Raw genomic sequence first — 72,089 nt, 5'->3', positions numbered from 1 at the left:
ATCTTTCTGTGTGAACGTCTAAGACAGTTTCCTAAACGAGACTCAAACAGCTCAGAGTCAGTGAAGAGCACATTTAAACTCATTTCTATGATCAGATTTGGGCCAAATAAAGGGAACAAAAATATGCATTAATAAATGATAAAAAAAACACTCTGAAAATAAAAACAATAAACTAAATAGCAAAAAAAGTGTCATCGTCTCCAAATAAACTGCATTCTTAGTTGATTTCACTGTCAGCTTCTCGTTTGCTGAACGCAGTTTTAATGCGCTGCAGTGTTTTCGGTTTCGCTTTCTCGTGAGGGCGGGGCTTAACATCAGCTCGCTCTGATTGGCTCGTGAGATTCTGGTCGGGGGCTCACTGAACCGGAAGTAGTGTTTTAGTGGCGCGTGCGGTGTCTGTACTGGGGAGCTGTAAGTCTACACTAATGCTAAAAAGAGGATATTAAAGAACATTAATGATAAAACACGGATATTAAGAAGTATAGGTTTAATCGAAATGAGTAATCAGGAGTTTGTGTAACTAATACAATAAACAGAAACATCGAGATATAAGTGTTATTCCAGCCTGGTTTCACACACAGGGTTTAAACCCAGCGAGGATTACTGAGAACAGAACACAATTCATCTGAGTCTCACACATCCTATTAACCCTTTCATCAAACGCAGCGCAGAGCTCTGTTTATGTTGGTTTGGAGTTACACTCGGCACAATTCAAGTCCTCTGAAACTGTGGAAAGAAACACACACACACACACACACACCGAGTCAGGACAGTAATGGCAGATTTCATCTAGCAAGCAGTGTATGGACAGAACAAGTGGAATAAATGCTGTGCTAAATGTTGAAGTGCTCACAGTATTGCTCTTCATATTCAGTTCAACACATGGAGAGAGCAGAAAACATGAACTGTGAATCAAACCAATGCCAAGTAAACATGAACGCTGCACAGAGGAGTGTCATCTTATCTTCTCAGTGTGAGCACATCAGGTCTGTAAGTTACTGCACATCCTCAGCTGAACCAGTGACCCTAAAAGAAGACATCTGAACACAAATGGAGAAAGCAAGGAGGTTCGGTGAGGAGAAAAACAAGCTCTGTCTTGCTCCTCAGCAGCACACCACTATCTGTGGAAACAAACACAATCCTTTCAGTTTCTGAGCCAGATGTGTCATATTAAAGCCGTTTGGAGCGGGTCACACTCATTCAGAGAAGAGCAATGTCTCAGATGACCATCCTTTGTGTCCACCTCAAGATCTGGGACTGAAACAAATGCTGGAGAACATTCAACAGAACAAGAAGATCCCTGCTGTCCTACCAGACAATATACATCAGCCATCAGCAGAACAAGAAGAGCCCAGATCTATTTCTCCAGAACAAACTATTAGTGAGAGATGTCCAGGAGTCGTCCCCTCACTGACCCTGTCCTGATCACAAAGAGACTGAAATACTGACCAGCTGGACATTACTGAAGGTAGCAGGCTCTTATCAATATGAACATGTGCAATGCTGTCTAATACTGGTTTAAATTACAGATGTGTGAAGCTACAGCAAGCAGTGTCCACTTTGAGAAAGGTTTTATCGTTTTATATTTCTCAGTGACGAGGGGTTTTTGTGTTAAATAGAGACACATGAGAAACAGTATCTCAGAAGACGATTATACTTGCTCCATCCGGACTAAAATACACCAAACCAACAAATAGAAAGAGATGAGATGAGATCCAGTGCTTCAACATCTGTCCAGAGGTTCAGTAGAAGAGCCGTGGTGTCAGAAAGAAGCCCTTCAGCAGCTTTCACAGCTTTCAGAGTCTTGATTTATTTTAGGTTTCAACCTCATTTAGTTCGGTTTAACTCGCATCATTTGTGATTATTGTTAAATGTGTGTTTTCCCTGCAATAACTCTTGATTGATTCTGTAACATTTGAATATAGATGAATTTCTAACTGTAAAATACTGTTAACAATAGGATACATGCTGTCACACCATATTACACATGTATTTGTAAACTCTCTCTCTCTCTCTCTCTCTCTCTCTCTCTCTCTCTCTCTCTCTCTATATATATATATATATATAACACCGTCTCAAGTGCACACATCTATGTATAAAAGGGTCTATTCGTCCTCCGCACACTTCCGTCCTCAAGCTGCTGTGACGTAATGCTTCTGCGCTTCTGACACTTCAAGAACACAAAACAATAATTATGTCATCATTTACTCAAACCTGAATCACATTCTTTCTTTTGAGGAACATCAAGAAGATATTTTGAAGATTTGGTCACCAATGACTTCCATTGCATGAATGAAAAAACTGAGATGTTTCTCAAATGATCTTCTTTTATGTTGAATAGTTTATGTAAAGCTGTTGTAGCCTAAACGTGTAATACATTTTATGTTAAATAAAATAAATGATTTCTTTCTTTTGGGGATATTTTCACAACCAAATGTAGTTTGTGATTAATAAGATCAATTAATTGACACATAATGTAACTCAATAGATAAAAAAAAATGTGATCAACTGACAGTCCTAATATATATGTATATATTTCTTTCTCTCCTTGTTCTTGTTTTTCTTCTATTGTTCATTGTGTTATTGCTGTTTTCAGATATTCTGTTGTAAAGCTCATTGGTCAGCTCTGGTTGTAGTAAACAGTGATGTATAAATACAATCACCATTGTCATCAGAACACTAGGAGGCGCTGTGGCTAGTAAGATCACTTTAGCTCCGCCCTCTTCCGGCGTGACGCTGCTGTCTGAGACTGCTGTGACGTCAGCGTTCTGTGGCTCTGAAGGGGAAGCACTGAGAAAAACACAATTATTATACTAAATAAATAAAATATTTGGTGACTTTCATATTCTCTCCAATCTATGGCACACTCCAGCTGTGTCTGAAAGCGCTCCCTACACACTATATAGTGCACTAGATCAGCTAACTTCATTCTCTACTTTTTTAGACTTGAGAGGCAACAAGCTAAAAACAATCATATTGGAAAATTGAGGATCAAAGGTCAAAATTTGGAGGACCCTGAAATTATTTCAAATGTGTTCAAGTTCTGAGTTTTCTAGTAATTTGTGTGCTTCTAATTTCTGTCATCAGTCTACATCTGAGTTTTTGATTCCTTACATAACATAAAGTAGATTAATATTGACAAGTTTAATATATGTGAAGATCCTCTTAGATGACAAGAAATTACTGATGCCATTCACTTTCTGAAGAATAATAAATCTCCTGAGTTTATAAAGCATTTAATAGAGTTTGAACTCTTTCCTTTCTGTTGGAAGTATTTAGAGAGAGAAAGAGAAAACTTTATTAATCCCGAAAGGGAAACTGGTTTGCCACCAATTTAAAACATACAGGCAACAAGCACACCACATAGCTAACACATACATAAATAATTCAACATTTAAAAACTACGAAAAACATGATTAAGAGACCAATGAGACAAGGTTATAACAAGATACAGTTGCACAATTGAGAAATGCAGGGCAAAGAACAGACAGTTCAACATTGATAGCTAAAATATGTGGCTGTATAGTATTAAAAGCACTCGAAAAATCAAAAAACATGATTCTAACAGAACTAGCAGTAGTTTCCAGATGACTGTAAATATTATGTGACATAAATAATAGTGCATCATCTACCCCCACATCCTTCCTGTATGCAAATTGCAAGGGATCCTGAAAAACAGACACCTGCCTAGTCAGATGATCAAGTACAGCCCTCTCAAAACATTTCATAATGTGTGATGTCAGAGCTATAGGCCTCAGATTAGGAATAGGAATAAGGCAAGATGTTTTCCACATAACCGGTATTTTAGCAGAGGACAGAGACAAAGAAAACAGTGAATGGAGGACAGAGCATAGCTGATCAGCACACACTTTTAAAGTACGTGGATGTACACCATCAGGTGCCTTCTGCCTTGTTTGGTTTAATACGCCTTAACTGCTGACGAACCTCTTCCATACTAAGATTAATAGCTGAACTACAGTCCTCAGAACTGCTCTGTCTTAGATTACAGAGGACATTCTCATGTACAGAAGAGAAATCGCATTCATCAAACCTGGCAAAACAAGTATTGGCATCATTAGCCTTTATACCCAATTTACATAAACTGGGATTACTAGTCTCATATCCAGTAATACACTTCATACCATTCCATAGGCCTCGTGCCCTGTCTGATGAGGACTTTCAACTCTCTTTGGGCAACTTTACAGAGAGTTTAGAAAGAGCCTTGCTTCCTCCGACTTTGTGTCAAGGATTTATAACTTTAATTTCAAACCAAATAAAGATCCCTTGTTAATTGATCATTGTTGGCCAGTTACATTGCTAAATAACCGTTATACAATTATTGCTTTGGTTTTTTCAAAAAGATTCAAATGTGTTTTGAATAGTCTGATTGATGAATGTCAGTCTGGTTTTCTACAAAAAAGTCACATTTGTAATAATATACGTCTGGTTTGGGACAAACTAGATTATTCTGACTGTTTCTCTAATGATAATTTTATTCTCATTTGATTCGTGGAGCATGAATTATTGTTCCAGACTCTTGTCAAGCTGGGATTTGGTGATTTGTGTTGAAGATCTATTAAAAAGCTTTCTACTGATTGCAATAGCTTACTTTCATTGGTTTCAGAGAGATTTCTGACTCAAAGACAGAGTTGTGCTCACTAAAGCTGAAGATATCTCTCGATTATCGTCTGCTCAGTCCATCTCTGTTCACAAACACACCTGGAAACTACATTCTGTGGAGAAATAACATTCATTATATGAAAACATCAGTCTTTCTGAACTCATTCCACCAAGACGCTCTAAACTGAGTTTAGCTCTCGAAACAGTAACTTTAAAATAAATTGGTTAAGACAATATCTTCACAATTCTTCATCTGTCTGAATATAATTCCTGGGTTTATTTTCTCTAAATTGGGCAGTTTATAATTTCTCTTGATGTGTAATTATAAAACTGAAAAACTTCCAATCAAACTTTCTAAATTTGACCAACAAGTTCTTGCAGAAACACAGTTTTCTGATCTGGAATAATGCCAGTATTAGTGTAGAAATAAGTCTTTATTTAGTCACGGTTGGTTCAGTAATGGGTTGTTATCAGTGAGTCAGTGATTGAATAATGATGGGACTTTATTAGGGTTTCCAGACTTTCTCTGAAGATCCAGAATTGCTCTTCCATTAAAAGAGTTGAAGGCTCTTACTATAGGGCCGTTCCTCAGGTGTGCATGTGCTGTTCACAAGCAGTGTTTCTACATCCACACTTTCTGTCTGTCTTACACCTCAACATACCTCTGTCAGCTTTAAAGCCTGACAACTACACAATTACATCCTGCTTTTTACAACACAATATCTTCTTTTCTACTGGAACAAGATCTTTAATAATGTAAGCTGGACTCAAGTTTGGTCATTACCTCAAAAATCAAAGGGTGCAAGGAAGAATAATGTGTGAAATGTGTTGTTATCTGGTTCAGAGATTTAATGAGATAAAGTCATAACACTTTCAGTAATTAAACTGAGTGAATTTCTCTTTTACTAGTGTTGATATCTTGCTAAAAGCTTGTTGGATAACTCTGATGTCAAACTGTTGTTAATAAGTGTCTCAGTTTGATCATAAATCCTCAGTAATGTGTGAATGGTGTTCTGATGTCACAGAGACTGATGAACACACACTTGTTCTCATCCACTGATGAAGACTTCTTCACTCAAACCATCATGCTGCAATCAAAGAAGAATAGAAATGAACATGAATCTGAACTACACACACTCTTCACATTCGCTTGAAGAAGAAGAAGATGGAGCACAGCTGCTCTTCATCATCCTGAAGGCTCTCTCAACAATGTTGTGTGTGTGAGCATCACTGCTGTTGAATCAAAGCTGTGCAGGATTGTGTTCAGACTCTCTGTCTGCTGTGATGAGGCAGATGAACACTCACACAAGGACACACACCATCTCCCAGGATCTGTTTTCCTGCAGGTGGATACAGGCCTCCAGTGTAAATAGAGCTGTTCTTCAGCAGCCTGGCATCATACACAGACCCGGAGACTCAACAAACATATCAAGGCACTTCTCCTGCTGGTGGAACAAGAGAACGAGAGAGATCCACTCAAAAGCAGAATTGTTTTTTTGTGCTTCTGCAAATATTAGAGAGTAACTTTATTTGTAATGATTTTCTGTAATTTGTATTTTAGGTTTCCATCTTATTTACAGATGCGTATGAACTCAGCGTCTGAGGATGCTTCTCTATAAGTCCACTGGTGTGGTTTTGACACCAATTCAGTGTAATAAAAGTAACTCGATTCAGAGAATCACATAAGATAACTAGTTTAGTGTAAATATGCACGTCATTCCAGTTATGAATGTACATTTAAACAGGTTGGTATAGTCAATATTCATGTTTTTAGCAGTTAAACATAATTCAGAGTTAATTAACACAGTGAGCAGACAAGTAATGAAAGATTTTAAAGAATGCTGATGTGTTTTCTAACAGGTCTTAAGGGCAGTTCATGTAAAATTGTTATCATCTACACACATTTATATATGACCGGCTCAGTTTATTTTGAAGAATGTCTGAGCTGTTTATGTCCATCCAATGAAAGTCAGTTTTGTTCACTCCCCAAACACTTTCATTATATGAACAAACACAAAACAGACCTTCTTCAGGATATCTTCTTCTGCTTTTGACTCTCAGAAGTCAGGTTTAGATCTCATGTAAAGAAGCTTTTTAACCTCCATTATCAGACAAATCCCAGAATAACTTACATCAGTGCATCACTAGGATGATTATCAGTTCATTTATATATTTTAGTTGTAACACTTTATTTTGTGCGTGTGAGTTTATTTAAATGTTTTCCAGAAAGCACTTTGTAAGACTGTGTTAAAAGATGACAATGATATGTACAACTTTAGCACATATTTGTAATATTTGTTATTCAGGCGGCGCTGAATCGTGTTCCTCCAGAGTCGGATGGGTGCCGTGGCAGTACCATCAGATGTGCAGCTGGAGGGGAAGACCATGATTTATATCGTCCCTTTACAGGATCAATTTGATTTATCCTCCTTCCATCTGATGCCCAGGAATCTTCTTTAATGCCAAAAGCAGAACGCAAGAAATGCTGTAAAATAATGCCATTACAGACTCTTGCTCTTCACCAGCAGCGTTTGAAGAAAAGAGAATTGACTTATTGTATGAGAGGACATCATTCTGACTGCTTTTATTTTGTATTTTACATCATTTCTTTTAAGTGGACAGATGTAAAGTGTCCTGTACGTATGAAAACTGTTCCTGTGATGGAGCTGGAGGTGATGCGAGTGACTGTGGAGACTTGGAAAGGTAATGCAGGACACACACAGCAGTGTAGAAACAGCAGTGTCATTCTGTGCTGCATGATGGGATGGAGATTTGGACATTTCTAGTTCCATCATGAGTCACAACATTGGATTGGTTTATATGACGAATGAGACTTTAGCTATACATTAAAGCACTGAATGAAATGTGTTTACTTCTCATAAACAGTATTATATTTTCACAAACACATTTTCTTCCTCGTCCAGTGTCCCTTCAATCAAGGAGCCCTGATACAATTATCCACGAAATGAGATGTCATGGTACATAAAAAATAACATGAACATTGATACCTAATAATGTACTTTTATAATATAACTTTTTATAATGCTGTCTCAACCGTATTTAATCTTTGATAAGATTAAAAGCAGACGATGCACCATCAATTCCTGTGACTCTGTAGGTGTTTTCTCTTGAGTTGTCTCCTCTGTATTTCACACAGCTGTTGGAATTTCACTGCCACTGGTCAAAGCACACTTTACATGCAATGAGACTCTGACAGCAAACTGCAAAAACAGGATCATTCATGGGCACTAGAAATTTAAAATCAAGAAAATTACTTGTTAGTTTTTTCATAATATTTCTGGGATTTTAATCCAGAGAGAAGATATTACAGTTTAATTAACAAAATACTATCCTGGCTATCAACAAATCTTATAGAGACAAAATTATGTTGTTAACAAACCTTTGCAAATTATGCAAGCAAATGCAATTTTAAATGCTTGGTCTTGGTCCATGAATGTAATAAACGTCTGTGTGCCAGCGTCAGCTCAGATAAGCCTCTGATGGCCTGTACAACTTCTGGCAGCTCTTGGGATGTCATCTCTTCAGTTCTTTCTAAGACCTCTTGCAGCTCTTGGGACGCCAACACCAGCTCTTCAGTTCTTTCTAAGACCTCTGGCAGCTCTTGGGACGCCAACGCCATCTCTTCAGTTCTTTCTAAGACCTCTGGCAGCTCTTGGGACGCCAACACCAGCTCTTCAGTTCTTTCTGAGACCTCTGGCAGCTCTTGGGACGCCAACATCATTTCTTCAGTTCTTTCTGAGACCTCTGGCAGCTCTTGGGACGCCAACACCATCTCTTCAGTTCTTTCTGAGACCTCTGGCAGCTCTTGGGACGCCAACACCACCTCTTCAGTTCTTTCCGAGACCTCTGGCAGCTCTTGGGACGCCAACACCACCTCTTCAGTTCTTTCTGAGACCTCTGGCAGCTCTTGGGACGCCAACACCACCTCTTCAGTTCTTTCTGAGACCTCTGGCAGCTCTTGGGACGTCAACACCATACCTTCAGTTCTCACCAGCTCTTCAGTTCTTTCTGAGACCTCTGGCAGCTCTTGGGACGCCAACACCACCTCTTCAGTTCTTTCCGAGACCTCTGGCAGCTCTTGGGACGCCAACACCACCTCTTCAGTTCTTTCTGAGACCTCTGGCAGCTCTTGGGACGCCAACACCATCTCTTCAGTTCTTTCTGAGACCTCTGGCAGCTCTTGGGACGCCAACACCACCTCTTCAGTTCTTTCTGAGACCTCTGGCAGCTCTTGGGACGTCAACACCATACCTTCAGTTCTCACCAGCTCTTCAGTTCTTTCTGAGACCTCTGGCAGCTCTTGGGACGCCAACACCACCTCTTCAGTTCTTTCTGAGACCTCTGGCAGCTCTTGGGACGCCAACACCACCTCTTCAGTTCTTTCTGAGACCTCTGGCAGCTCTTGGGACGCCAACACCACCTCTTCAGTTCTTTCTGAGACCTCTGGCAGCTCTTGGGACGCCAACACCATCTCTTCAGTTCTTTCTGAGACCTCTGGCAGCTCTTGGGACTCCAACAGCACCTCTTCAGTTCTTTCTGAGACCTCTTGTCACGGCAGGGATCCAATGAGGCACGGAGATAGAACCAATTGCGAGTAAGTCTTTTATTAAGGGCAATCCAAAAGGGTAAACAGTCCAGGCAGAGGTCGATACCAAACAAAACCAAACCAAACATAAACAAACAAGGACACAAGGCAAGAGCACGACAAGATGACGGACATGAATTAACAACGACTCCGTGACACATACTAAGACAGACCGGGTTATATACACAAGGAGAGACAAGCGCTAATTGGGTGGGAAATCGTGGCCTAATAGTTAGAGAATCGGACTCCCAATCGAAAGGTTGTGAGTTCGAGTCCCGGGCCGGCAGGAATTGTGGGTGGGGGGAGTGCATGTACAGTTCTCTCTCCACCTTCAATACCACGACTTAGGTGCCCTTGAGCAAGGCATCGAACCCCCAACTGCTCCCCGGGTGCCGCAGCATAAATGGCTGCCCACTGCTCCAGGTGTGTGCTCACAGTGTGTGTGTGTGTGCATTTCGGATGGGTTAAATGCAGAGCACAAATTCTGAGTATGGGTCACCATACTTGGCTGAATGTCACTTCACTTTCACTTTCACTTTCACTTAATGGGAAACTGACAGGGTGTGATGATAGGTAATTAGTGACAGCTGGGTGCAATAATTAAGCAGGGACGTGAGGAATGTGATTAATGAAGTGAAAGACACCGTGGGAAAAGAGGACATCTAGTGGACACCCAGGGACTGACACTCTGTGTCAACAACCCAGACACTGTGACAATACCCCCCCTCTACGGAGCGGCTCCACGACAAGACACAACACAGAGACAAGGAGGGAGGCGGACAGCTGGAGGCTCAGGGGGAGGGACGGAGGGCCAGAAAAAAAAAATCATGGGGAACAGATACCAGAAGTGTAGACACAAAACAGAGAGACCAGGAGGGAGGAGGACCGGAGGAGGTTCAGGGGGAAGGACGGAGGGCCAGGATCACAGAGGGGAACAGGCAGAAAACAAGAAACACAAAACATAAGTCCAAAAGGACATCACGTGGTGCCCACCAGGGCGGAACAGAAGACCACTACAAACGTGTGATCAGTGCGGAAGCCCCCCCAGGGCGGAGCAGAAGACCACCACAACCGTGTGGTCAGGGCGGAAGCCCCCCAGGGCGGGGCAGAAGACCACCACAACCGTGTGGTCGAGGCCGGAGTCCCCCAGGGTGGAGCGGAAGACCACCACACCCCTGTGGTCAAGGCGGAAGCCCCCCAGGGCGGAGCAGAAGACAACCACAACCTTGTGGACGAGGCCAGAGTTCCCCAGGGCGGAGCAGAAGACCACCACCACCATGTGGTCAGGGCGGAAGGCCCCCAGGACGGAGCAGAAGACCACCACCCCCCTGTGGTCAAAGCGGAAGCCCTCCAGGGCAGAGCAGAAGACCACCACATCCCTGTGGTCGATGCACAAAGGATCAGAAGCCCACCACTTCCGAGCGGCCGGATCAACGGGAGGACGAGACTCTGGTAATTCCATGGTGTCTCTACTGGACTCCAGAAGATCGGTGCTGGCCTGACACTGCTCATGAAGATCAGAAGTGACTTGCCTTTGTTCATGAAGATCAGAGGTGACTTGCCTTTGTTCATGAAGATCAGAGGTGACTTGACTCAGTCCTTGAAGATCACCGGTGACTTGACTCAGTGCTTGAAGATCACCGGTGACTTGACTCAGTCCTTGAAGATCACCAGTGACTTGACTTGACTCTGAAAGGTCAAAGGTGACTTGACTTGACTCTGAAAGGTCAACGGTGACTAGCCCTGACTCTGGAGCATCAGCGGTGACTAGCCCTGACTCTGGAGGGTTAACAGTGACTAGACTTGACTCTGGAGGGTCATCTGGAACCCGACTCGACTCTGGAGGGTCATCAATGACTAGCCCTGACTCTGGAAGGTCATCGGTGACTAGCCCTGACTCTGGAAGGTCATCGGTGACTAGCCCTGACTCTGGAAGGTCATCTGTGACTAGCCCTGACTCTGGAGGGTCATCGGTGACTAGCCCTGACTCTGGAAGGTCATCGGTGATAAGCCCAGACTCTGGAGAGTTCCCTGGCACCTGACTCGACTCTGGAAGGTCATCGGTGATAAGCCCAGACTCTGGAGAGTTCCCTGGCACCTGACTCGACTCTGGAGGATCAGCGGTGACTAGCCCTGACTCTGGAGGATCAGCGGTGACTAGCCCTGACTCTGGAGGATCAGCGGTGACTAGCACCTGACTCGACTCCTGAGGTTCCACTGGCACCTGACTCGACTCCGGAGGGTCCACTGGGACTCCGGAGGGTCCACTGGCACCTGACTCGACTCCGGAGGGTCCACTGGCACCTGACTTGACTCCGGAGGGTCCACTGGCACCTGACTCGACTCCGGAGGGTCCACTGGCACCTGACTCGACTCCGGAGGGTCCACGGGCACCTGACTCGACTCCGGAGAGTCCACGGGCACCTGACTCGACTCCGTAGGGTCCACGGGCACCTGACTCGACTCCGGAGGGTCCACTGGCACCTGACTCGACTCCGGAGGGTCCACGGGCACCTGACTCGACTCCGGAGGGTCCACGGGCACCTGACTCGACTCCGGAGGGTCCACGGGCACCTGACTCGACTCTGGAGGGTCAGCTGAGACTCTCATCCTGTGCAGCGGCGCTGGGCAAGCAGCCATCTTGGGCCATGACTCTGGACAGGCGGCCATCTTGTACTGTGGTGCTGGGCTGGCAGCCATCTGGGGTTGTGGTGCTGGACTGGCGGCCATCTTGTACTGTTGCGCTGGACCGGTGGCCAATTTGGGCATTGGCGCTGGGTTAGCGGCCATCTTGTGCTGTGGCGCTAGGCTGACGGCCATCTTGGGCTGTGGCACTGAACCGTTGGCCAAAGTGGGCATTGGTGCTGGGCTGGCGGCCATCTTGTACTGTGGCACTGGACTGGTGGCCAATTTGGGCATTGGCGCTAGGTTGGCGGCCATCTTGGGCTGTGGCGCTGGAACGGTGGCCAATTTGGGCATTGGCGCTGGGTTAGCGGCCATCTTGTGCTGTGGCGCTTGGCTGGTAGCCATCCTGGGCAGTGGTGCTGGACTGGCGGCCATCTTGGGTTGTGGCGCTTGGTTGGTAGCCATCCTGGGCAGTGGTGCTGGACTGGCGGTCATCTTGGGTTGTGGCGCTTGGCTGGTTGCCATCCTGGGCAGTGGTGCTGGGCTGACGACCACCCCGCCGGAAGAGACAGAAGTGGCTGGGGCATCCCACCGAAGCCGATGCTGCAGGTAGCGCACGAATTCCCAGAATTCCAGTGTCTCTAACTGCGCCATCTCCTCCTGAGACACTGGATCATCCAGCCCGCCATTGAAATAGTCCTTGAGGGCCGCATCATTGTAGCCCATGCCCTCGGCCAGGGACCAGAACACCTGTGCCAGGGCACCCACCTCATTGCCCTCTTGGCGGAGGGCGATCAGCCGGAGATACTTAGCTCTCCGCTCCGCCATTTTGGCTGGGGAACGGGAAAAAGACATACCGCTGGATCTCAGTGTGACGGAGTCGTTCTGTCACGGCAGGGATCCAATGAGGCACGGAGATAGAACCAATTGCGAGTAAGTCTTTTATTAAGGGCAATCCAAAAGGGTAAACAGTCCAGGCAGAGGTCGATACCAAACAAAACCAAACCAAACATAAACAAACAAGGACACAAGGCAAGAGCACGACAAGATGACGGACATGAATTAACAACGACTCCGTGACACATACTAAGACAGACCGGGTTATATACACAAGGAGAGACAAGCACTAATGGGAAACTGACAGGGTGTGTTGATAGGTAATTAGTGACAGCTGGGTGCAATAATTAAGCAGGGACGTGAGGAATGTGATTAATGAAGTGAAAGACACCGTGGGAAAAGAGGACATCTAGTGGACACCCAGGGAACACAACCCAGACACTGTGACACCTCTGGCAGCTCTTGGGACGCCAACACCACCTCTTCAGTTCTTTCTAAGACCTCTGGCAGCCCTTGGGACACCAACACCATCTCTTCAGTTCATTCTAAGACCACTGGCAGCTCTTGGGACGCCCACACCATCTCTTCAGTTCTTTCTAAGACCTCTGGCAGCTCTTGGGACGCCAACACCATATCTTCAGTTCTCACCATCTCTTTAGCTCTTTCTAAGACATCTGGCAGCTCTTGGGATGTCAACACCATCTCTTCAGTTCTTTCTAAGACCTCTGGCAGCTCTTGGGATGTCAACACCATCTCTTCAGTTCTTTCTGAGACCTCTGGCAGCTCTTGGGATGTCAACACCATCTCTTCAGTTACTTCTGAGACCTCTGGCAGCTCTTGGGATGTCAACACCATCTCTTCAGTTCTTTCTGAGACCTCTGGCAGCTGACTGTCATCATCCCACTGGCTGAGGAAAGAAGTCACAATAAGCACACTATGATTTTAAATATTTAAGTCGGTTACATGTTAGTAACTAACATGCTCCAAATATCTGCTATTTTACCTTAATCTTCTCCTTTTGGATCTCATATCCAACAAACTGTTGTTTGGAGAAAAATTCAGATAATTTTAATGTGTATCATATTTTAATGTGAATTAAACCCCTTAATTTCACAAATTTTAAAAATCATATTTATATTGTTTAGGTGTATAGAACTTTTTTTTTATCAACTGGTATTACATTTTTTTGACCTGCGGTTGTTACACTATTGTTAGGGATTACATCCCACCGCTGTCACCAATGTAACAACCGCTCGAAGGTCAGGGAAGGCAGAGACCAGCACACTCAGATGGCAGTTTACACACAATTCTTTATTACTTGTTAAAACTTAACACTATCTCATAAAACATATTACCCCCCTTTTTAGCCAAACTTGGCCCACATGCAAAGCGGACGAGTTCACGTCAGGCGAAGAGGATACACAGGAAATCTTCAATTATCAGTTTATGAGTCCAGATGCAGAACAGCCAAGCTCACATCAGGTGAAGAGGATACACATGAAATCTTTATCAATTGCATCCCTCGACAGACTGTAACGCTTTGACTCGGATAACTCAGTAAGTCCATTAAAAGGAAGAGATAGAAAAGGAGGAGTTGGTGTCCCACACATTTAATGGTTGGTACACTGCAACCCGCTCTTAGCTGATTACTAGACTGAAGTGCTCTTTGAGGAGAGTAAGGAATCAGAAGCTCACTATATTTATACTATATTTTGGTGCAAGATCAGATAAAGCCTTGGACACAAAGACAGCTATCATAAAATCAATTCTAAACTTTACAGGAAGCCAATGTGTTGAATTCAGCCTCTGTGTTTCATTTTGCTGATCTCAATCACATTCATGATTATTCATACTGTCATTAGTTCACATCAGGATTCAGAAACCAGTTCAGGATCAAATGAGTCACTAATGGACTTTTATTACATTTGATGAGCAGTTTACAATAGAAATATTAAAGCACACATATTACTCTGTTTATTAAAGATTCAGAACAGTATGAGAGTCTGATCTAGAGTCATAACTTCTGTATGATGATGAAAAACTAATTAAAAATGAATAGATATGTAGTGATGTGAGATTTGATGTGTGCATGTGAACATCAGAAAGAGTCTCTCTATCATTTAATATCACACAGAGACACTGAGGAATAAGAATAAACCCCAAATCCAGCACAGAGGGGTTCAGTGAATGTGGTGTTGAGTGTGTGTAAGTGTTTGAGTGTGTGTAAGTGTTTGAGTGTGTGTGTGTGTAAGTGAGTGAGTGTGTGTGTGTCAGAGACTCTGTAGAAGGACAGAGAGCCAGCCGACACGTCCACATACACTCCTACTCTCTTACAGGATGAAGGGATGAAAGATTTACCACTGAAAATGTTGTTATTATTGTGACGGAAAGAGAAACTGTTATCAGAGCAGTACAGACTCCAGGAGTTGTCATTGGATCCAAACACACAGTCAATCCCTCCTCCTTTCCTGTTGATTCCTTTATATGACACTGATATTACAGCACCAGCACCGCTCCATTCAGTCTCCCAGTAACAGCGTCCAGTCAGACTCTCAACACTCAGAACCTGAGGAGCATCATCAAATCTCTCTGGATGATCAGGATACGGCTGAGGATCTCTCACACGTGTGATCTTCTTGTTCTCATCAGACAGAACGAGTCGAGTGTGTGCTGTGTTTGGATCCAGTGTGAGATCACAGGCATCTGAACACAAGAAGAGAGAAACATCAAGAACAACACAACACTGAAGATGTGTGTGTGTTTACAGCTTTGACTAGAGCTGTGTCTGAAACCGCTCCCTATACACTATATAGTGCACTAGATCAGCTGTCACTCATTCTGTAGTGATGTCTGAATTCTGATTGAACCACGTCATTCCTTACATTCCTCCACTACTTTTTACCCACAATTCATTCTGATTTCACACTATTTCCCACAATCCAATGCGGAGAAGCGGCGAGCTGGAAGCGAGAGCGAGTTTGAAGGAGAAATGATGTTTACATCTTTTATTATTTCGGCTTTAACGTTTATTTCACACAATTATTGATATTAAAATATGTTATGTAGGCAATAACTCAGTTTAATATTTGACGATAATTAAAAAATGTCAAATCAACGTAATATTTACAGTATTGTAATAATTACAATATAAAGTCACGTTGAGTGTTATTGCTAGTAATATTATTTTCTAAAATAAGGTAGATGTAATATAAAAGATCATATGACAATAACACCACCCCAGTGAATTTAGTTAGTGAACGAGTGAACGAGTGAGTGATTTCAGACTCAGCTTATATTTGTAAAGTCCAGAATCTCCTCACTATTCACAGATGTCTTCACTAATATAGTGAAAGCTGTGTTTCAGTGTTAAAGTGGAATGATAGCAGGCTTTCTGCCGCAGCGGGAAAAAATGTGTAGCATTTTAAAATATTTATCTGAATGTGCCAGTTAACATTTATTTTTAAACCATTATTTGAATATGGCAACATAATATCGTGCTCTACAATATTTCTATGAATTAATCTCTGACAGACTTTCAGCCAATCACTGTGTGCATAGTTAATGAGCATGCTGACATCATCCCTAGCCCCGCCCCCTTCCTCTGAGCTCAAGACTTCTCTCTGTCCCTCAGTAAAAGTTTGTCTCAGCAGCTTTGTGAACAGCTTTTAAGAGAAAACTTTTACTGTTATTTAGGAGAACTCTTAGTGCTAAGATCAAATGTTTTGTGAATACGAGCCCTGCTCAAAGATTTATAATATCTGAAACAAGTCTCTTCTGCTCAACAAGTAATATTGAGAAATATTGTTTTCTATGTGAAAATGAGTTAAAGTGTAATTTATTTCTGTGATGTGCATCTTTATTTTCAGCATCATTCCTCCAGTCTTCAGTGTCACATGTTCTTCAGAAATCAGAATAATAGGATGATTTACTGCTCTGTTATGATTATTGGTGCTCAATTGTTAATATTGGTTCTTATCAATATTGAAAAAAAAATTGTGCTTCATATTTTTGTGGAAATCATGACACATTTTATTCTTCAGGATTCTTTGTTGAACAGAAACTTTAAAAGAACAGCATTTATTTCAGATCAAATCTTCTGTAACATTATAAATGTCTTTACTCTCACTTTTGATCGATTTAGTTTGTTCTTGCTCAATTAAAGTATTAGTGTGTGAGTGTCTGTGTGTTTGTGTGTGTGTGTGTGTGTGTGTGTGTGTGTGTGTGTGTGTGTGTGTGTGTCTTTGTGTTAGTGTGTGTCTCTTTTTGAGTGTGTGTGTGTGTAGACCTACACTTTCGTGGTCCTGCTCTCATCCTCTTCTCTCCTCCATGATCCACACTAGAAACACACAAACACAGGTTCATAAGTTGACACTCATATAATCAGACTGAGTCAATAGTGTGTGTATTTGGTGTATATCTGTCCGAGCTCAGAATACAGCCAGAGAACTCCCTCATATCCCACGCTGGGACAGGAACAGTTAGAGCTGATCAGGGTTTGATGGGCTTTTTAATCTGAAATCGATTGGATCTTCTGCAGCTTTTGAAAGCGTCTGATGAGCATCGAGCGAGGGCTTGGATCTGCTGCTGAGAGAGAGACCCTTCTGAGCAGCTGTGCTTGCTGTCTGATGAGAAAAGAAAGGCTGGAAAACTGTCTGCTGGTTTGCCTGATTGAACCAGAACCAATGTGAGCTGATTTTGGGATCATAGACGAGTGACGGAGCGATTAGAGTCTCCTACAAATAAAGGCTCCTAAAGGGATTTAGCTGGAAGCTCCTGAACTGACTCTAATAAAACACTGTCATATTGACTGAATATCTGGATGCAAACACACTCTTGGCACAGTGGAGAAACACAAAACCAGTGTCTCCTGCAGCTGTACGACTGAACACACTGTGTGTGTGTGTGTGTGTCTGTGTGTGTGTGTGTGTGTACGACTGAACACACTGTGTGTGTGTGTGTGTGTGTGTGTGTACGACTGAACACACTGTGTGTGTGTGTGTGTGTGTGTACGACTGAACACACTGTGTGTGTGTGTGTGTGTGTGTGTGTGTGTACGACTGAACACACTGTGTGTGTGTGTGTGTGTGTGTGTGTGTGTGTGTGTGTGTGTGTACGACTGAACACACTGTGTGTGTGTGTGTCTGTGTGTGTGTGTGTGTGTATGACTGAACACACTGTGTGTGTGTGTGTGTGTCTGTGTGTGTGTGTGTGTGTGTGTGTGTGTGTGTGTACGACTGAACACACTGTGTGTGTGTGTGTGTGTGTGTGTGTGTGTGTGTGCGTGTGTGTGTGTGTGTGTGTGTGTGTATGACTGAACACACTGTGTGTGTGTGTGTGTGTGTGTGTACGACTGAACACACTGTGTGTGTGTGTGTGTGTGTGTGTGTGTATTACTGAACACACTGTGTGTGTGTGTGTGTGTGTGTGAGTGTGTGTGTGTGTGTGTGTGTGTGTAAGTGTGTGTGTGTGTGTGTGTGTGTGTGTGTGTATGACTGAACACACTGTGTGTGTGTGTGTGTGTGTGTGTGTGTGTGTGTGTACGACTGAACACACTGTGTGTGTGTGTGTGTGTGTGTGTACGACTGAACACACTGTCTGTGTGTGTGTGTGTGTGTGTGTGTGTGTGTGTGTGTATGACTGAACACACTGTGCACCATGAGCTCCTGAGAAACACTTGTGAGAGTGTGTGTCTGTGTGTGTGTGTGTACGACTGAACACACTGTGTGTGTGTGTGTGTGTGTGTGTGTGTGTGTGTGTGTGTGTGTACGACTGAACACACTGTGTGTGTGTGTGTGTGTGTGTGTACGACTGAACACACTGTGTGTGTGTGTGTGTGTGTGTGTGTGTGTGTGTGTGTGTACGACTGAACACACTGTGTGTGTGTGTGTGTGTGTGTGTGTGTACGACTGAACACACTGTGTGTGTGTGTGTGTGTGTGTACAACTGAACACACTGTGCACCATGAGCTCCTGAGAAACACTTGCTCTGCTAATATTACACCAGTTATGTGTATTTCTCTCATGACTAATTATGAATGAATCATTATTCTGAGCTTTGAGTTCTTCCACTGAACTAAACACATTTGTAAAATGGTCTGGCACCGTCAGTAGCTACTTTAAGCTGTTTTTTCAATCGTAAATCTCCACTTCATCAGGGCTGTGTTGTTCTCTGTAGTTGTTTTCCTCTGAACTCATGCCCTTGACGAGTGTATCTGATCATTTTACAGATTTTTGCTGTTTTCGTTCTGTTGTTAAAAGGTTTAAAATGCGTGATAGCTTCGTTCTGCTCAGTGTTGCTGTCACTGATCGTTTGGTCCTCAAGTCTTAAAGATGTGTGTAATAGTTACATACTCAAGAAAATATCTAACATTAACATACACTGAACTGAACATTTAAGTGCTGCTTTTAACAAAAAAACTGTCTGTGCGCACAAATATATCCTGAAAGATAGAGAGACGGACAAAACTACTCACATTTTAGTTGCAATTTAATTTAATTGAAAAAACAATTTAATAATTTAATAAACTGCATCCGTCTACCTTTCAGGCTGCAAAGAAACAAAATGTGATTATTTTAAAGGGGGCTTTTCTATTCTATTTAAAAAATATATATTTGACATAAAAGACCTTTACATATAGGGCACAAGAGAAAATAATAGATGAATTTATAAAAATGACTCTGTTCAAAGGTTTTTATACATTATTAAATGTTATGTTATTCCTGTGATGCAAAGCAGAATTTTCTTCATCATTACTCCAGTTTTCAGTGTCACATGATCTTTAAGAAATCTTTACAATTTATTTGACTCAAGAAATATTTCTGATTATTATCAATGTTGAAAACTATTTTACTGCTTCATATTTTGTGTGGAAATGATGATGAACTTTATTTCTCAGGATTTTTGATAAAGTTTAATGAACAGCATTTATTTGCATTTATGTTTTAATTAAAATGTATTATTTAATGCAGTGTATTAATTAAATTTGTTAATGCATTTAATAAATAAAAATCATTTAAAATATCTTCACTCACTTTTTGTCACTTTCATGCATGATGAATCAAATTATTAATTTCTCTTTCTTTTATATAATTACAGCACAACCGTTGTGTATTTTATGACAGCACTACCAATCTCAAATTCTTACCGTCATTCATAAAAAGTCACCGGGTCGAGTAACACGTTACAGCGCCATGGCTGGACTGGCCAATGGGCATACCGGGCATTTGCCCGGTGGGCCGACGTGCTTTTTGGGCCGATATCTCATACTCATACTTTTTTTATTTATTTATTTATTTTTTTAAACGGCCCATAAAATTTGTACATCGGCGGCCCATTCGTTTTGTTTTGTTTTGCTTAATTGGCGGCGCTGGGTTTGTGCCGGTGTAATGCATTGGTCAAAGTCAGTGTTAGTTTTTTTTTTTCTGACAGACCAGCCCATGAAACACGTAGATCAGCGGCCCATTGGCTCTTTTCTTGATTGACACTGGGCTGGCCCAATCACAACTTTAAACGAGTGAGCGAGCGGCAGCAGTGTCAGTGTGTATCTGTAAAAAAAGATGGAGAAGAAACGCAAGGAATGTGCAGATAAATAGCGTGAAAAAATAGAACCAAGCCCTTAAAGCAGACACTGTAAACTGTGTCAAAATATATGTTTTCTGACCTTCATCAGCTCCTGTGGCAGATGATGATAGTGAGGACGGAGGATCAGGAGAGAGATGAGAAAGTGTAGAGCCTGCGGTAAGCAGAACTACTTTCAAAACACTTAGGCCATGTCATGAGTGTAGATTATTTCCACATCTGCATAGTTGACGATTACCGCAATTCACTAGAAATTTAATAAGAGGCATTTGTAAACCATGTTTTCCGCCAAAATAAAAGCTTGATGCAGTTTGCGTCAAAATAAAAGATCATGTGCTTATCTCTTTCAAGTATAGAAATTGGTACAACTAATTAAGAAAGTTTCCTTTATTTTTTTGTGCATTTGTTTTACAAAATATGGCTATTACTGTCATTGGATTAATATTATAACTATTATTATGTATAGGTGTAATGTAAATAGACACTGTAACTAAAAGAGGTTTGAATTTTTCTTTGTTTAATTTGCACACTGAATATGGGTTGGAGCTTTTAATTTTGAACTCTCAAAGTGCACCATATTAATGAATTTAACATTAAAATGCACAAAATTTTCTCACGGGGGGGCATGCCCCCGAACACCCCTTGAAGGACCGAGGACACACCACCATAGTTTTATCAAAAAAAGCAGGACACAGAAAGGTGTAGAGAGAGCTGGAGGAAAAGGTTGAACAGAGGAGGGAGGAGAAAGAGGTTTTGCAGTGGAGGAATCTGGAGCACAGCTCAGGCTCGCTGATGACTCTAAAGACTGTTTTGGAGGGTTAGCTGACTGCAAAGAGACGTACAAAGATTAAAGCTGCACTTTGGTTATTAACTGGGAAAACTGTACATGTGCATTAATCACTTCTTGTTTCAGCCCCAAAATGTCCACTTTTTGAGGAATGGTTGCTGTGGCTGAGACAAAAGATGACGCTGGTGAGTGAGACGGATGTCTTTCTGTAGGGGCAAGCAAAGTCATCATGCTGAAAGCTTGGGTCTCATCAGCTGGACCTGATGGGGAAGGAGTAGCTTTGGGGCCAGTGGGTTGTGATGGGGATCCAAACTCATCGTCAGAAGGGAAAATGTTGGATTTAGGATATTGTAGTGACCGGGGCAAAAGCTGTCATGGAGGTCAGTTGGCTGTGTATATATATATATATATATATATATATATATATATATATATATATATATATATACACACAACATGACTTTTCATACCACTGCTATGCTGATGACACTTAACTATACTATATTAACTTAACTATATTTCCGTCCTTCGGATGAGACGTTAAACCGAGGTCCTGACTCTCTGTGATCATTAAAAATCCCATAAATTCGCCCATTGGCCTCTGACCATCATGGCCTCCTAACAATCCCCATGTCTGCTGATCGGCTTCATCACTCTGTCTCCTCTCCACCAGTAAGCTGGTGTGTGGTGGGTGTTCTGGCGCACTATGGCTGCCGTCGCATCATCCAGGTGGATGCTGTTCACTGGTGGTGGATGAGGAGATACCCCCAGACTATGTAAAGCGCTTTGAGTGCCTAGAAAAAGCGCTATATAAATGTAATGAATTATTATTATACCTCTCATTCCATCCTGATGATCCGACGGTAGCTATTCGCATCTCAGCTTGTCTAACAGACATTTCTTGCTGGATGATGGACCATCACCTTAAACTCAACCTTGCCAAGACAGAACTGCTTGTGTTTCCAGCAAACCCATCGTTTCATCACAACTTCACCATCAAGTTAGGCACATCAACCATAACTCCTTCAAAAACAGCTAGAAGCCTTGGAGTTATGATTGATGATCAGCTGACTTTCTCAGACCACATTGCTAAAACTGTCTAGTCCTTCAGAAACTGTTTTTGCTTTATTCAACATTAAGAAGATCAATCCTTTCTTTGAGAACATGCTGCACAACTCCTTGTTCAAGCTCTTGTTCTGTCCAGGCTGGACTATTGCAATGCTCTCTTGGCAGGTCTTCCAGACAGTTCTATCAAACCTTTACAATTAATCCAGAAAGCGGCAGCAAGATTAATTTTTAATGAACTGAAAAGAATACACGTCAAACCTCTGTTTATCAATTTGCACTGGCTACCAATAGCTGCTCGCATAAAATTCAAGGCATTGATGTTTGCCTACAAAACCACCACTGGCTCTGCTCCCATTTACCAAAATGTATTACTTCAGACTTATGTGTCCTCTAGAAGCTTGTGCTCTGCAAGTTAACATCACTTAATTTTGCCATCCCAAAGAAGCACAAAGTCACTTTTACAGTCTTTTAAATTAAATGTTCCCTCCTGGTGGAATGACCTCCCCAACTCAATCCGAGCAGCTGAGTCCTTAGCCATCTCCAAGAATCGACTTAAAACACATCTCTTCCATCTTGATTTCAACCTCTAACTTTAACACTAACTATTCTAATTATATTCTTTAAAAAAAAATCTCATTATCTTTCTTATCTTTTTGTATTCTATTTTCTTTTCATTTATTATACAATTATAAAAAAAGACCTCTAACACTAGCTTGCTCTATTCTTTTTCTATTCTATGTTTTCTTTTTATTTATTATATTATTTAAAAGCCCTTGCTTCATGTAGTGTGTTTAAGCTAACTGAGACTTGTTATAGCACTTGTATATCATTGCTTTTTTGTTGTTTTTGATCGCTTCCATTGTCCTCATTTGTAAGTCGCTTTGGATAAAAGCTTCTGCTAAATGAATACATGTAAATGTAATATATGAATTAGCATGTTAATTGAATTAATTATAAGAACGAGCTCCACCTGTGCTAAACTGGTTGATTAATCTGAACAAGCTCCTCCCAAATGTTGTTAATAAAACATGATTTAATGTAGATCTGCATCATTCACACACATGTTCAGTACGTCAGTATTAGTGTTTGACATACTTGAGTATCTGCAGTTTATAGTTTGGATCCTGCAGTTTGTGTTTGAGCAGCTGGACTCCTGATTGTCCTGGGTGATTGTAGCTCAGATCCAGCTCTCTCAGGTGTGAGGGGTTTGAACTCAGAGCTGAAGACAAATAACCACAGCCTTCCTCTGACACCATACAGCCAGACAACCTACAGACACACAGAGACAGAGACACAGAGACATCATCTACAGACATACACAGTCAGATCATCTACAGACACACATTTTAACTAGTTGACTGTAAATTATCTCTGTTCTTAATACCTCAGTATCTGCAGCTGACAGTTTGGACTATTCAGTCCATCAGAAATAAACTGTACACCAGAGTCCTGCAGGTCATTGTTACTCAGATCCAGCTCTCTCGGGACACAGTTTGAGGATTGTAGAGCTGAAGACAAACTCTCACAACACTGAGCAGTGAGATTACAGCCAGCAAGACTGAAAGAGACAAGAACACACACCAACAGTCAGATCATCGACCGACACCGTCACATCATCTAGAGACACACACAGTCAGATCATCTACAGACACAGTCAGATAATCTACAGACACACACAGTCAGATCATCTACAGACACACACAGATCATCTACAAACACACAGACAGATCATCTACAAACACACAGACAGATCATCTACAGACACACAGACAGATCATCTACAAACACACAGACAGATCATCTACAGACACACACAGTCAGATCATCTATAGACACACAGTCAGATCATCTACAGACACACACAGTCAGATCATCTACAGACACACACAGTCAGATCATCTACAGACACACACCGTCAGATCATCTACAGACACACAGTCAGATCATCTACAGACACACCGTCAGATCATCTACAGACACACAGTCAGATCATCTACAGACACACACAGTCAGATCATCTACACACACACACACACCGTCAGATCATCTACAGACACACACATACATATCATCTACAGACACACACGGTCAGATCATCTACAGACACACACCGTCAGATCATCTACATACACACACAGTCAGATCATCTACAGACACACAGTCAGATCATCTACAGACACACACAGACAGATCATCTACAGACACACACCGTCAGATCATCTACAGACACACACCGTCAGATCATCTACAGACACACACCGTCAGATCATCTACAGACCAGTGTTGGGCGATACGGCCATTTTTCAAATCGTCATATCGTCAGCCCGTGAGATCGACGATACACGATATTATCGTGCATGGGTGGAGCAAGAGAGAGACTCTTTGTTCTTGTAAATAATAGCAAAACTATCTGGTGTTTAAAAACGTGTGGGTGTGCGAGAGAGAGCCTATGGAATCACCAATAATCGAAAAAAAATACTTTAAAACATACTGACTGATTTAACTAACGTTAAATATAAAATATACTGTATTTAAGACAGCTAGTTCATAGCTGCTAGTTAATTCCTCGTGTTCCATCTGTTTCATTTCACAGATTTAACGAGTTATCCGAGTCAACGCATTACAACTTCAGTGACTACAAGCTCTAATCCTCTCTTGCGCGTTGAATGTGTGTGTGTGTGTGTGTGTGTGTGTGTTTGTGTGTGTGTGAAATGCAGTGCTGAAGTGAAATGGCTGGGAAGGTTCAATCAAAATAAATATAATAATAGTTATTATTATTATAATCTAATACATTAATAGGAGAATGAGCCTAATATCGAGGAAAACAAAGCCCAAATTCCCTTTATCATCCATCAAAATAAGAAAAAACAAAGAATATATTTCTGATTTGCAGCAAAAGATAATTGAGCTTCACAAATTAGTGAAGTGGCTTTAAGAAAAGAGCTAGAGAGCAGTGAAAATGGCAATTTCCACCATCAGGGCAATAATTAAGAATTTCCTATCAACATAAAATGTTACGAAACTGCCTGGAAGAGGACGTGTGTCTATATCATCCTAATGCATGATAAGAAGGAGAGTTTGAGTGTCTAAACACTCTCCAAGGGTCACAGCTGGAGAATTGCAGAATATAATTTAGTCTCGGCAGATCATCACATGTTGTTTGGGAGGGTTTCAAGAAGAATTCTCCTAGCTCATCCAAAAAAAAACTAAAGCATATTCATTTATCAGACACGACTGGAACTTCAAATGGGAATGGCTTCTATGGTCAGATGAAACTAAAAATGAGCTTTTTAGCAGCAAACACTCAAGATGGGTTTGGTGAACACAGAGATATAAAGTACCCCATGTGTACAATGAACTATACTGCTGTATTTTGATGCTGTGGGTCTATATTTCTGCTGGAGGTCCTGGACATCTTGTTTAGATACATGGCATCATGGATTCTTCTGCTATTCTGCTACAGCCATTCCAGTCCTCTGACCTGAACCCTATAGAAAATGAGAGGAGTGAACTGAAGAGAAGAAGCTGGCAATCTAAAGGGTCTGGAGTGATTCTGGATGAAGGAATGGTCTCTGATCTCTTGTCAGGTGTTCTCTAACCTCATCACGCATTATAGGAGAAAATTTAGACCTGTTAAACTGGCAAACGAAGATTACAAAAATTATTGAATAAAAGGGTGCCGTTAATTGTGGCCAATGTGTATTAGAGAAAAACATTTCATAATGATATTTCCCCCATTTTAAATTCTTATTATCCAATGAAAGTATACATTTTGTGATTTTTTAAAATAAAAGATCAAAAGGATTATCAATGCAGATGAATTTTCACAGCCTCCTTTGATCATATTTACCAAGGGTGTCTATATTTTTGGACATGACTGTAGACTGTGAAAACTATAGATACCGTATTTTTCGAACTATAAGACGCACCCGAGTATAAGTCGCATCAGTCCAAAAATACGTCATGATGAGGGAAAAAACATATATAAGTCACACTGGACTATAAGTCGCATTTATGCGCTCTATGCTGCTCAGTGTAGACTACAGGAGCAAGCAGCTGCATAGAGCGCCCTCTCACGGCTGTAGACGGTAATGTTTTCTCTTGGTTCATTTCTCTTGGTTCATGTCAAATTAATTTTGATAAATAAGTCACACCTGACTATAAGTCGCAAGACAAGCCAAACTATGAAAAAAAGTGTGACTTATAGTCCGGAAAATACAGTATATAGACAGACTAAAGTACTGGGATGATTTTGCGCAAACTATTGTTAACAGCGTTAACAAAGAATAACGTAACAACAGGAATACATCAACATTCCAAAATCAAAGGTTTATTGCCCTTAACTATTTTTAACATCAAGCAAATCCCGCACTTTATTTTCTCTTTCTTGCAAGTTTTTTATTTAGGAAATGCAGTGCTGCGTGAATATATAAAGTTTGGCAAGGCCAGTGTTCATGCAGGGAGCTAAAGCAGAGCTGAACACACACTAGGGCTGAAACAATTAGTCGACATTATCAACAATAAAAAATTGTCGACAAATATTTTTGTTTTGTCGAGTAGTCGTTTGATTTAATTTGACCTAATTTAGAGTCTGCAATAATGCGGTTTGACCAGTGTGGCGCTGTAGCGCAAGACTGTAATTCAGCCCTCCTCGATGCAATTCGAGAGAAGAAGAGATACAGAGCTTGCTCAGCGCTGCTTCAGAGAAACGCACTCGAGCCGAACCGAATGGTGTTTGGATGTGAGAAAATATATGACGCGCGCTTTCCTCTCAATAATGAAATACACAAAAACAACAAAATTATTATTATTATTATTATTATTAGGGGGAAGTCGTGGCCTAATGGTTAGAGAGTCGCAATCGAAGGGTGGTGAGTTCGAGTCTCGGGCCGGCAGGAATTTATTGGTGGGGGGAGTGCATGTACAGTGCTCTCAATACCACGATTTAGGTGTCCTTGAGGAAGGCATCGAACCCCCAACTGCTCCCCGGGCATCGCAGCATAAATGGCTGCCCACTGCTCCGGGTGTGTGTTCACAGTGTGTGTGTGTGTGTGTTCACTGCTCTGTGTGTGTGCACTTCGGATGGGTTAAATGCAGAGCAGGAATTCTGAGTATGGGTCACCATACTTGGCTGAATGTCACGTCACTTTTTTTTTATTATCAATATTTAAAACAGTTGAGTACATTTTTTTTTCAGGATTCTTTGAATATAAAGATCCAGAGATCAGAATTTATCTGAAATAAAAAAGCTTTTGTAACATTATATGCTTTACCAATCAAAAGCTTGAGTCAATATAATTTTTATTTTTATTTTTTTATTGGGGTGTGGGGGATTACTGTAGAAATTAATACTTCTATTTATCAAAGATGCTTTAAATTGATACAGACATTTATAATGTTACAAAATATTTCTATTTCAGATAAATGCTGATCTTCTGAACTTTCTATTCATCAAAGATCCTGAAAAAAATTATATTCTGCTATTTTCAACATGATACAATGATAATAATAATAGTAATAATAATAAATGTTTTTTGGAGCAGCACATCAGTATATTAGAATAATTTCTGAAGGATCATGTGTGTCATGATCCCGTCTCTTTCTCTGTCTCCCACTGCTGATCACACACACACACACTCTATTCACCAACACCTTTCATTACTGACAGCTGTTTTCACTTTCCATTAGGCTCATTCCCCCCCACCTGTTCCTTATCCCTTCTCATTATCTTGTCTTCTCTTAACCCTCTATTTCCCCGTCTTGTTGTCAGATTGTTTGATGTCACAGATGCGTATTGACCTGAGTTTCTTTCACTTCTATCCTGTCCTATCCTGTCTTGTCGGTGTGTACTGTGACTGTGTCTGTTCCCCGAATAGTGAGGTCAAAATATAAATTTAATGTAGGATCTAGAAAAAAATCTTATCGTGATTAAACCAGAAACATGTAAAGTAAATGAACAAAAACAATTTTTAAAGTTTGGGCTCATAAATATTAGATCACTCACACCCAAAGCAGTTATTGTAAATGAAATGAAATGATCACAGATAATAGTTTTGATGTACTCTGCTTGACTGAAACCTGGATAAAACCAAAAGATTATTTTGGTCTAAATGAGTCTACTCCACCAAACTACTGTTATAAGCATGAGCCCCTTCAGACTGGTCAACAATATTGTAAGAAAGGCCACCCCTTGAAAGTGAATTCTTCCGAAACCCTCCCTCCTGTGTTCGTGATTTGGACTGTTCCAAATATTTCCGCGGAGTGAGAACCAAGACAGTATAGAGGCTGGATGTGTTTATAGTCAATGTTTCATAGTTAAATTAGTTAGAAGTGGCCCGTTTAAGGATTGTGTGGATACATGTGTGCGTGCAACTAATTGTAAGTACATTTACATAATTCATTGTATGATAAGTTCACAAGCGAGATTAATGACCGCTACCGCGGCATTCCGCCTAAATGTTTACATTGTTTATTATATTTGCACATTTCCTTGTAGACAAAATGTTATAATTCTCCTGTGTTTTTGTTTAATAGAATATTTAATTTTATTGCATATTAGGCTATAATGCGTAGACTTGAAACGCATCTCAGGGAACATGTTCGGGCTTGTTCACCGGACGAGTTAGGCACGTGAGCTAGACGCACGATGCAGTAGTGCGATCATTTAATAGAACTTTGAGTCGTATTTGTATATATATTATATTTAGATAATTTACAATGCTGTTACTTATGAGTATTCAAGTACTGCTATAAAGATCTGTTAATGTGTATTTAATAATTTATTCATATTTGTATACTGTTTTATATTTACAGAACCACACACATCTTTGCACAATAAATCACCCTGAAGTACATTCCTGGTGTGAGACCTAATGTTCTGACTGGACACCCTGTAGCCGTTCTATGAATCCGAACCTGAGTTAGACAAGAGTAGTTAGCAGTTTTTTCATGGTCCTTCGAGCCGGAGGTTGTGGATTGCTACAGACATGTCTCAACCAGAAAGAGAAGCCCCTGCTGTGCGGCCGAGGAGACGAGTTAACCCTCCAGCCTACTTCGAAGACTTTGAGCTCAGTGGACCTGGGTCTCATCAACAGCAATCACGGTCACTTATCTGCCAGGGAGTACTGGAGAATGAAACAGCAAGTGCTACAGGTCATTCCAGATCCACTTTACCAGTGAGCCAAGCATCAGAACATCAGAGTGGATACTGACTGACCAATGGGACTGCACTTCTGAGAAGCTGAGAGAGGAGAATGCAGCATTGCAAAGGCAAGTGAAACAGCTGCCAGAGCTTACAGCCATGTTAAAGGAGATGAAGAGGGAGAACGCAGCCTTGCAACGACAATCCAGCCAGCTCCCTGAGATCATTTCAGCATTCCAAGAGATGCGTCAACAGAATGCTGCATTATAGCATGAGCTTCAAAGCTTGAAATCGAAGCAGAGCTCTCCATCCGAGTCGGTCACTCCACAAATGCCATCACCACGCTCTCACTCTCCAGCAGTTAACTTTCAGACTCCACAGCCATACCGCTCAATACCAGCTCCACACAGCAGGTTGCCACCATCTGCCACTAAGAGACTGCCACACCCAGCTGTGCCAGAGGAAAGCTCAGAGCTGACTGAAGATCTGAGAAACATGAACATTTCTTCCTCCCCTCATGAGAGACCCTCCTTTACAGCACATTATAGTTACTCAGCTCAGTTCAGGTATCCCAACACTTCCCCATACTACCAGCCACCTCAGCTGCCTGAGTCCGTGGTCCCATCACAGGAAAGGAGGAGGCCAGCCCATGCAGAATACAGCTCAGATAATTTCTTACCCTCATGTACCCAAGAGAAAATCTACAGAGGTCCAGCCCCTACCATCCCCTGCCTAACGTCTTCTGACCCTAGGGAGTTTTCAAGACTGAGAATTGCTTTAGAGAACATCCTGCCTGACGATGCCACAGAACGTTTCAAATTTCAAATCCTCATAGACCATCTGATACTGGAGGAGGTCCTCCTTGAATGTGGAATGTGGATCACATGTGTCTTGACTCCTGAGTAAACTGCCACATGACCTCAGATCAAGTTTCAAGCGGTACACCCACCCTTTGCAAGTCTCTATTCCTACTTTGCTGGACGTCGCTGATTGGTTGGAATATGAGCTTCAAGTACAGGAAGACAATAGCCAGTACGCTTGTTATACAAGGCAGGAATCTTCAGTGCGTGGCAGAGAGGTGAGAAGAGAGTCTAAGCAGCTTCGCAGACCAACCACCATTCTACTTGGTACCGACAAGTCACATTCCACATCAATGTCGTCAGCCACATCTAAACCAGCTTCAGTCAGAGAAGAGAAGGTGAGAGCTTATTGTCCATACTGTGATAATAATAAACACTATCTGAATGGCTGTGACAACTTCAAGCTTCTAAGCAAAGACCTGAAGATAGACTGGATAAAGACAAAGAACCGATGCTGGCGTTGTGGTCGTGGACATCAAGCAGCTAACTGCACACTAAAGTCTTTCTGCCCAACCTGCAACAAGAAGCACCTTATGGTACTACATGATGTCAATGACCAGGTCAAGACATCTCAGCCAAGTGAAGCTCCTTCCAGTGCAGTTTTATATGTTGACCGACCAACCTCCGGAAGTAAAGTACTGCTCAAAGTGACTAAGGTTCTGATCAAGAATGGCAACGTGGCAATGGAGACTTACGCCATATTAGATGATGGATCAGAGCGGACCATCATTCTGCATGATGCAGTGCAGAAATTAAGACTTGTGGGGGAGCCAGAGGACCTTGTACTTCGTACAGTGAGACAGGATACCCAGGTCATTCACGGGGCGGCAGTGACTTTTACTGTGTCCCAAACTGTTAACCCCAGCAAAGCTTACAAGATCCGTAATGCCTTCACAGCCAAAGCACTCGGTCTGGCAGAACATACACACCCAGTTAGTGTCCTGCAACAGAAATTTAAGCATCTTGAAGGGTTACCTCTACAACAGCTGGACAAGGTACATCCTGTTCTACTCATTGGCTCTGATTGCCCCCTCCTCCTCACACCAATAGAACCAGTCCAGCTGGGGCCCCCTGGTGGGCCAGCAGCAGTAAGAACACGTCTGGGATGGACACTGCAGGGTCCAACTGAAGAATTGAGCAGTCATCTTTCCCCTGATCAATGATTCTTCACCTCACTGCGGCCTGTCAATGACCTTTATGCAAATGTGGAGAGACTGTGGCAAATGGATGTTCTACCCTACCAGAGTGAAAAGGTAATTACCAGGTCATGCCAAGACAAAGAGTCCATTCAGCTTCAGCAAGAGAACACGGTGAGAGTGGATGTTAATGGTATCCAGCGATACGCTACTCCTCTGCTCCGTGTCAAGAACATACCTCGCCTCTGTGCACCAAAGGAAGCTGTCCTGCCACAGTTGAGAGGAATCGAGAAACGGCTGGAAAGGGACCCTGTTCTAACTGCAGCATACCAAGGGGAGCTGGCCAAGCTAGTGCAAGCTGGTTATGTTGTCAAACTTAGTCAGGAGCAAGTGGACAGAACAAAGGAAGCCTGGTACATCCCGCACCACATGGTGCAGCATAATGGGAAGAACAGGGTGGTCTTTAACTGTTCATTCTCATATCAAGGGCACAACCTGATCGAGCTACTGTTACCTGGTCCAACACTTGGTCCATCTCTCCTGGCAGTCCTTCTGCGTTTCCGGGAGCACTCTGTTGCCATAAGTAGTGACATCCGCGGCATGTTCAATCAGGTACGCCTCTTGCCACAAGATAAACCTCTGCTGAGATACATCTGGAGAGACATGCAAAGAGACAGAATCCCAGATGTCTATGAATGGCAGGTACTGCCTTTCGGGACCACTTGCAGTCCGTGTTGTGCCTCGCTTGCTTTACAGAAGCACGTTCTAGATCACAGCCAACCTGGAAAGGACACACAAGTTTCAGTGGAGAAGTCATTCTATGTGGACAATTGCCTCCAGAGCTTCGCTTCCCGTGACATGGCCAAGAATCTTGTAGACAAACTCTGTGTCCTTCTAGCATCTGGCGGCTTTGAGTTACGACAGGGGGCTAGTAATGACCCTTCAGTTATCAGCCATCTGCCAGCTGACATTCAGTCACCGAGTAGCATCCTCTGGCTCAGCGAAGGCCACCAAGAAGCTCAGGAATCAACACTTGGCCTGCACTGGAATTGCCAATCAGATACCCTCTCTTACAAACGACCCAAACCAGACAGTGAAGTGCCCACAATGCGAAGCATCTACCAGATCCTTGCCAGCCAGTATGATCCACTTGGCTATATTGTACCCTTCACCACTCGAGCCAAGGTGATAGTGCAGAGGTTGTGGGACAAACAAAGGGAGTGGGATGACCCAAGGCTGCCAGAGGACCTATTAGACTCTTGGAAACACTGGGAGAGTGAATTGGAAGATCTGCAGAATATCAGTTTGCCCAGATGTTACTGCAGCAAGGAACTAGACTGCTCTAGCAGTATTAGGCAACTTCACATCTTTTGTGATGCCTCAGAGAAGGCGTATGGATCAGTGGCTTACTTAAGAACAGAAAACCCTCAAGGTAAAGTGGAGGTGGCCTTTGTAACAGCTAGGTCTCGTGTTGCTCCCAAGAAACAGCAGAGAATCCCTCGTCTTGAGCTGTGTGCAGCACTCACAGGTGCACAGCTTGCTAAAGTCCTGAAGGCAGAGCTAACGTTACCACTCAGTAGTGTCACACTGTGGTCTGATTCCACCACAGTGCTAATTTGGCTTTTATCAGATTCCTGTCGCTTTAAGGTGTTTGTGGGGACCAGAGTGGCAGAAGTACAGGACTTGACTGAATCTGACACCTGGCGTTACGTACAGTCATCCGACAACCCAGCAGATGCAATTACAAGAGGAAAGTCTCCCTCTGATCTCAACAAAGACAGCAGATGGAACCAAGGTCCAGAATTCCTCAGACAAAGAACAGACAGCTGGCCAAAAATGCCACCATTAGCTCACATAAGTCAAGATGGTGAGCTGAAAAGGTCAACTTTCTGTGGACTGTTAACCACTGCTCTGTCATTGCCGGATCCTCATCAATTTTGCACATTCACAGACTACTTAAAAGCTCTTATACAACCATCAGCAGAAAGCTCTCCCTCCATTGTAACTGCAGAAGACTATATAGAAGCTGAGCTCTCAGCCCTCCGACAGATCAAGGCAGAATCATTCCCAGACGAGATATTGCACTTGAAATCTGGTAAACCTCTACCAAGCAATAGTCGACTGCTTTGCCTAGCCCCAGAACTAGATATCAGAACCAATCTTATTCGGGTTGGCGGTCGCCTATGACAAATCAGTCAACTAGACGAGGATACCATTCACCCCATTGTCCTTGATCCACATCACCCACTCACCAAACTAATTATCAAAGACTACGATGACTGTTTGCATCACCCTGGACCAGAAAGGGTGTTTGCGGAGCTCAGGAGAAAAAACTGGGTATTAAGAGGACGAGCAGCAGTCAAACATCACCAACGCCAATGCGCTGAATGCCAAAAATGGCGGGCTAAACCGCATCCCCCCAGGATGGCAGACCTCCCACCTGCCAGGTTAAGAATTCACCAGCCAGTTTTCTATTCAACAGGTATAGATTGCTTTGGTCCCCATCTCATAAAGTTTGGACGCCGAAATGAGAAGCGTTGGGGGATCATCTTCAAGTGTATGACCACCCGTGCAGTGCATATTGATCTCCTCACAAGTATGGACAGTGACTCATTCCTAATGGCCCTCCGTCGCTTCATTGCTCGACAAGGGAAACCCTTTGAAATCCTGTCAGATCAGGGAACGAATTTCAAAGGTGGTGAAAGGGAACTTCGGAATGCCTACACTGCTCTTCAACCTGAGCTCCAAGCTCCAAGGGAGCGGGAAATTCGATCCTTGAAAACAGCCCTGCAAGTGACACTCGGAGCACAGACAGTCACTGAAGAAGTATTGCGGACTGTTCTCATTGAAATAGAGGGGATCCTTAATGCCAAACCTCTTGGTTAAACATCTTCAGACATTGCTGACCCTGACCCAATTACACTCAACATCCTGCTGATGGGGCGGCGGGATGCCTCACTTCCCCAAGTGACATACCAGGATTCTGAGCTTCTGAGTCAACGGAAATGGAGGCATAGTCAGCTGTTAGCTGATCACTTTTGGAGGCAATTCATCCATAACTACCTACCCAGCCTTCAAACCAGACAGAAATGAATGTCAGAAACAGAGAACCTACAGATAGGTGAAACTGTTATGATTGTGGATCCACAGCTACCTCGTGCACTTTGGTCTGTAGGAAGGATTGTTCAAGTTTTCCCTTGGAAGGATAACAGAGTCAGATCAGCTGAGATCAAAGTGAAAGACAGAACTTACCTAAGGCCAGTGACCAAGATAATCTGCATACCTCCTTTGACTGAATGACATTCCAAAATTTAGTAAGGCCCTTCTTGTTCAGATTCACCTTGTGAATTTGGGGGCGGCTGTAAGAAAGGCCACCCTTGAAAGTGAACTCTTCCGAACCCCCCCTCCTGTGTTCGTGCACAATAAATCACCCTGAAGTACATTCCTGGTGTGAGACCTAATGTTCTGACCGGACACCCTGTAGCCGTTCTATGAATCCGAACCTGAGTTAGACAAGAGTAGTCAGCAGTTTTTTCAAATATATAGTGATATTCTCAATGTTACCCAGAAAACAGGATACAGGTTTAACTCATTTGAAATACTTCTGCTTAATGAAACACTGTCAGACATGCAAAAGAAATCTAATGTATCTCTCGCTCTGGCTACTGTGTATAGACCACCAGGGCCGTATACAGAATTCGTAAAAGAATTTGCAGATTTCCTCTCAGACATTCTGGTTACAGTTGAAAAGGGGCTAATCATGGGAGATTTTAATATTCACGTTGATAATACAAATGATGCATTAGGACTTGCGTTTACTGACCTAATAAACTCTTTTGGAGTCAAGCAAAATGTCACCGGGCCCACTCATCGTTTTAATCATACACTAGATTTAATTATATCGCATGGAATCGATCTTACTGATATAGATATCGTACCTCAAAGTGATGATGTTACAGACCATGTCCTTGTATCGTGCATGCTGCATATCACTGATATTAACTATATGTCTCAGCGTTACCGTCTGGGCAGAACTATTGTTCCAGTCACCAAAGACAGATTCGCAAATAACCTGCCTGATCTATCTCAACTGCTATTTGTACCCAAAAATACACATGAATTAGACGAAATCACTGACAACATGGGCACTATTTTCTCCAATACATTAGAAGCTGTTGCCCCCATCAAATTGAAAAAGGTTAGAGAAAAAAGTACTGTGCCATTGTATAACAGTAATACTCACTCTCTCAAGAAAGAAACTCGTAGTCCTGAAAGCAAATGGAGAAAAACTAACTTGTACGTTTTTAGAATTGCATGGAAAAACAGTATGTCCAGCTATAGACAGGCTCTGAAAACTGCTAGGGCAGAGCATATACACAAACTCATATAAAATAACCAAAACAATCCAAGGTTTTTATTTAGCACAGTGGCTAAATTAACAAATTACCAGACGCCACCTGATTCAAATATTCCACCAACTTTTAATATTAATGACTTTATGAATTTCTTCACTGATAAAATATATAACATTAGAAATACAATAGGAATGTAGATTCTACAGCGTCTAACACTTCAGTTTCATCCATCGCACCCAAAGATAAACAAATATAGGACAGGAAGAGCTAAATAAACTTATCACTGTATCTAAACCAACAACATGTTTATTAGATCCTGTTCCCACTAAATTACTGAAAGATTTTTACCTGTAATAGAAGAACAGCTTCTCAATATGTTTAACTCATCGTTATCTTTAGGTCATTTCCCAAAACCATTCAAGCTGGCGGTTATTAATCCTCTTATTAAGAAACCAAAACTAGATCCTAGTGAACAGGCAAATTATAGGCCTATTTCAAATCTTCCATTTATGTCTAAAATTTTAGAAAAAGTTGTGTCTGCTCAATTGAGCACCTTCTTGAGCAAAAATGATATATATGAAGAATTTCAGTCAGGTCCCACCATAGCACAGAAACTGCACTTGTTAAAATTAAAAATGACCTGCTTCTTACGTCAGATCAAGGCTGCATCTCATTTCTAGTTTTACTTGATCTTAGTGCTGCGTTCGACACCATAGATCATGACATAATCATAGATCAATTACAAAACTATACAGGTATTCAAGGGCAGGCTCTAAGATGGTTTAGATCCTACCTGTCCAATCGCTACCATTTTGTTTATTTAAATGGGGAGTCATCTCATTTATCACCAGTAAAATATGGAGTGCCACAAGGATCCATCCTAGGTCCCCTTCTATTTTCAATATACATGTTGCCCCTTGGTAATATTATTAGAAAATACGGAATTAGCTTCCACTGTTATGCTGATGATACTCAGCTATATATCTCAATGAGACCAGATGAAACTTCTAAATTATCTAAGCTAACAGAGTGTGTTAAAAATGTAAAAGATTGGATGACCAATAATTTTCTCCAATTAAATTCGGATAAGACAGAGATATTAATTATTGGACCAAAAAACACTACACAGAATCTTGTAGATTACAATCTGCAACTATACGGATGTACTGTTACTTCCTCTACAGTCAAAAATCTGGGTGTTATATTAGACAGCAACTTGTCTTTTGAAAATCATATTTCCCATGTTACAAAAACTGCATTATTCCATCTTAGAAACATTGCCAAGCTACGAAACATGTTATCTGTTTCTGATGCAGAAAAGCTAGTTCATGCATTTATGACGTCTAGACTGGACTATTGTAATGCACTTCTAGGTGGTTGTCCTGCTTCTTCGATAAACAAGCCACAGGTAATCCAAAATGCAGCAGCTAGAGTCCTTACCAGGTCAAGAAAATGTGATCATATTAACAAAATTTTACAGTCTCTGCACTGGCTACCTATTAAGTTCCGTATCAGTTACAAATTATCATTACTTACCTATAAGGCCCTAAATGGTTTAGCTCCTGTGTACCTTACTAGCCTTCTACCACGTTACAATCCATCACGCTCCCTAAGGTCACAAAACGCTGGACTTTTGGTAGCTCCTAGGATAGCAGAGTCCTCTAAAGGAGCTAGAGCTTTTTCACATTTGGCTCCCAAACTCTGGAATAGCCTTCGTGATAATGTTCAGGGTTCAGACACACTCTCTCTGTTTAAATCTAGATTAAAAATGCATCTCGAGCATTCAAATAATGTATCTTAAATTGTGAGTGTAGTTGCATCTGATCAAATGCGCATTTTTATTCTTTAGCTTGGGTTAAACTAATACATTTTACTTTTTTGGATCAGCAGCTATGCTAATGATGTCTCTATTTGTTTCTATGTTTTGCCACGGGATTTACATCCTGTGGTAAGTAGGATTTACACAAGCTCCAGTCTGGATCCAGAACACCTGAGAAGAGATGATGCTGACCCTCAGAGGACCTCAGATGATGCTAACCCTGAATCAACAAACAGAACTAATAAATATTGCTACAAGTGTGACTGCATCATATAATAATTATTAATTATTAATAATATTAATAATGTTCATTGTCTGGCTGACTACGTCTTGTATTAATTTTTCTAAAAATCCTGTCATACATGCACAAACTGACAGTCACCACTTATAAGCTATTAATAAATATTGTAGAAACATACTTTTCTGTAAAGTTGCTTTGTAACGATTTGTATTGTAAAAAGCGCTATACAAATAAACTTGAATTGAATAGAAAACTTGAATTGTACTACGGTATAACTTCCACTGCTGGAATTACTCTGTGCTCGTCATTGTACATCCACAGAACCTTGCCTGCTAAAGACTGCAACAGATTACCTGCTGGGTGCTCTCCGACCGTCTGCCTCTTCGTGAGCTACAAGTGCCTCAGCCTCACCAGTCTTCTGGTCACCCCTGCCACTGAGGAGCTTTGTGTTCACGTTATTATACCAAGTCCACTGGTTTCTTCAGTTCGCCGTTCTTTATTGATACTTCAGTTTGGATTACCTGTGGTCAGACTTTTTGATTCCGTTAAAGAACTATAATTGTCAATCTCGCTTTTGAGTCCTCTCTACCTGACCACAGAACAATCTGACCAAGACATGGACTCAGCTAGTGGCAGCCCATTCCAGACTGCCGTGGAACACCAGGGTGTCCTTCTAGGCAAGCATGAAGAGGACATATCCGCCGGCAGACACGCCAACGAGATGCTGGCCTTTTAGATGTTCGAGCTTTCCTGCCAGGTCCACAATATGTGCCTACAGTCTTCCGCCTCGCATGTTCCTCCTGTCCTGCCGGAGTCTATTCAGGTGAGCCAAAACAATGTCGCTCTTTCCTTACCCAATGCGAGGTGGTGTTTTCCCTACAGCCCATGATGAATGCAAAGGAGCAAGCCAAGGTCGCCTACGTTCTCTCCCTTCTCGCTGGCCGGGCTCGAGAATGGGGAACGGCTAACTGGGAGGCGGAGACAGATTGCATCTCCAGCTTTGCGCTTTTCAAGGAGGAGATGATCTGGGTCTTCGACCGATCAGCCTACGGTGAGGAGGCTTCTCGACTGCTTTCCGCTCTCTGTAATCTACCTAGAGTACAGAAGGAGACTATTCCATTGACTCTTACCATTTCTGGTAATCACAGAGGGACAATTTCTTTTTTTATTTTTCGATCTCCTTACACTCCTGTTGTTTTAGGCGATCCTTGGCTAAAGCTCCATAATCCTCACATTGATTGGGCTAAAGGATCCATTTTGTCTTGGAAAGTTGTCATGTCATGTAGAGTGTTTAGTCTCTGCTGTTCCCCCTGTGTCTTCTGTTTCTGTTTTTCAGGAGGAAGCAGGGGAATTGTCTGGAGTACCGGAGGGATATTACGATATGTGAGGGGTTTTCAGTCATTCCCGAGCCATGTCTCTTCCCCCCTATTACCACCTTTAACACGTCCCTCTCACACTTTGAGTATAAGGTTCTTCCCTTCGGATTGGTCAACGCCCCCGCCGTTTTTCAGGCTCTTGTTAATGACGTCCTTCAGGATATGCTCAACTTAATCGTCTTTGTCATCTCGATGACATATTAATTTTCTCACCTTCTCTCCAAGTCCACATACAACACGTTCGCCACATCCTCCAATGCTTGCTTAAGAATCGACTATTTGTCAAGGCTGAGAAATGCTCCTTTCACATGTCCTCGGTAACGTTTCTGGGCTCGGTCATCTCTGAAGAGGGGATCAGTATGGATCCAGCTAAGGTCCAGGTGGTTGCCGACTGGCCCGTCCCTGACTCTCATGCCGCTTTCTCGATTTTGCTAATTTCTATCGTCGTTTTATACGCAATTTTAGCCAAGTGGTCGCTCACAATGTGACTGGAGTAATGATGCAAAAAATTCAGCCTTGAAATCACAGGAATAAATTACATTTTAAAATATATTCAAATAAAATGAAGTTATTTTAAATAGTAAAAAATCTTTCAAAATATTACTGTGTTTGCTCTACTTTGGATCAAATACATGCAGGCTTGATGAGCAGAAGAAACTTCTTTAAAAACATATGTTACTGTTAAAAAATGTTTGACTGGTAGTGTATATTGTGAATAATTTTTTTATCCAAAAATAAAACATCTAATCACTTACCTTTATTTTGTTTCTTATCCATATCATATACTTACGAAAGGAGATGTTAGGCAGAATGACGAGTCGTTCAGTTAAATTTCATATAGTAATTAAATGGTAAATAAGGTTTCTCTGTCATCTCATTTTGTGTGTCAAAGATATTTATTTGTATAAATTAATTGTATAATAATTGTAATTAAATAATATTATTTGCCAAAGCTGAAGTGATTACTATGTATTTTATTTATTTGTTATGTATAACAGTATTTTAACAAATTGCAAGAGCTGAATGATCAATCAAATTATATTAATTAATCAGTGAAATAATTGACGATTAGTCGATTAATCATTCTAATAATCGTTAGATTAGATTATTTGATTATCAAAATAATCGTTTGTTGCAGCCCTAACACACACTGTCCTTCTGCCGCACGTCGAGGCAACTCAGAAAATACGGCTCTTCTTTAAGGTCATTCTTAAAGTACCGGTAACATGAGGAATCATACTGTTTTCTAAAGCAGGGTATCGCGATACATTTTTAGTATCAGTATATCGTGAAACACTAATACAGACATACACACACACACACACACACACACAAACAGTCAGATCATCTACACACACACACACACACACACACACACAGATTATCTACACACAGACACACACACACACACACACACACTGTCAGATTATCTACACACAAACACAGACACACACACACACACACACACACACACACACACAAACACACAATCAGTCAGATCATCTACACACACACACACACACAGTCAGATTATCTACACACAAACACAAACACACACAGTCAGATCATCTACAGACACACACACACAGTCAGATCATCTATACACACACACACACACACACACACACACACACACACAGTCAGATCATCTATACACACACACACACACACACACACACACACACACACACACACACACACACACACTGTGATCAGTTAACTGTAAATGATCTCTTATATGTTCTTATTACCTCAGTATCTGCAGCTGACAGTTTGGACTCTTCAGTCCATCAGAAATAAACTTTACACCAGAGTCCTGCAGGTCATTGTTCCTCAGATCCAGCTCTCTCAGGACACAGTTTGAGGATTGAAGAGCTGAAGACACAATTTCACAATGCTGTTCTGAGAGACCACAGCCAGAAAATCTAGAAGAGATTAAATATAATTTAAGAAATAACAAAACAATAAAGACATTTACAGAGTGTTGTGAGTTTTCTGTCCTCAGGGAACGGAGGATGACATAATCTGAACACTGAATCACAATATGATGTTTTATAATCTTTCAGATTGATTCATATCTGAGATCAGATGTGATCCTGACTGTTTATTCAACTCATCAATATTTAACATTCTGCTAAATGTAGCAAGGTTTTCTGGAGGTATAAAAATAAAAGTTTTGAGAGACTCCAGACAGTTGAACAGGATTAAATCCTGCTGTATTGTTAATGTGATCAATATTTGTCGTTTCTCTTTATTTGCTGCTTCAGCTGCATTAGTTTGAGTCAGTGGTGTTCACAGGAACAGTAACTTGCTTTGCTTTATTAACTTTATTAACTTTAATCAAGATCAAAGTCATTCAAGATCAAACGAAATGTGTTGAATAAATGCTTGATATGTAGTTTAATCTTCACAGTAAGAGACAGAGATGAATTCACTGAGTCACGTATGTGGAAATCAAATCCTTTCAAATTAGCTTAATGAAATAAAAGAGTCCTGAATGAGAGCATGATGGAATAAAACAGATGAATTTAATTCTCTGTCAGCTGCTGAAGATCTTTAAAATGATTGTTTAAGAGTCATGAAATTATATTAACATTTACTATTTATTTGACTATTAATCATCATCTATGAACTAACAGTTCTGTGGAATTAATTTATTATGTCTGTGAGTGACTGCATTAATGTTTAAAGTATAGGTTTTGCATTAGTGTATAGAAATTAACTGAGCAAAATACAGATTATTACACACAATAAACATGTTTAAAATCATGGGTTGTAATGAGGCACTGATGAGATGTGTGTCCTTTACTGCAGATTCATTACTCACTATAAAAGACTAAAAATAGCATTACAGATCTCAGAAGCTGCTTGTCACAGCAGAAGAGTATTTGATGAATCAAGCTGCTAAAGGACTGTTTTCTACTTCCTCCTGATCACTTCTGAAGCAGAACAGCAGCGGAGAGCAATGAGGAGACGAGGAGAGAGATCACATGACAACAGACAGCTGCCAATCATCAAGTTCAGTGTCGATGGTGAAGCGTGTGTCATTCTCTTCCTTTTGACACGATTGACTCGGGTTCGAATCCGCCTTTTGGTAAACTTTCTTTCTCCCTTTTCAAATTTCAAAATCAGAAAAGCTTTTATTTTTAATAAAATTTTGCCCAAAAAGGTGGCATCCATTTACAACCCGAATTCCGGAAAAGTTGGGACGTTTTTTAAATTTTAATAAAATGAAAACTAAAGGAATTTCAAATCACATGAGCCAATATTTTATTCACAATAGAACATAGATAACGTAGCAAATGTTTAAACTGAGAAATTTTACACTTTTATCCACTTAATTAGCTCATTTAAAATTTAATGCCTGCTACAGGTCTCAAAAAAGTTGGCACAGGGGCAACAAATGGCTAAAAAAGCAAGCAGTTTTGAAAAGATTCAGCTGGGAGAACATCTAGTTAATTGATATCAGGTCTGTAACATGATTAGCTATAAAAGCTTTGTCTTAGAGAAGCAGAGTCTCTCAGAAGTATAGATGGGCAGAGGCTCTCCAATCTGTGAAAGACTGCGTAAAAAAATTATGGAAAACTTTAAAAACAATGTTCCTCAACGTCAAATTGCAAAGGCTTTGCAAATCTCATCATCTACAGTGCATAACATCATCAAAAAATACAGAGAAACTGGAGAAATCTCTGTGCGTAAGGGACAAGGCCAGAGACCTTTATTGGATGCCCGTGGTCTTCAGCTCTCAGACAACACTGCATCACTCATCGTGTCCTCCGGGCTAAAGAGGAGGGAGACCTTCCAGCATGTTATCAGCGTTCAGTTCAAAAGCCAGCATCTCTGATGGTATGGGGGTGCATAAGTGCATACGGTATGGGCAGCTTGCATGTTTTGGAAGGCTCTGTGAATGCTGAAAGGTATATAAAGGTTTTAGAGCAACATATGCTTCCCTCCAAACAACGTCTATTTCAGGGAAGGCCTTGTTTATTTCAGCAGGACAATGCAAAACCACATACTGGAGCTATAACAACAGCATGGCTTCGTCGTAGAAGAGTCCGGGTGCTAACCTGGCCTGCCTGCAGTCCAGATCTTTCACCTATAGAGAACATTTGGCGCATCATTAAACGAAAAATACGTCAAAGACGACCACGAACTCTTCAGCAGCTGGAAATCTATATAAGGCAAGAATGGGACCAAATTCCAACAGCAAAACTCCAGCAACTCATAGCCACAATGCCCAGATGTCTTCAAACTGTTTTGAAAAGAAAAGGAGATGCTACACCATGGTAAACATGCCCCGTCCCAACTATTTTGAGACCTGTAGCAGAAATCAAAATTGAAATGAGCTCATTTTGTGCATAAAATTGTAAACTTTCTCAGTTTAAACATTTGCTATGTTATCTATGTTCTATTGTGAATAAAATATTGGCTCATGTGATTTGAAAGTCTTTTAGTTTTCATTTTATTAAAATTTAAAAAACGTCCCAACTTTTCCGGAATTCGGGTTGTAATAATTTGAATTACAATTTAAACTCCACTCATTCTGCTTTATAATGTATTACCATTATTAGCAAAATATCCTACTATTTTCAATCATTTCTCCCCTAACGATTGAAAGATTTTATTTGTTAATTAATAATGTTTTCAACTCAAAAGTAAATATGCATGTAATGTAGTAATTTTAATATATTTTACTGTTATTTATTGTAAGTACATTAATAAATAAAATCAGACTTATTAATAGGCTTTCCCAATCTTATTTGCGTAAGAAGTTGGCGCGTGATGAATTTGCTCTTTTGGCGGTTAATAGTCTATGCTTGCTGTTGCATGACTTGAATTAATTTTTTTTTTAATTTTTTTACAACATACAACGACTGCAGAGGAATCTGAACCTGAACAAACTAAAGACAGATGAAGCTAGACGCCCGACAGCCTCATAAAGACGATCCATTAGACGCTCCCTAGACAGCTCAGTGTTTTACATATGTCAGGAAAAGGACCATTTACATCCAAATGTAATTTAATGCACACAGAACACAACATAGAAATATGTCTCAGAATATAAACTGCTTAATCAGCCATTTTCAGTAAGATTAATCGTTACTAAATGTGTTTGTGTGTCTGTGCGTTTCACTTGAATAATGTCCAAATGATATCGGTTTTAAAGCAGTGGGTAATTCACTCGTCTACTTTGCGATTCTGTTGGCAAACATATTTTTATTCAGGAGAAAATCTCTCATTCAGGAACATTTATTTTAAAGGAGTCAGATTCATTATTAAATATGATCCTTTAGTTGATGATGAAACACTCACAGAGCTTTTCTGCAGTTGATCACAGCTGGTATCAGTCTTCTTCTCCCCTCAGCTGATGTGTTGTATGTCATGAGGTTCAGTTCATCCAGTGTCTCCTCTGACATCTGAAGCATGTAGGAGATTGTTGAGCAGTGACCAGCAGAGAGTTTCTTCTTTGATTGTTTGTCTGATTTCACAAACTCCTGAATCTCTGTGGACAGAGTCTGATCTTTCACTTCCAGCAGACAGAGGAACAGATTGATGGACTGATCAGCTGAGAGAGGATTAGGATCATCTGGATCTTTGATCATATGTTTAATGTACCGTGTGGTTCTGCTGATGGTCTCTGAGCTGTTCTCTGTGTGTGTCAGTAGATCCTGTAAGAGTCTCTGATTGGACTCCAGTGAGACGCCCAGCAGGAACCGCAGGAACAGATCCAGACGTCCATTCTTACTCTTGAGAGCTTTATCTACTGCTGATCTTAGTAGATCATACAGAGGGACTTCAGAGCTGGATAATCTGAATTTGAGCAGTGGATCTCTGAATTCATGCAGTGTTTTCTGGTTCTCTGTTAAACAGCAGTAAAGCTGATAGAAAGCAGCGAGAAACTCCTGAACGCTCAGATGAATGAAGCTGTAGACTTTCCTCTGATGAATCACAGATTTTTGCTTAAAGATCTCAGTGCAAATCCCAGAATACACTGAGGCGTCAGTGACGTCTATGCTGCTCTCAATCAGGTCCTCCTCATAGAACATCACATTGCCCTTCATCAGCTGTTTGAAAGCCACTTCAGCAAGTTTCACAATCACTTCTCTGTTGGACGGCAGGAGTTTCTCTGGATCTCTCTCTTCATACTTCTGCTTCCTCATGTTGATCTGAATCAGCAGGAAGTGGATGTACATTTCAGTCAGAGTTTGAGGGATTTCTGCTCTCAGATCTTCTTCCAGGAGCTTCTGAAGCACAGTGGATGAGATCCAGCAGAAGACGGGGATGTGGCACATGATGTGGAGGCTTCTTGCTCTTCTGATGTGTGAGATGATTCTGCTGGCTTGATGCTCATCACTGATTCTCTTCCTGAAATATTCCTCCTTCTGAGGCTCAGTGAATCCCTGAATTTCTGTCAGACGGTGGATGTATTTGGAGGGGATCTGATTGGCTGCTGCTGGTCTGGAGGTGATCCAGATGAGAGCAGAGGGAAGCAGCTCTCCTTTCATGAGCTTTGACATCAACACAGCCACTGATGAAGTCTCAGTCACATCACAAACTTTCTGAGCGTCTGAAAACATCAGTGTGATTCTGCTTTCATCCAGACCATCAAAGATGAACACAACTTTACACTCCTCATAAATCTGTGAGTCCAGATCTTGAAGTTCAGGATGAAAGTCCAGCAGAAGTCTGTGAAGACTGTACTGATGATCTGGGATCAAGTTCAGCTCTCGAAATGGAAGCACAAACATGAAATCTACATCCTGATTGGCTTTTCCCTCGGCCCAGTCCAGAATGAACTTCTGCACAGAGACGGTTTTTCCGATTCCAGCGATGCCTTTAGTAAGAACAGTCTTGATCTGCTCTTTCTCCTCACATCCTGCTTCAGCGGAGGCTTTAAAGATGTCATTGCAGTAGATTGGAGTGTCTTGTGAGTGTTGTGTTCTGGCTGTTTTCTCCATCTGTAAAACCTCATGTTCTTCATTCACTCCTTCTCTCTCTCCCTCTATGATGTAGAGCTGTGTGTAGATGCTGTTCAGGAGGCTTTCATTCTCCTGGAGTTTCAGTCCCTCACATAATCTCTCATACTTCTTCTTCATGCTGGTTTTGTGCTGCTCTTTGACTCTCTGTAGTTCATCATTCACTGGTTCAGGAGGATCTCTGGTCTGAGTGTCTCTATACACACTGCTGAGGGAAAAAAATGATTAAAAAATATATAAATACAGGATTTAATCTATAAACAAAATTAGAATGTAAATCATCACAGGTGGCAGTCTAGTATTTTTCATATATTTTATGTCTTACATATTGACACTAAGTTAATTTTAAAACATTAAATGTTTAAAATGCACGATACCAAGCTGGACAGTGTCTCACCTGGGGTCAGAGGTCACTGGTTCAGCACTGAGGTCAGAGGTCACTGGTTCAGCACTGAGGTCAGAGGTCACTGGTTCAGCACTGGGGTCAGAGGTCACTGGTTCAGCACTGAGTTTAGGAGGCTGTTCCATGGATCTGTCACTCTTCAGAGACACACAGCTGTGATCTGGAGATGAAGATCTCTCACTGATCTCCATGATGAAGAACTGATCTGAGGTCTGTCAATGAAGAAACAGAACAAATAACAGAAACACTTTGACCACATCAGTGGAGGAACTCAGTGCTCATGTGTTTGTTGAGAAAGAATCAAAACAGAAATCATGAATCTCTGTTCAGAGACGAGTGTGTTTTATGCTGCTGTAATCTGACATCAGGTTTTTTGAAAGCATGAAACCCTGTTCTGGATTTTTTTGAATCAGTACAATAAAGCTGAAAGAATATTTGACATTAGCTTCAAAAGCAAACTATGTTAGTTTATATGAGTTACATCATGTAAAAGTCTTACATGCAATAGAAAAGAAATGTCCTGAAAAAAAAAAAAAATAGGGAGTTTTATTTGAACATTTACACTTATGAAGGTAAAGTTTACCACGGTAAAGCAATAAATGAACACATTTAAAGTGAGAAGGGTCTAAATTCAAATAATAACCAAAAAACACAATTTTGGGGGTTATACTAAAGTTTGGATATACATATTTTTTACAAAATTGGAAAAGTTAATCCAGAACACTTTACAGTAAGTACAGTTCCAAAACAAGTGATTGATTGTTTCTTCAGACTGAAGACAAAAGGAGCAATTGAGCGAAAAACTATTGCTAAATTTAGCACGTTTGTAATTTATTAATTAATATTAATTAATTTACGACAAAGTACAATGTGCATTCTAATGTCCAACTTTTAGGTTAACACAGATTACACCTCCTCTGGTATCTGGAGAGATCCTGTACTTTGTTTTCCAGCTCACAGATTCTTTTTTCCGCGATTGTGTAGGGTTGGGTATCAATTGGGTTTTATTTGATACCGGTGCCATTTCATTACATTCAAAACAGTACCTGTGCCTAAACGGTGCCTGAATCGATACTTCTACATAAAAATAAATAAATAAATAAAATAAAAAGCCCAAAAAGGATAACATTATAGAACATTAAAAAGATTAAAAATAAATCCATTGCTTTCACACGCTCCTTGGATGCTCTCATTTCCCAAGCTTCTCTTACTCTAAGCCTAAATGTATTTCATGATCTGAGTCATTGTTTAATACAAAACCACACATAATGTTTCTACTGTATCTCTGTCAATCACTCTGATATTTAGTTAAGATAAATGCTGTCTGTCACTATCTTTAATCAGTTCTGTGAATTACTGTATGCTCATTCTTTATAAAGTAGAAACAATGTCGTTTGTAAAGTACAGTACTTGTGCAAAAGTCTTTTGCACATTAGTATTTTCACCCCAAAAAAGGGTTCTAAGGGAGTTATTTATATTTTTTTGCTGTAGTGTGTCAGTAGGAAATATCAGTTTACATTTCCAAACAGTCATTTTGCCATTAATTTTAATAATAATCTAGTGAGATTGTTGAATGCACAAGCAGTCTGACAACAGACCGCCTAAGACTAAGACTTTTTCACAGTAGTGTATGTATAAAGTAAGTATAATTAGATTAAGTATATTTAAATAAGTATAAGGGCTAGATGTTCGCTGGAGGAAACAGCGGTGAACAAAGAGAAAACTTTGCAGTAGATGAGAAAATGATTGCTCCCTCGTGACCTTTCGTGAATTGTATTTATGCCAAAGAACTGCACAGATACAGATATTTTAACAATCTGTCGATAAACACACACCTTGTGTCCTCTGTTTGTGTCCGAGTCTGCTCGCGCTGCTCCACGGTCTGTGGATTGAAGAGCGCGCTGAAAGACAAGGAGACTGATCTGCTGCTGTTTTCAGATTAAATTCAAGGTGACTGACTCTGATGCGATCGCAAATGTGTGTACAGTTTTTGGCTGATGCTATAGCCCCACTAAAAAAGCCTAGTGACGCCCGTGCTTCTTGTTGTCATGCTGTCTAGTCTCTGCTTCCCTGGGTGTCCACTAGTGGGCTCACTTCCCCTTAGGCACTTCACCATAGGCAGTAGTATTCCACTAGTCTTGTCCTGTCATCACAGTAATTGCACTCCTGCTAATTGCACCAGGTGCATTCACTTAATTGTCATTAGCCTCCCTACAAATACCTGTCTTTCCATGTTGTCTGTATGGAGTCCTTACCTTTCGTGTTTCCAGTCTTCTCGTCCTCCGAGATTCCTCGTTGTCTTCTCGCCCTCCGAGACCCCTCGTTTTCCGAGTTCCCTTTCCTTTGTTTATTTGTTTTGGACTGCCTTTTTGGTTTTGACCTTGGCTGTGTTTGACAACGATTTGGATTACCCTATATTAAATAAATACCTGCTATTGGATCTCTCTCTCTCCCTGTGTTTCACTGGTCGCGATAGTCACAGAAGGACTCCATCACTGAGATCCAGCGGTATGTCTGTTCATGTTTCCTCCCCAGCCACCGAGCGGGAGAGGAATGGTTTTGAGGGAACCCGCCTGGTAGTTTTCCGTGGGACTAGGGGTGGTCGCAAGGGAGTTAGTGGTAGAGAGGAGGTTCGGCATCGCTCTCCACCATGGCCCCCCTTCGACCCTGGGCTCGTGTGGAACGGATCGGAGCCGCCGTCTCACCATGATGAACGGAAAGGAGAAAGGAAGCGTACGTCTGCCGATCCAACGCCACGGCACGAGAAATTATTTTTCCATGCTGTCCAAAAATCCTAGAGATTCCCAGGAGTGTTCATGTCACGTCTGCCGATCCAGAGACTGAGCCAGTGCCACAGTACAAGATGGCCACCAACCCAGCGCCACTGCACAAGGCGGCTGCCAGCCCGGAGCCACTGCAGAGGATGTTAGCTACAGTAGGCTTTCCTGAGTTGAGTCAGGTTCCCGTTGACCCTCTAGAGTCAAGTCATGTTCCCATTGACGCTCCAGAGTCGAGTCAGATTCCGGTTGACCCTCCAGATTCGAGTCATATTCTCGTTGATCCTCCAGAGTCGAGTCAGGTGCTTGTGGACCCTCCAGAGTAGAGTCAGGTGCTCATGGACCCTCCAGAGTCAGGGTTAGTCACCGTTGACCTTCCAGAGTCAGGGTTAGTCACCGTCGACCTTCCAGAGTCAGGGTCAGTCATCGTTGAACTTCCAGAGTCAGGGCTAGTTCCGGTTGACCCTCCAGAGTCGAGTCAGGTGCCAGTTGACTTTTCAGAGTCGAGTCAGGTTCCGGTTGACCCTCCAGAGTCGAGTCAGGTTCTCGTGGACCCTCCAGAGTCGAGTCAGGTGATCGTGGACCTTCCTGAGTCAGGACTAGTTACCATCGACCCTCCAGAGTCAGGGTTAGTCACCGTTGACCTTCCAGAGTCAGAACTAGACACCGTTGACCTTCCAGAGTCAGAACTAGTCATCATTGAACTTCCAGAGTCAGGGCTAGTCACCGTTGACCCTCCAGAGTCTGGACTAGTTACCGTTGAACTTCCAGAGTCAAGTCAGGGCACTGGTGATCTTCAAGGACAGAGTCAAGTCACCGGGGTTCTTCATGGGAGAATTCAAGTCACCAGTGATCTTCATGAACAAAGGCAAGTCACCATTGATCTTCATGAACAAAGGCACGTCACCATTGACCTTCATGAACAAATACAAGTCACCAATGATCTTCATGAACAAATGCAAGTCACCAATAATCTTCATGAGCAGAGTCAAGTCAGCACCGATCTTCTGGAATCCAGTATAAATACCATGGGATTACCAGAGTCTTGTCACTTCTCTGTGGAACTACCAGAGCCTCTCCATGTCTCTGATGAACTTAGAGAGCCTCTCCACGTCTCTGATGAACTACCAGAACCGTTCCACGTCCCTGATGAACTACCAGAACCGTTCCACGTCTCTGCTGAACTACCAGTCTCTCCTCGCCTCTGCGGAACTTCCAGAGGCTCGTCATGTCTCAGTCGAACTCTCTGAGCGCCCAACTGTTCCTGTTGTGGCCACGGAGGCTACCCTTAACATGTTCATGTTCTTTGTTTCAGACTTGTCCTACCCGACTTGCTCTTCTGCCAGTCCGATCCCACTGTGGTGGTCTTCGGCGCTGCCCTGGTGGGCTTCGGTTTCGACCACATGGACGTGGTGGTCTTCTGCTCCGCCCTGGGGGGCTTCCATCCCGACCACACGGTTGTGGTGGTCTTCTGCTTCGCCCTGGGGGGCTCCGGCCTCGACCACACGGACACGGTGGTCTTCTGCTCCGCCCTGTGGGGTTCCCGTTCCGACCACACGGTTGTGGTGGTCTTCTGCTCCGCCCTGGGGGGCTCCGGCCTCAACCACACGGACATGGTGGTCTTCTGCTCCACCCTCGGGGGCTGCTGTTCTGACCGCACGGATGTGGTGGTCTTCTGCTCCGCCCTGGTGGGCGCCACGCTATGTCCTTCCTGGACTTGTGTTTTTGTGTTTGTTTTTCTCCTCTGCCTGTTTTCCACCTTTGGACCTGGCCCTCCGTCCCTCCCCCTGATCCTCCGCCGGTCCACCTCCCTCCTGGGTTTCTTGACTGTGTCTTTCTTTCTGTTTCCCTCTTGGACCTGGCCCTCCGTCCCTCCCCTTGATCCTCCGCCGTTTCACCTCCCTCCTGGACTCCTTGTTTTGTGTTGTACTTCTCTTGTCTCTGTTTCCCTGGGTTTACCTGGTCGTCTTGTCTTTGTTTCCCCATTTTACCTGGTAGTCTTGTCTCCGTTTCCCCATTTTACCTGGTCGTCTTGTCTCTGTTTCCCCATTTTTACCTGGTCCTCTTGTCTGAGTCAAAGTCCACCATAACACAAGCAACGAGACTTAAAGATGAATCTATCGATTTAGATTTGTGTTTTTTATCTTTTGTCATAGTCCAAAAAGTTCTCCTGAAAGTTCAGTCATGACACTGACAAGAAAGATAAAAATAATGACGGAGAAAGAGCCGTGTTAACAGTTAAACTGTCCACGTAAACTTCACAGACACAAAAATAAAAAATAATAATAAAAGTATAACCAAAAGATCCCCTAACTGATCAGAAAGTGCTTAGAGTAAAAATATATGCAATATTTAATGAAATACACTGAAATGTACAAGCAAATGTTAAAACATTCAAGGACGGATTCACCAAGCTGTCAACTTCACACCGCCGAGTCGAAACAAGATGGAGACCAAAGCAGACGTATGTTGAAACGCTCTGAAGGGTTTGTGCTTCTATCCTCTTTGAAAAACATCTTGTCGTCTATTTTATTTTAAGAAAGAAATCTTGAAACAATTTTGCAATACTGTCAAAGAGTGGTTCATTTCATTCTGTAGGAAGCACTAAAGATAACTCTGATCTATTCAGCCGTAACGGCCTTGCTAACAAGCCAACGATGAGCGCCAAAGATAAAGGAAAGAAAGTGATATTAGATCACGTCTACTCATCTGCTGCCAGAGACTCTCCTCCTACTGATTCATCTTCAGGAGATCTACCAATAATTCTCCTCCAGCTCCTGATACTCCACTAATCAGACCCATGCTGAAGAGAAACAAACTGAGTTACAGGAAAATATTAGCACTGCCCTTACCCTGAAAACTAATCAAAGGACTGACTCACTGCCGCAAATGATAATTACCAACTCAAACCCAACTGAGGATCTCAAAACATCCTTAAATCACCTGTACGTTGAGATTCAAGATCAATCTGGAAGAGCGAATCACTGATGCTGAACATTACAGAAGACGCTGGAGCCTACGTCTCTATGGTCTCTCTGAACAACCAAACGAAGACATAAAAGTGAAAGATCTTGAAAGTTTCTTTTGGATTTGGATCGAAGGATTTGATGTCATTGACATTGCTCACAGGCTTGGCAAACCACAGGCGAGCAGGATTCATGTGAGATGCCATATGGAGTTATGACAAAAAAAGGAAATTCCTGAAACAATACAAGCTTCAATTTGTGGAGGATCTGACCAAAGAAGAAAAGGACAAACGATCGCTTCTATGGTCACATGTGAAGAAAGCACGTGAAGACAACAAGAAAGCCTACTATATCAGATCCAGAGCTTTTTTATTGAGACACATCAAGACAATGTGATTCTTGTAAAACAATTATAAAAGTCCAAAAACATTGTCTTTAGAAAGTAAAACAGATTGATCTCAAGACCTTTCTCTAAATGAAACTGAATTCTGTATAAATCTCTTAAAAACAACAAATCCTCTGGAAACGATGGGCTTACATCAGATTATTATATAGTTTTTATAAATGATAAATCTGAATTCCTGTTAGCGGTATATGAAGAATCCTTACATCACTTAAACAAGGTGTTATCACCTGATCCCTAAACGTCAAAAACATATCCTTGATTATAAAACCTCATTACTAAATAATGATTATAAAATAATGGCATCAATTTTAATGCATTAAATGAGAAAATTGATGAAACTCAATATGGATTCATGAAAGGTCGTCACGTTTCCTCTAATATTCGTTTAGTTATTGATTTAGTGCAGTATAGTTATTTATTAAAATGGAGACCCTTTAATACTTTTTCTGGATTTTAGAAAAGCTTTTGATACAGTAAGCCATAATTTTATATTTGATTCATTAAAATTCTTTGGTTCCTGACAATATTTCATCAAAAGTGTAAGAATTATGAACAGTGGTAGCAATATTTCCATTAAACTTGTGAAAGGAACATCTTCTAGATCTGAAATAAATCGAGGAACAGACAAGGTTGTCCAAATTCTGTGTTCTTCTCTTGGTCGAGGCTCAAGTTTTAATAATATGATAAATGTATTAAAGTTCGTGAAAGACAGATTAAAATATCATAACTTGCTGATGACGAGACAGTTTTTCACAATTCTCTGGATTGAGATTAAATCTGTCGAAGTGTGAGATCCTACATCTTAAAAATATCAACCTCTCCACTGTATGTAATATTCCTGTTAAAAGCATGGTGAACTATTTGAGAATCAAAGTCTATAAAAATACTGATGGTCAACTCAAATGTTATACCTGTTATTGAAAAATGCAGAAGAGGTATAACTGATGATTGGTGAGAGATCTTTCTGTTCAAGGAAGAGTTTTATAAAGTAAAGCAGAAGATCTTTCGAGAGCAGCATATCTCTCGCTCTTCCTAGTGGCATAATAATTTTAACCAAATTCTCTGATGTAAATATTAATAATACAAGCCGACAAAATCTCCAACTTTTTGTAAATGGTCTCTCCTTTTTTGACAAGTGTATTAATAACGGTTTTATAAGAAACTCCCTTAATGTCGGATCCAGTCCTTCATGTAAATCAGAATGGTTTAAAGCTCACTGTGTATCTTGGTGCAGCATCTGGATGTTATCATATAAATATGAACTTTATAATAAAGTAAAATAAGTACTTTATAGAATTATTCACAAATGTTATCCTGTAAATGCAGTTGTTAGTAGATATATTCATAGTGTTTGTTATAAATGTACCTTTTGTAATGTATCTGTTGAAGATATTGAATCTTATTTTCTATTTCTCTTTGGGTTGACTTTAAAATAGACATAACAAAAAAAGTCCAACATTAAGATCCTCATGATACTTTGGTTTGTTATCAAAACCATATTTTTCTGATAGACATATTATGTTATTAAACTATTAATTATCTTAGCAAAGTTTTATATTCATAAGTCAAAAGTAATTCAAAAGAAACCGTCATATATTACATTTTGTAACACTGACCTTAAAATATATTTTGAAACCCTTTCTAATATGAGATCACAAAATATGAAGCTTATGAAAACAATACAAATACTAAAGCTTTTCAAATCTATGTAACTTCCCTAATTTATGTATTATTTTCTTATTTTTATTGTGTTTTGTTTATATGTATATGTTTGCATAACATTTTTATTTTAGTTGTTGCTGTTATGTTTTGAATGCTTTGAGATGTGCAACGCTCCTCTATTTACATTGTGTCTTTGTGTGATGATGGAACTGAATAAAGAAAAATAAATAAAGAAAAAAACACACACACGCCTTCATTTTTGTCGGAGCTGAACACAAACCTGTTCTACCTGCAGAGCGCGCTCCCGAGATCACGTGACGCGTGACACACCTGTAAGTTATAAATGATTTCAACTAATAATAAAACACAGCAAGACTTTCTTTCCCACCTTTGCTTATTAATTAGTAATGTATCCGTAAATTTCTCTCAACTAAAATAATCGCTAGAGTTTGATATTATTATAATCCTGAAGATGAACTGATCATCTGATTTTACAAGCGTCACAACTCACTACAAGTTAAAGCTCGAGTTTAGTGTGAAAGCGACGCGAAAACGAACACATTGTACAATAATATGAGATGAAATCAGAAGATTATAACTGAACTTACCGTGATGTGGTTTTTATGCCAGTATGTAACTCTAGGAAATGTGAATTTACACTCGGTTAGTGTTGAGACTCTACTTTCGGTTTTTAACAAGGCGTGTGCTCGTGATGCAGACCGCGCATGCGCAAGAGACCTCTGCTGACAACAACACACAAGCCCCGCCCATTTGTCTGCTTTCAGTATGTTAAATGTGTTCAGCGCTACTGCACTGGACTGTGACAGAATACTTTTTTGGTTTTGGTTTTGTTTTGTTTATTTATTAATATAGCACAGTTTAATACAACTCACGTTGCCCAAAGTGCTTTACAGTCACAAGCTAAACAAAAAATAACAAGAAAATGACAGAGATAGACATATCCACCTCACATAGACATACATAAACATTAACCCATTTAAAAGTGCTCTCCATTTGAATGTAAAAGATGTTGTTTTAACACAGCTTTGAACATGTGTAAAGATTTGACAGATCTAATAGATTGAGGGAGGTCATTCCACAATTTAGGGCCTGCTCGAGAAAAAGCTCTATCACCTCTATGTTTATATTTTGTCCTGGTAGTGCACAGCAGATGTTGAATTTCTGATCTCAGGGATCTAGAGGGGGTTGTAATTGCTCTCTCAAAATCTGATAGAAATGGTTTAGTCTTAGCTAACAGACGTAAATAAAAAAAAAAACAAGATCTCACCACAGTGTTAATTTGTCTGTCCAACTTTAAATCACTATCCGGAACAAATCCCAAATTTTTTACATTAGATTTAACAAAACCAGTCAAAGAAGTTGCATTCAAGCACTGCAGCACCTCATTCTTTCTAGGACCAAACACAATAACATCAGTTTTATTTACATTAAGCTTTAAACAATTTGCAGCAATCCAATCCTTAACATCGTGTAAGCATGCTAATAAAGTGTCACGTGAGTTTGAATTTAACTCACTTATAGTCAAATAAATCTGCGTATCATCAGCGTAGCAATGGAATGACACTTTATATTTGCGAAAAATAGCCCCTAAAGGTAGCATATAAAGGGAGAACAGAATTGGAGCAAGAATTGAACCTTGTGGGACTCCCCAAGGAAGATGTAATCTTGAAGAATTACAGCCCCCAATATTAACAGAAAAAAATATATACTTGAGATACGATTTAAACCATTTGAGAACATTACCTTTTAGGCCAACCCAGAGTTCTAGATCAAAATCTCATGGTCCACCATATCAAACGCTGCACTAAGGTCAAGCAGAATTAAAATAACATTATCGCCATTATCCAGTGAAACAAAGATGTCATTTAACACTTTGACCAACACTGTCTCAGTGCTGTGGCAGGACTTAAAGCCCGACTGAAATGGCTCACTAACTGAATTCACAGTGATATGTGCTTGTAGCTGCTTAAATACCACTTTTTCTAAAACCTTGGCTAAAAAAGGTACATTTGAGATCGGTCTAAAATTATTTGGATCCTCTATTGCCAAATTAGGCCTCTTTAATAATGGCAGAACTGTAGCATGCTTAAAAACTGCTGGACAGGTGCCCTGGCTCAGTTATTTATTAATCAGATTCAACACCGTAGTCCCTACACTAGCAAAAATCTGCTTAAAAAGATGAGGTGACAAAACATCATTTTTAGATGACGAAGGCTTAAGATGTACAACAATATCCACCAAAACTGGAAGGGTAATGAGATCGAATTCTCTCCATTCTGTGCTACAAGGCACGGTCAGGTCAAAAGACGGAGTCACCGGTAGATTCGGTATTGTAGAATATAGACCAACAATTTTATCATTAAAAAAATTCAAAAAGTCTTCACAATTCAGGATAGAGGGATCTGGATACCTAGTTTGCCTAGGGTTATTAACTGAATTCATAATCTTGAATGAAATTTTAGGTTCATTCACATGTTGCGTGATAACATTCGAGTAATACTTATGTTTAGCGTCTCTAGAGGCCTTCTGAAATGTCTGTAACGATTCTCTGAATATCTCATAATGGACCTGCAGTTTATGTTTCTTCCACCTCCTCTCAGCTTGTCGAGCATGTTGTCTAAGTGCCCGTAGGGGTTCGTTAACCCATGGCAAATGTTTAATTTTACCCCTTTTTGCTTTGAGAGGAGCAATTATAATAGGAGTAACCCAATGGTAAAAGGTCAGCCAACGGAGTAATATCTCCTACCTTTAACCATGTTTCCGACAAAAAAAGGAAATCCAATTTATTGTTCAAGATAAAATCGTTAAGTATAAAAGATTTGTTTCCCACGGATCGAACATTGAGTAAAGCCATTTGCATTGTGGCATTTTCTTTGGTCATTTGCCGCTGATGAGGTGAGAAAGTGTTAAACCTCTCTCTGTTAAACCTTTGAGTAGCACCATGTTGAGATTCATCTGGAGATACAGAAACCACTTTATTAGACAATTTACATGAAGCAATAGGAAAATTACTCAGAAATCAAGAATTGACTTTTGACTCATTTCCTCAGAATGAGAACAAAATGTTTTGCAAACTACAATTTCCTCTGCTTTTCCCAGAGTTATAACTTTAAACACTAAATTTGAAGATTTCTGATGTTAATTGTAGAAATTCAGAGTTTCTTGATAAATACAGTCTGACTGAGAGTGTATTTCTCAAGAAAAAGCCTTTGAAAGATCTGGAAGGAAACGGATGGAAGAAGGAGAAAGAAACAGCAAATACTTGTTTAGTCTTGAGAAACGAAACGCTGATTAAAGCTGCACAAATAATCGTTAAAAGATCGCGATCTCGATTCAGACACCCTCTCAATGTCATTTCTTTAAGACAACGATTCCCCGAGTCTATTAAACCTTTGACAAAGTCTTACCGGATCATCCAGATCCGTGCTCGCACTGTCGCGGACACAGAGAAAGCAGTTAGCATGTTTAGTTAAGAAACATCTTCACAAACGGTCTTTTCAGCTACATAGTATTATTTCTGTCCTACAGTCATTCATATTATCACAGAAATACTGGGAGAAGTTTATAGTTCAGATATAAACATTGATGTCAATATGGCAGCGATCAAAATATAACAAATCCCCGTTTGAAAGAACTGCGCTTCAAACAACGTTTGTGTCGATTGCATTGTTTCACCACTAGGTGGCGACAAGTGTCTTAATTTATTTGTCAATGAATGAATTTTTCATTCAAAAGAATCGTTCAAAAACGCCGATTCATCCAGTAATGAAACAAGGGAAGTAGGTTTATGAGTGAGTCGTGGAATCAGTGATTTAAACAACTTTTTCATCATTCCAATATAAAAACTGGGGTTTTAAATATATGATATATACACTACCAGTCACAGGTTTTTGAACCGTAAGATGTGTAATGTTTTTAAAGAAGTCTCTTCTGGTCACCAAACCTGCATTTATTTGATCCAAAGTACAGCAAAAACCGTACAATTTTGAAATATTTTTACAATTTAAAATAACTGCTTTTTACTTGAATTTATTTTAAAATGTAATTTATTCCTGTGATGCTCCGCTGTATTTCCAGCATCATTCCTCCAGTCTTCAGTGTCACATGATCTTCAGAAATTATTTTAATATGCTGATTTGCTGTTCAAAACACATTTATTATTATTATTTTTATTATGTTAAAACAGATTATTATATATTTTTTTCAGGTTTCTTTGATAGAAATTTCAGAAGAACAACATTTATGTGAAATAGAAATCTTGTTATAAATGTCTTTGTCACAGTTGATCAATTTAAAGAATCCTTGCAAAATAAAAGTATTAATTTATATACTTGTGATAATGATAATAGTAATAATAATAAAAATGTTTCTTGAGCAGCAAATCATCATATCTACATGATTTCTGAAGATCATGTGACACTGAAGACTGGAGGAATGATGCTGAAAATACATTTTAAAATATATTGCAATAGAAAGCAGTTTTTTTAATTGTAAAAATGTATCACAACATTACTACTTTTGCTGTATTTTGGATAAAATAATTACAGGCTCTGTGAGCAGAAGAGAATTATATATAAAAAGAAATCTTACCATTCAAAGACTTTTGGACTGGTAGTGTATATTAAAATGTTTAATAATTCATTCAGATTAATTAGACATTTTTATATAGACTGCAGCAATAACATTTTGTCACACATTATTTTATTTAGTTCAGAATCGTATAAGAATCGTGATCTCTATATGGGCCAAAAAAAAATCGTGATTCTCAATTTATCCAGAATCGTGCAGCCCAAATAATGATTATAAAATAATGGCAGCAATTTTTGCAAAACATATGAAAAATGCATTAAATGAGATAACTGATGAAACTCAATATGGATTCATGAAAGGTCGTCACGTTTCCTCTAATATTCGTTTAGTTATTGATTTAGTGCAGTATAGTTATTTATTAAAATGGAGACCCTTTAATACTTTTTCTGGATTTTAGAAAAGCTTTTGATTCAGTAAGCCATAATTTATATTTGATTCATTAAAATTCTTTGGTTTCTGACAATATTTCATCAAAAGTGTAAGAATTATGAACTGTGGTAGCAATATTTCTATTAAACTTGTGAAAGGAACATCTTCTAGATCTGAAATAAATCGAGGAATCAGACAAGGTTGTCCAAATTCTGTGTTCTTCTCTTGGTCGAGGCTTAAGTTTTAATAATATGATAAATGTATTGAAGTTCATGAAAGACAGATTAAAATATCATAACTTGCTGATGACGAGACAGTTTTTCACAATTCTCTGGATTGAGATTAAATCTGTCGAAGTGTGAGATCCTACATCTTAAAAATATCAACCTCTCCACAAAAATGTAAAAATGAATTGGATTAAAAACTTTTCAAACAAGTATTTACAAGTATATTGTCCCTTATCATTTATATGAAAACTTGGATAACATTTTTAGTTGCAGTGTCTTTATATAACTGTCACACTTCCCATTGCTTTGTCCAGTTATCACAAACAAGCTTTACTTTATTAGTCACTTTTGTACAAACACAGTTTTTCTCCTAGCAGGTGTTTTATATGAACAATGGTAATATCACTCATAATAACAAGCCACTGTTTATGGAGAATAGTGTTCAGCATTACATATTCATTGTAAAACAGCTTATAGACAAGAATTGTCAATTATACACTTACTCTAAATTTATTACAAAATATATATTATTTGTAAACAAAAACTAACCAAAGTAACCAAGGCTCTTCCTATTAGCATAATAATCTCAACCAAATTATCTGATGTAAATATTAATAATACAAGCCAACAAATGTATTTGTAAATCTCCAACTTTTTTGTTAATGGTCTCTCCTCTTTTGACAAGTTATTAATAACAGTTTTGTCGGAGCTGAACGCAGACCGAGATCACGTGACGCGTGACACACCTGTAAGTTATAGATCAATTCAACTCATAATAAAACACAGAATACTTTTCCCCCACCTTTGCTTATTTGTTAGTAAAAAAATCCGTAAATTAATCTAAACTAAAATAATCGCTAGAGTTTGATATTATTATAATCCTGAGGATGAACTGATCATCTGATTTTACAAGCGTCACAACTCACTACAAGTTAAAGCTCGAGTTTAGTGTGAAAGCGACGCGAAAACGAACACATTGTACAATAATATGAGATGAAATCAGAAGATTATAACTGAACTTACCGTGATGTGGTTTTTATGCCCGTTTGTAACTCTAGGAAATGTGAATTTACACTCGGTTAGTATTGAGACTCTACTTTCGGTTTTTAACAAGGCGTGTCCTCGTGATGCAGACCGCGCATGCGCAACAGACCTCAGCTGACAACAACACACAAGCCCCGCCCATTTGTCTGCTTTCAGTCTGTTAAATGTGTTCAGCGCCACCTACTGCACTACTTCATTCTACTCTTCTAGTTCATATACAGTTCATTTACATCTCTTTACAATTACACATCTCTAATGTATCTGTGCTGATTTTATTCATAAAAGTCGGTGTATTTAATTGTGTAGCCTATGCATATATCCTAACCCCACTCTAGTAAATATTTTTTGATTGATTTGAATATTGTAATATTTTCTTCCCTGTTTGTCTGTATCCATCATCTCTCTTCTTCCACTTTTGCATTTTGATGAACACTGTGCTTTAGTTTTGTCCAAGATGGATCTCTATGTGTTGATTCCTTGTATATGGTCTGTGGTATTATAAGATTAATAATAAGATGAACACAAACACAGCAGCAGGTGTAGAAGAGAGCGGGACACAAACGAACACTTCTGCACTTCCTCAGTTTGTGTAAATCCACAGTTCAGAGTCATTTACACAGTTTTGACGAGCAGCTGTCGTCAGCGTCTCATGTTTCCAGCAGAACTCACTAGAAATCACATCTGGGACTCATCTAATGTCTCTGTGATGACATCTTCTCGTTCATCCAGAAATTAATGTGACACACAATGTTTTTAAGTTCACTTACATTCTGCTCCCAAACATCATTTATAACCTTAATAACATCCTGATAATAAAACATTTATAGTCTTAATACTAATCAAAATATCATAATATGAACTCAAACTGATGTCAGGATTCAATCTTTCTGTGTGAACGTCTAAGACAGTTTCCTAAACGAGACTCAAACAGCTCAGAGTCAGTGAAGAGCACATTTAAACTCATTTCTATGATCAGATTTGGGCCAAATAAAACTAACAAAAATATGCATTGATAAATGATAAGAAAACATTGAAAATAAAAACAATAAACTAAATAGCAAAAAAAGTGTCATCGTCTCCAAATAAACTGCATTCTTAGTTGATTTCACTGTCAGCTTCTCGTTTGCTGAACGCAGTTTTAATGCGCTGCAGTGTTTTCGGTTTCGCTTTCTCGTGAGGGCGGGGCTTAACATCAGCTCGCTCTGATTGGCTCGTGAGATTCTGGTCGGGGGCTCACTGAACCGGAAGTAGTGTTTTAGTGGCGCGTGCGGTGTCTGTACTGGGGAGCTGTAAGTCTACACTAATGCTAAAAAGAGGATATTAAAGAACATTAATGATAAAACACGGATATTAAGAAGTATAGGTTTAATCGAGATGAGTAATCAGGAGTTTGTGTACTAATACAATAAACAGAAACATCGAGATATAAGTGTTATTCCAGCCTGGTTTCACACACAGGGTTTAAACCCAGCGAGGATTACTGAGAACAGAACACAATTCATCTGAGTCTCACACATCCTATTAACCCTTTCATCAAACGCAGCGCAGAGCTCTGTTTATGTTGGTTTGGAGTTACACTCGGCACAATTCAAGTCCTCTGAAACTGTGGAAAGAAACACACACACACACACACACACCGAGTCAGGACAGTAATGGCAGATTTCATCTAGCAAGCAGTGTATGGACAGAACAAGTGGAATAAATGCTGTGCTAAATGTTGAAGTGCTCACAGTATTGCTCTTCATATTCAGTTCAACACATGGAGAGAGCAGAAAACATGAACTGTGAATCAAACCAATGCCAAGTAAACATGAACGCTGCACAGAGGAGTGTCATCTTATCTTCTCAGTGTGAGCACATCAGGTCTGTAAGTTACTGCACATCCTCAGCTGAACCAGTGACCCTAAAAGAAGACATCTGAACACAAATGGAGAAAGCAAGGAGGTTCGGTGAGGAGAAAAACAAGCTCTGTCTTGCTCCTCAGCAGCACACCACTATCTGTGGAAACAAACACAATCCTTTCAGTTTCTGAGCCAGATGTGTCATATTAAAGCCGTTTGGAGCGGGTCACACTCATTCAGAGAAGAGCAATGTCTCAGATGACCATCCTTTGTGTCCACCTCAAGATCTGGGACTGAAACAAATGCTGGAGAACATTCAACAGAACAAGAAGATCCCTGCTGTCCTACCAGACAATATACATCAGCCATCAGCAGAACAAGAAGAGCCCAGATCTATTTCTCCAGAACAAACTATTAGTGAGAGATGTCCAGGAGTCGTCCCCTCACTGACCCTGTCCTGATCACAAAGAGACTGAAATACTGACCAGCTGGACATTACTGAAGGTAGCAGGCTCTTATCAATATGAACATGTGCAATGCTGTCTAATACTGGTTTAAATTACAGATGTGTGAAGCTACAGCAAGCAGTGTCCACTTTGAGGAAGGTTTTATCGTTTTATATTTCTCAGTGACGAGGGGTTTTTGTGTTAAATAGAGACACATGAGAAAACAGTATGTCAAAGTGTTGTTAATAAGTGTCTCAGTTTGATCATAAATCCTCAGTAATGTGTGAATGGTGTTCTGATGTCACAGAGACTGATGAACACACACTTGTTCTCATCCACTGATGAAGACTTCTTCACTCAAACCATCATGCTGCAATCAAAGAAGAATAGAAATGAACATGAATCTGAACTACACACACTCTTCACATTCGCTTGAAGAAGAAGAAGATGGAGCACAGCTGCTCTTCATCATCCTGAAGGCTCTCTCAACAATGTTGTGTGTGTGAGCATCACTGCTGTTGAATCAAAGCTGTGCAGGATTGTGTTCAGACTCTCTGTCTGCTGTGATGAGGCAGATGAACACTCACACAAGGACACACAGCATCTCCCAGGATCTGTTTTCCTGCAGGTGGATACAGGCCTCCAGTGTAAATAGAGCTGTTCTTCAGCAGCCTGGCATCATACACAGACCCGGAGACTCAACAAACATATCAAGGCACTTCTCCTGCTGGTGGAACAAGAGAACGAGAGAGATCCACTCAAAAGCAGAATTGTTTTTTTGTGCTTCTGCAAATATTAGAGAGTAACTTTATTTGTAATGTTTTTCTGTAATTTGTATTTTAGGTTTCCATCTTATTTACAGATGCGTATGAATCAGCGTCGGAGGATGCTTCTCTATAAGTCCACTGGTGTGGTTTTGACACCAATTCAGTGTAATAAAAGTAACTCGATTCAGAGAAACACATAAGATAACTAGTTTAGTGTAAATATGCACCTCATTCCAGTTATGAATGTACATTTAAACAGGTTGGTATAGTCAATATTCATGTTTTTAGCAGTTAAACATAATTCAGAGTTAATTAACACAGTGAGCAGACAAGTAATGAAAGATTTTAAAGAATGCTGATGTGTTTTCTAACAGGTCTTAAGGGCAGTTCATGTAAAATTGTTATCATCTACACACATTTATATATGACCGGCTCAGTTTATTTTGAAGAATGTCTGAGCTGTTTATGTCCATCCAATGAAAGTCAGTTTTGTTCACTCCCCAAACACTTTCATTATATGAACAAACACAAAACAGACTTTCTTCAGGATATCTTCTTCTGCTTTTGACTCTCAGAAGTCAGGTTAAGATCTCATGTAAAGAAGCTTTTTTAACCTCCATTATCAGACAAATCCCAGAATAACTTACATCAGTGCATCACTAGTATGATTATCAGTTCATTTATATATTTTAGTTTTAACACTTTATTTTGTGCGTGTGAGTTTATTTAAATGTTTTCCAGAAAGCTCTTTGTAAGACTGTGTTAAAAGATGACAATGATATGTACAACTTTAGCACATATTTGTAATATTTGTTATTCAGGCGGCGCTGAATCTTGTTCCTCCAGAGTCGGATGGGTGCCGTGGCAGTACCATCAGATGTGCAGCTGGAGGTGAAGACCATGATTAATATTGTCCCTTTACAGGATCAATTTGATTTATCCTCCTTCCATCTGATGCCCAGGAATCTTCTTTAATGCCAAAAGCAGAACGCAAGAAATGCTGTAAAATAATGCCATTACAGACTCTTCCCCAGCAGCGTTTGAAGAAAAGAGAATTGACTTATTGTATGAGAGGACATCATTCTGACTGCTTTTATTTTGTATTTTACATAATTTCTTTTAAGTGGACAGATGTAAAGTGTCCTGTACGTATGAAAACTGTTCCTGTGATGGAGCTGGAGGTGATGCGAGTGACTGTGGAGACTTGGAAAGGTAATGCAGGACACACACAGCAGTGTAGAAACAGCAGTGTCATTCTGTGCTGCATGATGGGATGGAGATTTGGACATTTCTAGTTCCATCATGAGTCACAACATTGGATTGGTTTATATGACGAATGAGACTTTAGCTATACATTAAAGCACTGAATGAAATGTGTTTACTTCTCATAAACAGTATTATATTTTCACAAACACATTTTCTTCCTCGTCCAGTGTCCCTTCAATCAAGGAGCCCTGATACAATTATCCACGAAATGAGATGTCATGGTACATAAAAAATAACATGAACATTGATACCTAATAATGTACTTGTATAATATAACTTTTTATAATGCTGTCTCAACCGTATTTAATCTTTGATAAGATTAAAAGCAGACGATGCACCATCAATTCCTGTGACTCTGTAGGTGTTTTCTCTTGAGTTGTCTCCTCTGTATTTCACACAGCTGTTGGCATTTCACTGCCACTGGTCAAAGCACACTTTACATGCAATGAGACTCTGACAGCAAACTGCAAAAACAGGATCATTCATGGGCCCTAGAAATTTAAAATCAAGAAAATTACTTGTTAGTTTTTTCATAATATTTCTGGGATTTTAATCCAGAGAGAAGATATTACAGTTTAATTAACAAAATACTATCCTGGCTATCAACAAATCTTATAGAGACAAAATTATGTTGTTAACAAACCTTTGCAAATTATGCAAGCAAATGCAATTTTAAATGCTTGGTCTTGGTCCATGAATGTAATAAACGTCTGTGTGCCAGCGTCAGCTCAGATAAGCCTCTGATGGCCTGTACAACCTCTGGCAGCTCTTGGGATGTCATCTCTTCAGTTCTTTCTAAGACATCTGGGAGCTCTTGGGACGCCAACATCATTTCTTCAGTTCTTTCTAAGACCTCTTGCAGCTCTTGGGACACCAACCTCAGCTCTTCAGTTCTTTCTAAGACCTCTGGCAGCTCTTGGGACGCCAACACCAGCTCTTCAGTTCTTTCTGAGACCTCTGGCAGCTCTTGGGACGCCAACATAATTTCTTCAGTTCTTTCTAAAACCTCTGGCAGCTCTTGGGACGCCAACACCATCTCTTCAGTTCTTTCTGAGACCTCTGGCAGCTCTTGGGACGCCAACACCACCTCTTCAGTTCTTTCCGAGACCTCTGGCAGCTCTTGGGACGCCAACACCAGCTCTTCAGTTCTTTCTGAGACCTCTGGCAGTTCTTGGGACGCCAACATAATTTCTTCAGTTCTTTCTAAAACCTCTGGCAGCTCTTGGGACGCCAACACCATCTCTTCAGTTCTTTCTGAGACCTCTGGCAGCTCTTGGGACGCCAACACCACCTCTTCAGTTCTTTCCGAGACTTCTGGCAGCTCTTGGGACGCCAACACCACCTCTTCAGTTCTTTCTGAGACCTCTGGCAGCTCTTGGGACGCCAACACCACCTCTTCAGTTCTTTCTGAGACCTCTGGCAGCTCTTGGGACGTCAACACCATCTCTTCAGTTCTTTCTGAGACCTCTGGCAGCTCTTGGGACGCCAACACCACCTCTTCAGTTCTTTCTGAGACCTCTGGCAGCTCTTGGGACGCCAACACCACCTCTTTAGTTCTTTCTGAGACCTCTGGCAGCTCTTGGGACGCCAACACCATCTCTTCAGTTCTTTCTGAGACCTCTGGCAGCTCTTGGGACTCCAACAGCACCTCTTCAGTTCTTTCTGAGACCTCTTGTCACGGCAGGGATCCAATGAGGCACGGAGATAGAACCAATTGCAAGTAAGTATTTTATTAAGGGCAATCCAAAAGGGTAAACAGTCCAGGCAGAGGTCGATACCAAACAAAACCAAACCAAACATAAACAAACAAGGACACAAGGCAAGAGCACGACAAGATGACGGACATGAATTAACAACGACTCCGTGACACATACTAAGACAGACCGGGTTATATTCACAAGGAGAGACAAGCGCTAATTGGGTGGGAAGTCGTGGCCTAATGGTTAGAGAGTCGGACTCCCAATCGAAAGGTTGTGAGTTCGAGTCCCGGGCCGGCAGAAATTGTGGGGAGTGCATGTACAGTTCTCTCTCCACCTTCAATACCACGACTTAGGTGCCCTTGAGTAAGGCATCGAACCCCCAACTGCTCCCCGGGCGCTGCAGCATAAATGGCTGCCCACTGCTCTGGGTGTGTGCTCACAGTGTGTGTGTGTGTGTGTTCACTGCTCTGTGTGTGTGCATTTCGGATGGGTTAAATGCAGAGCACAAATTCTGAGTATGGGTCACCATACTTGGCTGAATGTCACTTCACTTTCACTTTCACTTTCACTTAATGGGAAACTGACAGGGTGTGATGATAGGTAATTAGTGACAGCTGGGTGCAATAATTAAGCAGGGACGTGAGGAATGTGATTAATGAAGTGAAAGACACCGTGGGAAAAGAGGACATCTAGTGGACACCCAGGGAACACAACCCAGACACTGTGACAATACCCCCCCTCTACGGAGCGGCTCCCAGACGCTCCACGACAAGACACAACACAGAGACAAGGAGGGAGGAGGACAGCTGGAGGCTCAGGGGGAGGGACGGAGGGCCAGAAAAAAAAAATCATGGGGAACAGATACCAGAAGTGTAGACACAGAACAGAGAGACCAGGAGGGAGGAGGACCGGAGGAGGTTCAGGGGGAGGGACGGGATCACAGAGGGGAACAGGCAGAAAACAAGAAACACAAAACATAAGTCCAAAAGGACATCACGTGGTGCCCACCAGGGCGGAACAGAAGACCACTACAAACGTGTGATCAGTGCGGAAGCCCCCCCAGGGCGGAGCAGAAGACCACCACAACCGTGTGGTCAGGGCGGAAGCCCCCTAGGGCGGGGCAGAAGACCACCACAACCGTGTGGTCGAGGCCGGAGTCCCCCAGGGTGGAGCGGAAGACCACCACACCCCTGTGGTCAAGGCGGAAGCCCCCCAGGGCAGAGCAGAAGACCACCACAACCTTGTGGACGAGGCCAGAGTTCCCCAGGGCGGAGCAGAAGACCACCACCACCATGTGGTCAGGGCGGAAGGCCCCCAGGACGGAGCAGAAGACCACCACCCCCCTGTGGTCAAAGCGGAAGCCCTCCAGGGCGGAGCAGAAGACCACCACATCCCTGTGGTCGATGCACAAAGCCCCCAGGGCGGATCAGAAGCCCACCACTTCCGTGCGGCCGGATCAACGGGAGGACGAGACTCTGGTATTTCCATGGTGTCTCTACTGGACTCCAGAAGATCGGTGCTGGCCTGACACTGCTCATGAAGATCATTGGTGACTTGCATTTGCTCATGAAGATCAATGGTGACTTGCCTTTGTTCATGAAGATCAGAAGTGACTTGCCTTTGTTCATGAAGATCAGAGGTGACTTGCCTTTGTTCATGAAGATCAGAGGTGACTTGCCTTTGTTCATGAAGATCAGAGGTGACTTGACTCAGTCCTTGAAGATCACCGGTGACTTGACTCAGTGCTTGAAGATCACCGGTGACTTGACTCAGTCCTTGAAGATCACCGGTGACTTGACTTGACTCTGAAAGGTCAAAGGTGACTTGACTTGACTCTGAAAGGTCAACGGTGACTAGCCCTGACTCTGGAGCATCAGCGGTGACTAGCCCTGACTCTGGAGGGTTAACAGTGACTAGACTTGACTCTGGAGGGTCATCTGGAACCCAACTCGACTCTGGAGGGTCATCAATGACTAGCCCTGACTCTGGAAGGTCATCGGTGACTAGCCCTGACTCTGGAAGGTCATCGGTGACTAGCCCTGACTCTGGAGGGTCATCGGTGACTAGCCCTGACTCTGGAGGGTCATCGGTGACTAGCCCTGACTCTGGAGGGTCATCGGTGACTAGCCCTGACTCTGGAAGGTCATCGGTGATAAGCCCTGACTCTGGAGAGTTCCCTGGCACCTGACTCGACTCTGGAGGATCAGCGGTGACTAGCCCTGACTCTGGAGGATCAGCGGTGACTAGCCCTGACTCTGGAGGATCAGCGGTGACTAGCACCTGACTTTACTCCTGAGGTTCCACTGGCACCTGACTCGACTCCGGAGGGTCCACTGGGACTCGGGAGGGTCCACTGGCACCTGACTCGACTCCGGAGGGTCCACTGGCACCTGACTTGACTCCGGAGGGTCCACTGGCACCTGACTCGACTCCGGAGGGTCCACTGGCACCTGACTCGACTCCGGAGGGTCCATGGGCACCTGACTGGACTCCGGAGGGTCCACGGGCACCTGACTCGACTCCGTAGGGTCCACGGGCACCTGACTCGACTCCGGAGGGTCCACTGGCACCTGACTCGACTCCGGAGGGTCCACGGGCACCTGACTTGACTCCGGAGGGTCCACTGGCACCTGACTCGACTCCGGAGGGTCCACGGGCACCTGACTCGACTCCGGAGGGTCCACGGGCACCTGACTCGACTCCGGAGGGTCCACGGGCACCTGACTCGACTCTGGAGGGTCCACGGGCACCTGACTCGACTCTGGAGGGTCCACGGGCACCTGACTCGACTCTGGAGGGTCAGCTGAGACTCTCATCCTGTGCACCGGCGCTGGGCAAGCAGCCATCTTGGGCCATGACTCTGGACAGGCGGCCATCTTGTACTGTGGTGCTGGGCTGGCGGCCATCTGGGGTTGTGGTGCTGGACTGGCGGCCATCTTGTACTGTGGCGCTGGACCGGTGGCCAATTTGGGCATTGGCGCTGGGTTAGCGGCCATCTTGTGCTGTGGCGCTAGGCTGACGGCCATCTTGGGCTGTGGCACTGAACCGTTGGCCAAAGTGGGCATTGGTGCTGGGCTGGCGGCCATCTTGTACTGTGGCGCTGGACTGGTGGCCAATTTGGGCAATGGCGCTGGGTTGGCGGCCATCTTGGGCTGTGGCGCTGGAACGGTGGCCAATTTGGGCATTGGCGCTGGGTTAGCAGCCATCTTGTGCTGTGGCGCTTGGCTGGTAGCCATCCTGGGCAGTGATGCTGGACTGGCGGCCATCTTGGATGGTGGCGCTTGGCTGGTAGCCATCCTGGGCAGTGGTGCTGGACTGGCGGCCATCTTGGGTTGTGGTGCTGGAACGGTGGCCAATTTGGGCATTGGCGCTGGGTTAGCGGCCATCTTGTGCTGTGGCGCTTGGCTGGTAGCCATCCTGGGCAGTGGTGCTGGACTGGCGGCCATCTTGGGTTGTGGCGCTTGGTTGGTAGCCATCCTGGGCAGTGGTGCTGGACTGGCGGTCATCTTGGGTTGTGGCACTTGGCTGGTTGCCATCCTGGGCAGTGGTGCTGGGCTGACCACCACCCCGCCAGAAGAGACAGAAGTGGCTGGGGCATCCCACCGAAGCCGATGCTGCAGGTAGCGCACAAATTCCCAGAATTCCAGTGTCTCTAACTGCGCCATCTCCTCCTGAGACACTGGATCATCCAGCCCGCCATTGAAATAGTCCTTGAGGGCCGCATCATTGTAGCCCATGCCCTCGGCCAGGGACCAGAACACCTGTGCCAGGGCACCCACCTCATTGCCCTCTTGGCGGAGGGCGATCAGCCGGAGATACTTAGCTCTCCGCTCCGCCATTTTGACTCGTTCTGTCACGGCAGGGATCCAATGAGGCACGGAGATAGAACCAATTGCGAGTAAGTCTTTTATTAAGGGCAATCCAAAAGGGTAAACAGTCCAGGCAGAGGTCGATACCAAACAAAACCAAACCAAACATAAACAAACAAGGACACAAGGCAAGAGCACGACAAGATGACGGACATGAATTAACAACGACTCCGTGACACATACTAAGACAGACCGGGTTATATACACAAGGAGAGACAAGCACTAATGGGAAACTGATAGGGTGTGATGATAGGTAATTAGTGACAGCTGGGTGCAATAATTAAGCAGGGACGTGAGGAATGTGATTAATGAAGTGAAAGACACCGTGGGAAAAGAGGACATCTAGTGGACACCCAGGGAACACAACCCAGACACTGTGACACCTCTGGCAGCTCTTGGGACGCCAACACCACCTCTTCAGTTCTTTCTGAGACCTCTGGCAGCTCTTGGGATGTCAACACCACCTCTTCAGTTCTTTCTAAGAGCTCTGGCAGCTTTTGGGACACCAACACTACCTCTTCAGTTATTTCTAAGAGCTCTGGCAGCTTTTGGGACGCCAACACCACCTCTTCAGTTCTTTCTAAGACCTCTGGCAGCTCTTGGGATGCCAACACCACCTCTTCAGTTCTTTCTAAGACCTCTGGCAGCTCTTGGGACGCCAACACCATCTCTTCAGTTCTTTCTAAGACCTCTGGCAGCCCTTGGGATGCCAACACCATCTCTTCAGTTCTTTCTAAGACCTCTGGCAGCCCTTGGGACACCAACACCATCTCTTCAGTTCATTCTAAGACCACTGGCAGCTCTTGGGACGCCCACACCATCTCTTCAGTTCTTTCTAAGACCTCTGGCAGCTCTTGGGACGCCAACACCATATCTTCAGTTCTCACCATCTCTTTAGCTCTTTCTAAGACATCTGGCAGCTCTTGGGATGTCAACACCATCTCTTCAGTTCTTTCTAAGACCTCTGGCAGCTCTTGGGATGTCAACACCATCTCTTCAGTTCTTTCTGAGACCTCTGGCAGCTCTTGAGATGTCAACACCATCTCTTCAGTTCTTTCTGAGACCTCTGGCAGCTCTTGGGATGTCAACACCATCTCTTCAGTTCTTTCTGAGACCTCTGGCAGCTGACTGTCATCATCCCACTGGCTGAGGAAAGAAGTCACAATAAGCACACTATGATTTTAAATATTTAAGTCGGTTACATGTTAGTAACTAACATGCTCCAAATATCTGCTATTTTACCTTAATCTTCTCCTTTTGGATCTCATATCCAACAAACTGTTGTTTGGAGAAAAATTCAGGTAATTTTAATGTGTATCATATTTTAATGTGAATTAAACCCCTTAATTTCACAAATTTTAAAAATCATATTTATAATGTTTAGGTGTATAGAACTTTTTTTATCAACTGGTATTACATTTTTTTGACCTGCGGTTGTTACACTATTGTTAGGGATTACATCCCACCGCTGTCACCAATGTAACAACCGCTCGAAGGTCAGGGAAGGCAGAGACCAGCACACTCAGATGGCAGTTTACACACAATTCTTTATTACTTGTTAAAACTTAACACTATCTCATAAAACACATTACCCCCCTTTTTAGCCAAAATTGGCCCACATGCAAAGCGGACGAGTTCACGTCAGGTGAAGAGGATACACAGGAAATCTTCAATTATCAGTTTATGAGTCCAGATGCAGAACAGCCAAG

The 72,089-nt window shown here is 41.6% G+C and overlaps 1 protein-coding gene across 2 annotated transcripts; it reads right to left on the bottom strand.

Moving 5' to 3' along the window:
* Positions 1-14,574: 14,574 nt before the first annotated feature.
* On the bottom strand, positions 14,575-46,200 carry LOC132142894 (NACHT, LRR and PYD domains-containing protein 12-like). 2 transcript variants are annotated; one of them, XM_059553088.1, is made up of 6 exons: positions 44,363-46,200; positions 40,801-40,974; positions 23,506-23,679; positions 23,217-23,390; positions 16,978-17,024; positions 14,575-15,391 (listed from the first exon to the last, which is right to left on the bottom strand). In XM_059553088.1, the coding sequence occupies exons 1-6, from the start codon at positions 46,144-46,146 to the stop codon at positions 14,805-14,807; spliced, it is 2,940 nt and encodes a 979-aa protein (XP_059409071.1). In that variant the 5' UTR covers positions 46,147-46,200; the 3' UTR covers positions 14,575-14,804. The 2 variants fall into 2 exon arrangements, with proteins under 2 accessions (XP_059409071.1, XP_059409072.1); XM_059553089.1 differs by lacking the exon at positions 23,506-23,679.
* Between the last annotated feature and the right edge of the window lie 25,889 nt (positions 46,201-72,089).

The sequence above is a fragment of the Carassius carassius genome, chromosome 6, assembly GCF_963082965.1.
Source record: "Carassius carassius chromosome 6, fCarCar2.1, whole genome shotgun sequence".
Lineage (NCBI taxonomy): Eukaryota > Metazoa > Chordata > Actinopteri > Cypriniformes > Cyprinidae > Carassius > Carassius carassius.
The sequence above is the reverse complement of the archived record's forward strand: the minus strand, read 5'-3'. Positions and strand labels throughout refer to the sequence as shown.

Coding starts and splice junctions, on each gene's coding strand:
- LOC132142894 (XM_059553088.1), bottom strand. CDS start 46,146: ATGAAGAAGAAGTATGAGAGATTATGTGAGGGACTGAAACTCCAGGAG. Junction 17,025..23,216: donor TATAAACTGCAGATACTCAA/GTATGTCAAACA, acceptor GTGTGTTTCTAG/TGTGGATCATGGAGGAGAGA. Junction 15,392..16,977: donor GAGAGCAGGACCACGAAAGT/GTAGGTCTACAC, acceptor TCTTGTGTTCAG/ATGCCTGTGATCTCACACTG.